Here is a 60948-nt window from a genome sequence, read left to right as displayed (position 1 = left end):
TTTTTTTTGGCCTCTCAGGACAGCTTTCGGGATCTTTGTTCCTGACCAGGGATAGAACCCATGCCCCCTGCAGAAGCATGGACTCCTAACCACTGGGCGGCCAGGGAATTCCCCTGATGCCTTTTTTCTTAATTGCCATGCCTTCATTCACTAAATCAAAAGTAATCAATCATTCCAGTTATTGCTTTACATGTCTTATAGGAAGAACACTATAAGAACAGAATAAGGATGCCTTATCATTTAAAAGACAGTCTCCATTTGCCTCATACTGTTATTTATGGTTTGATTCAAGGATGAAATATTACTCCCCAGAGTACCTTTAACAGCAACTAACACAAAAACGCAAACATGTCAATTCTTAATTATTTTTTATTTTTTAAGTGATTATGATAAATGAGGGCAAGGCCAAGCTATAAGTTTCAAATAAACTTTTTTGAAAATATACCACATATTATCCATAAAACATAAATGTTTTAATGTAAGAATTCACCTTCCCCAAAATAAATGCATGAAGATTAAAGACAATTTGAACTTTGAGAAACTATGACTCTCCTGCCAAATTAATCTTCTTAATATAATGTGAGATAGCAGCTAATGTAATTAGTTATAATTCCAGAAATGAATTACATCACTGTTATGTGCTTTAAAGAACAGCTAATGAATGTAGCCTGGTGCATGCATGCATGCTAAGTCTCCAGTTTTTTCCAACTCTTTGCAACCCTGCTTGGGCTCCTCTGTCCATGGGATTCTCCAGGCAAGAATACTGGAGCAGGTTGCCATGCCTTCCTCCAGGGGATCTTCCTCACTCAGAGATCAAACCTGCATCTCCTGCATTGGCAGGCGGGTTCTTTACCACTCGCCCCACCTGGGAAGCTCAGCCTTGTGCCATCATGGAAACTTGTTAATCCAAGATAGAATCTCATGCTGGATATTTCCCCTGAAATTTAGTCTCTGAAAGATTTTCTCACTTGTGTATATTTTTTTTTCCAGCATAAAACCTGCATCTTAATGAAATTCTATGTGTAGGAAATTTCTTTACCAGTTATTTTACCACCAAGAAATAAGCCAATTTAAATGTCTTACCAGATAGCAACATAATAGATATTTTAAAGAAAAAACAAAAAATTGGCCAAATTACTAAATTCATGCCACAATATAATAATAAAATAAAGAATGAGGTTAATTTCAGTCTTTCATCCAAATACTCTTTGGAGCAAAGTAAAATGTGTCATTTTCACCCTGGCTGCTTTTTTTTTTTTTTGTACTCTTTCATCCGTCTGCTCATTGGCTTCTCCAATGGGCTTCTCCAATTTTCCCTATTAAATGAGCCTCCAAGGATACTCTGACAATGACCTTGGAGGGAATTTACATCAGTTTCTGTTAGTTTGTTTGCTTGTGATAGTAATTTCATTGTATTGCTTCTAACCTGATCCTTTTTTTCTAAAATTGCAAGCTCATGTCTTAACTACATGCTTGGTAGGCTGGTTCTTCTCGTTGAGCAGATTCCCTGGTGAAGTGAGGGTGGTGCTACCTGTCACCCTCATGGTCCCAGTGAAGGCCACTGTGGGGAGCACAAGACCCTCTCTGCCAGTGCCCTTTATGATTCTAGGTTGTCAGAATTTCTATTTTGCATATTTTTCTTAGTTCAAGGAAAATACGAACTTTCCTTCAAGCTAGGACAGGGCAATTTATTTCTCTATGCCTCAGGTTCCATATCTATAAAATGTGAATCATTTCCCTAACAGAATTGTCTAGAGGATGAAATGAGTTCATACATGTACAGCACCTAGAACAGTATTTGACACTTAGTAAGCTCTCAGCAAATGTTAGCTATTCTACTATTGTTGTGGTTATCATTATTTGAACCACCAATCCATATTCCTTAAAAAATATAATTTTTGAACACACTATTTTCAAAGAACATAAATGCTAACATTAATGATTATTTTTAAAACCATAGTTTCTGCTAGCTGGAAGTAATTGGAAAAAAAGTCACTGTAGAGAAAGAGAATTGAACAGAACTAAACACATGAAGGAGCACAATTGTGGCAGGAAATTGAACCAATTCAAGGAGCCAAAAAACAACAAACAAAAAATACTGCTTAGAAAGATGACACACTTGCTTTTCAAAAGAACTGGCTGTGCTGGTTTCCCACCTGTTCAGGGGAGCCTTGCAGATCAACACGATCAGCCCTCTTAGGAAGTATCTGCATTACTACTCCCTGCCACAGTAGCTGGGGAGCCTGGTGGGCTTCCGTCTATGGGGTCTCACAGAGTCGGACATGACTGGAGCAACTTAGCAGCAGCCACAGTAGCTACCATGCCTTCTGAGAGGTGGTATGGCTAACACCACGTTCCCAAAACACACACACAGTAAGCTTCCCGATGACTCACTATGCAAGGAAATGTTCTTCTAAATTTTTATAAACTTAAATTTGCTGACACACGAAAAGAATTTACAGATTTTACTGTTATATCTGTAACAGAATTTTAGTGCCTTTTGTTCTTTTTTATTAGAAAAATATATATTTGTAAAAACTTAAATATAACAAGATTATATAAAAGAAAAGTAAAAGCCTTCCATCCCTGTCCCCTAGAAACACACTTATCATATAGCATGTATCAAGTAGCTGTGTAGACACCTTTACATATACATACTTTTGTATGTGCACAGAAAAAAAACTGTGTATAAAATTGAACAAGTCTATAACATTAATCAGAAGTTTGCTTTCTTTACTCAACAGTGTATTAAAGATATCCTTCCAAATCAGAAAAAATAAAACCTTTCAAAAGAACAAAACTTCAAAAAAGGCTTTTATCTTTAAGCAAAATTAACACTCCAAGAAGGAAGACCATGTTTATTCTATCCAGAATTATAAGAGAAGTGATTGTCTCTTCCAAATCAGAATTTAACTTTTAATGATAAATTATCTTCTTGAGTGGTTCACTAATGTTCTCAGATATAATAGTGGAATAGAATCATCTAGTCCTAGCTACCAAAGTTAACTAATTTTTCATGCTTCAAGTAAAGTTGCTCAATAATTTGATAATGAGTATAGAGTTAATCTAAAATTGGAATTTTCAAAGGCGTTGTTTTTTTCTCTCTCTCGCATATCAGAATTGGAGAAGTAGTAGGAGAGCCAAGGCAGAGCAAAGCTGATGGTTTCACAAGCCAGAATGCAGAACTGAGCAAGCCTGAAATGGGAGCAAGCAAATGCAAACAAGCACAGAAGCTAGAAATGAGAATGCAGCGAAGCTGCCAGCAAAGGAGATCAGCGACAAAATGAAAGGCAGTATACGGAATATAAGAAAACTCTCCAAATCATCTACCTGATAGGGGGTTGATATCCAAAATATATGATGAACTCACTCAACAGGGGAAAAAAAGGAAAAAACACCCAATTTAAAAAGAGGCAAAGGAACTGAACAGACATTTTCCCAAGAAGACATAGAGATGGCCAACGGATACATGAAAAGGTGCTCATCACCACTAATCCTAAGGGCAATGCGAATCAAAACCATAATGAGACTATTACCTCATACATGATAAAATGACTATTATCAAGAGACAAGAAACAAAAAGTATTGGCAAAGATGTAGAGAAAATAAATGTTTTGTTGTTGCAAGCCCCTAAGATTTTGTTACTGGAGCAAAGGTGACTAATACAGAAATTGGTTCCTAGAAGTAGGGTGCTGCTCTGTGGCCGTACCTTCTGCACCAGATATCAGGTGGCGTGGAAACTGTTATTTGGAGCCAGAAAAATGGTGACTCGTGTTATGCAAGTATCAAAAATTTGGTGAAATTTTCACCTGCAATAATGTTAACAACAGGTAATAAACCTAATACATTTATGGCTTTGGGTGAAGAGAATGTAAAACAAAATGGTAATAGTGTACTTTGGTCACGCCTAGCTGTATTTACGGAGAAGGCAATGGCACCCCACTCCAGAACTCTTGCCTGGAAAATCCCATGGACGGAGGAGCCCGGTGGGCTGCAGTCCATGGGGTCGAAAAGAGTCGGAAACGACTGAGCGACTTCACTTTCACTTTTTACTTTCATGCATTGGAGAAGGAAATGGCAACCCACTCCCGTGTTCTTGCCTGGAGAATCCCAGGGATGGGGGAGTGTGGTGGGCTGCCATCTATGGGGTCACACAGAGTCGGACATGACTGAAGTAACTTAGCAGCAGCAGCAGCTATATTTAAAAAAATTCTACAAAAGAGATGAGCTCATGAAAAGAACAGGCCTATCTACAAGCAAGATGCAAGGGAAAATACAGGACCCAGAAATCCTACAGTTGCCATCCTGAGAGCTACAACTGTTTCTCACCTCAATTTCAAATGAAATTTGAAAATACTCTGCAACACAGGTCAAATAAGATAGTCTGGAGGCAAAGAAAGGACTCAGAAAAAGAATAAGACTCCATGAAAGCCCTGATAAGTACAATCAACAAAAAGAACAAATATCAAAGAGATGTTTGGAGATGGTTGTATTTTAAATAAGGACTGTGTTTTATTATTTACAGGGCAGCAATGGAGAAACAGACATAGAGAATAGACTTATGGACATGTGAGATGTTTGGAAAGAGTATCATGGAAACTTATATTACTGTATGCAAAATAGACAGCCAATGGGAATTTGCTTTATGGCTCAGGAAACTCAAACAGGGGCTCTGTATCAACCTAGAGGGGTGGGATGGGGAGGGAGACGGGAGGGAGGTTCAGAAGGGAGGGAATATATGTATACCTATGGCTGATTCATGCTGAGGTGCAACAGAAAGCAACAAAATTCTGTAAAGCAATTATCCTTCAATTAGAAAATAAATAAAAGAAAAAGGACTGTGTTTTAAAAGACAATGTTAAAAAGAACTGTGACTGTTAAACATAAGAACAGTAAACATAAAACAATCGTTGGGCAGCAGTCATCTGGGGGCTTGGCTGGACTAGATGGCTCACTCTGTGTGGCCACTTCACAGAGACATCTGAAGTCTCGGCTCAGTGGGACTCTGCAACAGCTGAATCTGTTGATTTTTCTCTCTCACTCCCCCAGTTCAATCAATCAATCCCTCTCCTTGTCTCTCTTTCTGTATTGTTTCAGGCCCTCTCATTCATCATAAAGTTTCTCCATGTGGTCTTTCCAGCAGGATGGCTAAACTTCTTACATGGTGGCTTAGATCTTCCAAAAATACAAAAGTGGAAGCTGCCAGGCTTCTTAAGACTTAAGACCAGAACTGGAATAGCATCACTTCTACCACGTTCTATTCATTAAAACGAATCAAGGTCAGCCCAGATTCAACATTTGAAGGAACTACACAAAGGCATGAACACCTGCAAGCCAGTTTATTGACAGCCGTGTTTGGAGATCGGCTGCCAAGATGCACAATAAATATTTATTAAGTAAGCTCATTTATTAATCGCCTTCCACTGTAGCAGAATACATTCTTATCGTGGACACCGAATGGTTTAAGATCATCACCCTTGTTTTCATTGTGTGCTTACTCAGTTGTGTCTGAATCTTTGCAACCCCATGGACTGTAGCCCACCAGGCTCCTTGGTCCATGGAATTTTCCAGGCAAGATATTGGAGTAGGTTGCCATTTCCTCCTCCACGGGATCTTCCTGATCCAGAAATCAAAACCACAGCTCCTGAGGCTCCTGCATTGGCAGACAGATTCTTTATCACTTAAGCCACCTGGGAAGCCCCTTATTTTCCTTATCAAACAGCATTTATATAGTTAAGATTTTCGCACTCTATTCCAAAAAAAGAAAATGAACCAAAAATAAAGCTCTTGGCAGGATTAATAAAGATTTTATTTCAGATATTTTGATTTCATATCATTGCTGTAGTTTAAGGAAAATTAAATGTGAGGAAGTATGTTTGATAACAGTAATTAAAAGTGTATGGACTTAGCCAGAATCCCACATGAAAATTTGAAAAATCAGTTATTTGGAAATTAGGACCCAGGTTCTAGCCCTAGTTTTTAATTTTTATTGGAGTATAGTTGATTTACAATGTCGTTTCCATTTCAGGTGTGCAGCAAAGTGTCTAGCTTTGAAGACTAACACTGACTGAATGTTTGATTTTGGAAGTCTCTCAACTTCAGTTTTCATAACTGTAAAATGAGATTATGAGGGCTAATAGTTTCCAAACATTTTCTAGCATTTATATCCTTTATTCAAAAGCAGTTGGAGGTAGGGAAAAAGGATATGGGGGAGGAGGGATGTGTCCAGCCCGTACTCAGTCAGAGTACTATTATTTTACATACTGAGCTTTCTTTGGAGGACTGCATTTAAACAAATGGTCCTGTAAATAAAATCTATTTGAAAATGAGAGCTCTGGCCCAAGTCCCCGATTTTATAGATGAGGAATTTTATAGATTTTGTCCCTTTGTCTTCTTCATGCCTGTCATCAGCTCTTGTTCCTTCAGACAACACCCCACCCTGACAGTGGCTCCTTATCCTCAGCTGCCCTACGACCATAGTATTCTGGGTTAAATGATGCCCAACTTTGTGGGGAATGAGGAATTCAAGATGAAGAACTGCATGGGATTGTGATGTCAAACTCACAAGTTGATGACAATGATCAGTGAGTGAAAAATACAAAGAAGAAACTCTAATTCTAAATTCCTACCCATGTTAATATTTTAGAAGTGATAATGAGAGAATAAGCCAATAAAATATTCTCAAAATCATGCTCTATTATATACGACATCTTGTAGGACACAAGCATTCAATTCAAAAAATTACTTAAGTAATAAATGGTACGTTGTTTCCCACAAGAACCCCTGACTAGAAGTTTACATCTAGGAAGTACTTCACTCGCTAGTGTAAAAAATGTTAAGAATGCAGGAACTAACAATGTTCCACTGTCTGATGAGTTCTCTCTGTTCCTTCTGAGACACACAAATAATTGCCAAGTTAAGTGATCTCACTTTTTCACTCTAATTAAGTAACACTTTATTCTTCCAAATCCTCAAGATATATCATAAAACTAAAACTCATAAATGCACATCTTATGTAATCATCCAACTGTCTACAATACTTTTCAAATATCTTTGTGTTGGAATGCAAACAGTATAACATTTCCTGGTCACTGAAGTCTCCTGGTTCCTGTTAATGGTGGTATAAAGCAAGGATACATACTTTCTCTTAGATTTCATAGTAACAAGAATGTGTTCTCTTATTAATGTGAACCCTTCTTTTTGATTGGAGACCTCATTAGATCACTGGAAAGGTAATTATTCTTTGCTAAAGGATCAAAGTTCCTAAGACCACAAAAGAGAGCCAAAGATGACGGGGGGTGACTGGCTCTGCATCTTGGTGACCGACCTGAAGCTGCTGTAGGCCAGCCCAACAGGTAGTTGGGAAACTGAGGACGGACCATGCAGAGCAAGGAAACACCTGTGACAAACCGGAGCCAGTGCTGCTTGCTTCTCACCGTTTCGCACCTTGAGTATGTGGGTGACCTGACCCAAGTCTTTCCCCTCGCAACAGCCCAGACCCTGGCCCCTGGCCCGGGACTCCAAAAAATTGAAAGGGATGTGGTAGGAGCTAGGGGAGCTCAGTGCCTGGCTGCTGCCCCCCACCTAAAGCCTGCTGTCAACAGAGTGGGACCCTGCCCTGACTATTCAAGTGTAAAGGCTTCCATCTAACTGCTGCTCTTCACATCTCAGGCAGACTTCTCATGTGACCAGTCCTAACCAGGAGTCATACAGAGAAGAAAGTTCTGGAAAACAGTTCCAACTTAGCTAGGTTGGCACAGTACCAAATTAACCGCAGTGCCCAGAAGTCCCTTCATGTAAACTCATCCTAAGATGGACTTAAGCGTCTCAAAGATGACGTATATTCATTCAGTAATAAAGCCTATGATAATACAGAATTTTAATTAATGTGTTTATTTGAAAATTTCCCTCAAAATGTTTTCCCTAATATTAGAAACATTGCTACCAGCAAAGAGATACTTATTTTGCTCTTACCTGGATACTCATAAATGTAAATCAACATTCAACAACTTATCACTAGCTGACAATTTTTGAAATGGAAAAGATCCACCTAATACGTCTCCATTTCCACCAAATGGCTTTTATCATTTCAGCTCTTCTCATACTATCATCTTTTTTACTACTCCTAGGTCAAAAAGTATTTAAACTCCAAACAGGAGGCCTTCATTCTCCTGTGCAACATGGCTTTTTCTCAGTACCACCAAGTTTATCTATCAGGACTGTATAAATCTGAACTATGATTATGAATATGAATTGAGTTCAAGCTCTTTCTCACAGAGCTCTATGTCTCATGCAGATCAGAACAGAGAGTATGTCACCCAGGTCTACATCACTGCAAACTCAAGTCAGCTCTGACACTGGTAATATAGCTTGAGAGTCCCTACAGATGTCTCTGACCTCATCAAAGAACTCCTCCAGGGAGAGAGTCACAAGGTCAGCTTTGCCTAAGACCCTCTCTTGGCCCCCAGGGACACACTCTCTGATTCAGCAGGGGCCCTGGGCTCCAGGAGGAGTACACCCTCTCCCACTTGCTAGAAGCATTAAGAGTCGTCCTAGGCACTTAAAGGATTTAATGGAACCTTCTGGAAATCACCATCTTTTCAACCATATTCCCCTTCTGACAGGAATATCTTCTTAGCAGTGGCATCTGTTAACGTTAGCTAACATATCCCTATGATACGGTGAAAAGTTATTGAGAATTGGAGTAGAAGATCCAAGTTTTGGTTCTGGCACCAGACCTAAGTCTCACTGTAGAAGGCAAACTTCACCTTATGGTGTATGTGTGTTAGGGGGCGGGGTGGGTGGTGGTGAGTGGAAATGAGATGGAAATTTCCATGTTGTGAAGTGCAAATGAGATAATGGCTATCTTATCTTCAACTATTATGAACCTAACCAGTCCATTATCCATGCCATCAACAAGGAAACAGCTTCTCCTTGTGTGGGGCCGTATCATTCGGGTGACAGTACTGGAGATGACACAGCTCATTTCACACCACGCAGAGCCACTGTTCCCTTCTATACAGGCCTGCTGTGGACCTGCCCCACCAGGCCTCACTCCCACTTACTGTGAGGTGGGAGGTCTTTCACGTTTAGGGTGAAGGTTGTTATTCTTTCTCCCTGTCTCTCAGGGTCCCTGCTATCCCTCCCTACAGTCCAGCCTTATATTACTCAGGGTTAGAAGGGCATTGTAATGCCGACAGATAAATGCAGAAAACATGTATGTTATGGATATAAATGTCTATTAACATGGAACATGCTTTTCTCCTTCTCTCTAGGTTTTATTTTATGTCACCTATGGTCAACAATTGCAATTTTTTCCCCAATAACATTCCTAGATAAGATCATATATTTGACTTCATTTTCCCTACTTTTTTTTCCTTGAAGTTATTTTAAGTATTGTTTATAAAGGCAAACATATAACCAAAACAACTTAATGAAAAATTAAACCTAATGTCTGCATATTTACATTTAAAATGCAGAGAAATAAGTATGTGGAAACTATTTCCATTATCTGCTAGATATATAAAATATTTTGTGCATGTACAGATGACTGAAGAATAGTAAGTTTCAGTTTCCTTGTCTCTCTTCCTCCACCCTGACCTTGCTCACATCCTTAGCAACCAGACAAAATCAACTTCAGACTCTGAAGGGTAGGTTATACACAATCAAAAATATCAACTTTTATTTTAAAATGTTAAACTTGCTACAGGCTGATCAAGAAAGATCAAGTATGAATTTTTTAAACATGTAGTATTTGAAATTGGAAAATTTTGGTTTATAACTAATAATTTTTAAGTTGCAAGAACATTTCATGAAGATGTTGCCTGTTTCAAATACTCAATAAGATCTTCTCTCTCACTCTTCTTTTTAAGACCAGCAAAGATCATTTTAGTTCCAGGAATATATTTCTTTGGGTTCTCCAAATATTCCATCAAAGTCTGCTCTCCCCAGATAATGCCTATAAAGGTGAAAATAAGTTTTAAGTTCGCATAATTACATTTATAAAATTTACTTACTGATGTGATCTACATTCGTGAACAAAACCTTACTTTTGGACTCAATAGGAATGCTATTATAACTGAAAATACTTACAGTTTCTGACCTACAAGAAAATTTCAAAATTATCCTTTGGTGATCTACTGTTTGGGTTTCTTATAGAAATCCAATGCTGTTTAAGATTATCTAAGGTACACCAATGAACCATCAACCCAGACATGTGCCTAAGCAGTATGCCATCCTCCTAGAGTCACAGAGTTCATCTAGAAAAGATCTTAGAGATCAACTGACCCAAATCCTCATTTTGCAGATAAGTAAATGATGACCCAAAGAGAGGGTAATAACTTACTTTAAGATGGCAAGGCTACACAGAGTCAAGAACCTGTGACTAGTAACTCATATTTCCATGTTTGAGGTGGGGGGTTGGTTGGTTGGTTTTCTACCAATCACAGCAAGCTGCCTCTGTCTAGATCTCTACCAAAAACTTATGACTTCAGGAATCCAGTTTTAAAACCAGAGAAAAAAGTTGCCTGTAACTTTTTTTCCTTTCTGAAACCAGTCAAAAAGAACATGAACAAAGAGAAATAGAAATGCTAATTCTACTTTTAATAAAATTCTTGAGGGAGTGCCTCTTATTACCAAAGTTGATACAATTAGAAAACTACCACGGACATAACACCTGGACCAGAGTGAGAGGACGCTTGTCACTAACTTCAAGACTAAAGTTCCCCAGAATAGGTGACAAATCCTAAGGGGGCAGAGTCATAACCCTTTGGCCCCCAAAGAGTACTGTATATGTCGACTGGCTTTGAAAGTCTAAATTTAATTTGATATCATGGAGGGCCAGGGGAGCCAGGATTAAAGAAGAAAATACATCTTTAAAAGAAAGATTCTACCTTGTTACAGGATAGAAGAGAAAGGTACTGCGTAACCCTGGAACTACCAGACTTGGTCAGCTGAAGAGCCAAATAACCCCTCAGCCAACATTCACACATACACATATCTCTAAAATATAACTGTGGGTAAGGAAGACTTCATAACCAACTGGAAAGCTCAGACCCTCACTCTTACTGACCTTCTGCAAATATCCATCCTGACGAATCGTCCTCATCAAAAGATGAGTAGTAATCAAAAAGGAATCAGCGTGAAAGAGTACTAAAAACACATACACACAACATGCACACACACAGCAGAAAGAAATGCAAAAAAGCCAAAAGATAAACGAAATGTACACATCAGAAATTATCAGAAATATCATGACCACACTCCCATGGATTCAGAAGAGATCTTTACAAAGCAAGGGTTTACAGCAGAGCTGCAAAGGGTCAAAGAGAAAATGATAAAAACAGAAAACATAAATGACAGCAAAAAAAAAAAAAATGAAAAAAATTAAAAGTTTAAAACAATCAAAGGAAAAATAAGTTACAGAAGATAAACAGACGAAAGATATCCCAAATATGTACAACTGATGGCCCAAGTAATATTTCTTTAAAAAACAAATGAGAAAGTATAAAATTTTTAAAACATGTAGTCAAGAAAACTTTCAAAAATAAAAGTTCTGAGTCTACCAACTGAAAGAACTATCCCAGGAAAGTCTGAAGCAGATGAATCAAGGCTTACACACAACCCAATAAGTTACTAAATTTTAATAAGAGTTTTATTGAAACTTAGGGGGGAAAGAATAAAATAAAAATAAAACCAATTAACTTATAATGGAAAACAATCAGGCTGGCTTCAGATTTCTTCAAAGAATAATCCAACACAAAGCATACAAAATCTTGAGGAACTGAAAGAATCATCCAATTATTTTATGTCTAGCCAAAATATTCAAGTGTAATGGGAATCCATGGATGCTTTCAAACATTAAGAACTAAGATAATATGGCCCCAGTAATTCTTTCTTAGCATAACTACTGATAGATAACCTTCTACCAACCAAAAGATAAATACAGACACTGTGGTAAAAGCTGGGAATAAGCACTAATCCAATCTCAATGTAGGACAAGTGTTAAAGCAACTATGGTAATTATAATTACATAGGACATAAATTATATATATCATGTCAGAGCAGAAATAAAAACGTAAGTAGCAAGAGTTAAGAGACAGTATGGAAAAAATGGGAGGTTGTATAACTGCTTTGATTTTCTCATCCTCCAGAGAGAAAAACAGACAGATATTAAGTAGTTAAAGAAAATAATAGAGGCATGTGATAGAACTTAAAGTATGAATATGACCACTAAAATTATGAAGATGATTCAGTTCAGTTCAGTTCAGTTGCTCAGTCGTGTCCGACTCTTTGTGATCCCATGAATCGCAGCACGCCAGGCCTCCCGGTCCATCACCAACTCCCGGAGTTCACTCAGATTCACGTCCATCGAGTCAGTGATGCCATCCAGCCATCTCATCCTCTGTCGTCCCCTTCTCCTCCTGCCCCCAATCCCTCCCAGCATCAGAGTCTTTTCCAATGAGTCAACTCTTCGCGCCAAAGAGTTGATGCTTTTGAACTGTGGTGTTGGAGAATTGATGCTTTTGAAGATGATTACCATATAGAATTAGTTGGTGAAGGGAAAGGAACAGGGGAGGACAGGGAGACATGAGCATCACTTATATGGTGAATATCCTCTGGAACCATTTGAATGTTCAGATAGTGTAAATGATTTCAAACTATTTATTAAATGATTAGTACATTAATGATTTTATGTGTCCTACTGTCTCTTTATGATAAAAGGAAAAAGATTAATCTCTAATAAGTTAGTTTAGCTAATATGTTAAACCCATGATATGACTTCATTAAAGGTCCAAGAAGAACTGAGTTTGAATCTGAGTTATATCACTTGATAGCACAGAATCCTGGGCAAATCATGAGTTACTTTATTTCTAAAATTTACTCAATTATCACTGCCCCCCAAAAATATTATTTTGACAATAATAATTCTTATCAAGTCTGTCTTTGATCAAGCTGTGCTAAAGTATTTTTCAAATCTTTATTTTATTCTAAATAACATTAAAACCCTGTTAATTTTTACCAGCTTTAGTGAGATATAATTGACATATAACATTCTCTAAGTTTAAGGTGTACAATATGTTGATTTGATACATTTATATATTGATTTTTCATTATCACCATAGCAAGAGCAAAAAACTCCATCCCATCACATAATTGCCATTGCTTTTTGTAGTAAGAACATTTAAGATATACTCTCTTATCAACTCTAAAGTATATAATACAGGATTATTAGCTATAATCACCATGTTATACATTAGATCCTCTGAACTTGTTAATCTTGTAGCTGGAAGTTTGTATCCTTTGACCAATATCTCTCCATTACCCTAACTCCCCACCCCAGTCACTACTATTCTACTCTCTATTTTCCTAAGCTTGGCTTTTTTAGATTCCACATGTAAGTGATATTATACAGGATTTGTCTTTCTCTGTCTGATTTATTTCACTTAGCATGATGTGCTCAAGATTCATCCAAGTTGTTGCAAATAGCAGGATTTCCCTCTTTCTCGTGGCTGCATAGTATTCTGTTGTGTATAAGTAGCATATCTTCTTCATTCTTTCATCCATTGATGGACTCTAGGTCATTTCAATCTCTTGGCTATTGTAAATAATGCTATAATGAACATGGTGGTATAGATACCTCTTCAAGGTTCTATTTTCATTTCCTTTGGATGTATACCCAGGAGTGGGATTGCTGGATCATATGGTAGTTATATTTTTAACTTTTTGAGGAAACTATATACTGTTTTCCACAGTGGCTGCATCAATTTACATTCCCACCAACAGTGCAAAGCATTCCCTTTTCTCCACATCCCTGCCAATAATTGTTATTTCCTGTCTTTTGATAACAGCCACTCTAAAGGTGTGAGGTGACAATCTCATTTGCATTACTGGGTTACTAGTGATGATGGCCACCTTTTCGTGTATCTGTTGGCCATCTGTGTATCTTCTTTGGAAAATATCTATTCCGTTCCTCTGTAAATTTTTTAATTTGGCTGTTTGGTTTTCTCTCTATTGAGTTGTATGAGCTCTTTATATATTTTGGATATTAACCCCTTATTAGATACATGATTTCTAAATACGTTCTCCCATTCAGTAGGGTGCCTTTTAATCTTGTTGATTGTCTCTTTTGATGTTCAGAAGCTTTTCAGTTTGATATGCTGTTCTGTGCTTAGTTGCTCAGTTGTGTCCAACTCTTTGCAACCCCATGGACTATAGCCCGCAAGGCTCCTCTGTCCATGGGGATTCTCCAGGCAAGAATATTGGAGTGGGTTACCATGCCTTCCTCCAGGGGCTCTTCCCAACCCAGGGATCAAACCCAGGTCTCCCACACTGCAGGCAGATTATTTACCAACTGAGCCACTAGAGAAGCCCAAGAATACTGGAGTGGGTAGCCTATCCCGTCTCCAGAGGATCTTCCCAAACCAGGAATCGAACCGTGGTCTCCTGCGTTGCAGTGGATTCCTTACCAGCTGAGCTACCAGGGAAGCCCTTAGTTTAATATAGTCTCATTTGTTTTTGCTCTTTTTGCTTGTGCCTTTGGTGTCATATCCAGAAAACCACTGTCATCCAATGTGGAAGAGTTTTCCCCTATGTTTTCTTCTAGGAGTTTTATAGTTTCCAGTCTTATGTTTAAATCTTTAATGCATTTCAAATTAATTTTTGTCAGTAATATATAATAGAGTCCAATTTCATTCTGCTACTTATCATTCTTATTTCATTAGTAAAACTAACAAATACTCATATTATATGCCCAAGTAAGTTACAAATACTACTTAAACAATCTCACTTAGGAAAATTTTATTTCTAATTGTTAAATAATGTTAAAGACAAGCCTTATAAGCCTTTTATCTTTGACAATAGCCTATATTAAAAGATATATTTGTGATAAGTTTTAATATGATTTCAAATCAATATTAATAAGCAAAGAAAATGTTAAAAAGAAAGAGTTTTAAAATGTTGGCAGGTAGAGGGACAATAACTGTTCTAAAAATCAGAACTTTAAAAATTGACTGTTCTTATAAGAGGATAATAAAATAAAGACACTATAGAAAAATATTACTTGAAAAGTTAAAGAGCCATATAAATGCAAACAATAAATGCGAGTTTAAGACTTACTGTAATAAGTGCAATTCAATTCTCATACTAACTGTGTAGAGTTAGCACAGACTCCAAAGTTTCCAACAAGACTGCCTCACTTTAGACTAGTTGCAAGTTCAGGGTACCCAGCCCATCCAAACTTTTAACCAATTGGCTATAAATTTAAGGGTTCCCAGGACCCAATTAGGTATGATAATTCAGTAAAACAAATCACAGAACTCAGGAAAGCACCACTTAAAAATCAGTTTTACTATAAAGGATACAAATCAGTACCTGCCAAGTGAAGAGACCCACATGGTGAGTTCTGGGAAAGTCACAAACATAGAGGGTCCTGGCCCTGTGGAATCAGGACTCATCACCCTTCTAGTACATGGATGTGCTTACCAACAGGAAGCTCAAGCAGAGCTTCCAATTTAAAGTGGTCAGAGTTTTTGACTGGGGTTTCATTACATAGACTTGACTGACTGCATCACTCACTGTGTGCCTGAACTCAATCTCCAGCCCCTACCCCCTATACCTGGCGATTAGACTGATATTACCTAGTCCAAAGTCCCAATTCTCTAATCAAAGAGTTGGTCTTTCCAGCTTGGCCAGTCCCAGCCCTATCAAGAGCCCTACCGAATTTTCTCATTAGCATAAATTCAGGCTGCAATCTCAAGGCCCAACATTGAACAACCAAGACACTTGTGTGTGTGTGTGTGTGTGTGTGTGTGTACATGTTAGTCTCTCAGTTGTGTCTGACTCCATGGACTATATATAACCTGGCAGGCTCCTCTATCCATGGAATTCTCCATACAAGAATACTGGAGTGGGCTGCCATTCCCTATTCCAGGGGATCTTCCTGACCCAGGGATCAAACCCAGATCTCCAGCACTGCAGGCAGACTTTTTTTTACCATTTGAGCCACCAGGGCAAACTGTCTTATCACTGGGAAATTCCACTGTTTTACAGATCCCTCCCAAGAACCTGAGATAAAGACCAGACAAATTCTTTATTAAAGAATATCTACTAACCAGCATTTCTACATATACTAAATACAATGATATTGTATTATAACAACTATGCTTCCCAGGTGGCACTAGTGGTAAAGAACCCACCTGCCAATGCAGGAGACCTAAGAAACACGGGCTCGATCCCTGGATTGGGAAGATCCCCTGGAGTAGGAAATGGCAACCCACTCCAGTATTCTTGCCTAGAGAATCCCTTGGACAGAGGCGCCCAGTAGGCTAGAGTCCATGGAGTCGAAAAAAGAGAAATGACTGAAGTGACTTAGCAGAATGTGAGTAATGTAACAACTACACAGATGTTTTAAAAAGGTGATAAACACCCCTGACTTGACAAAGATTAAACTTTATGTTGCTTTAATATAAGAATTTTTATCAATTGTCTATATATGTATTTTATATGTATGTGGCCATTTTTTGTTGGTGTCCCCTGAATAAAACTGTGTTGAGACCCCTAACCTCTGGTGCCTCAGAATGTGGCTTTGTTTGGAAATAAGGTCATTGCGGCTGTGATTAGCAATGATCACAACTGAAAAGTAAGACAGGCCATACTGAGGAGGACAGGTCTCCCAATCCAGTATTACTAGTATCCTTGCTAGAAGGCCATGTGAACGCAGACACAGGGGGACAATGTAACAATGAAGGCAGAGACAGGAGTCATGCAGCGGAAGGCCCCAAACTCCAAGTTTACTGGCAAACACCCAGAAGCTAGAAAGAAGCAAGGGAGGATTGTCCTCAGGCTTCAGAAACAGCATGGCCATGCCGACTTCCTGATTTACACTTCTAGCCTCCAGAGCTATGAACCCATAAATTTCCACTATTTTAAGCCACCTAAATTATGGTACTTGGTTACAGCAGCCCTAGGAAACTATTACCGCCCTCCAAGGCTAAGATGTAGCGGTAGTGCTCTAAAACAGACTTAGCATACACTTCCCGCCTCATCAGAGTTTGCCTGGGAACCCAAGTCTAGGAACAAATGGCTTTGCCACTTTTCCATCCTACTAAACAGCATTGCTCTCAAGGCTCTGAGAAAATGAAAAATATCTTATTTTCACATATGCACAGAAAGAGCTGGCAATCTAGATGTGTTAATTTTCTTTTACTCAAACCATTTGACTATCCATAAGGTCTCTTTCTCCAAAATTCCAGATAACAAAAATTTCACTACATCTTATCTATCTGTAGTATAAGTAACTCACAATTAATCTTTTTTATTGTAATATAAGTGCTGAACATTAAGCTTTCAATTGCTGAGGCAACTCTTTCAAATATATACATTTTGAATAAATGCACTACCAGCTACACAGAGTCCCTTGGACTGCAAGGAGATCAAACCAGTCAATCCTAGATGAAATCAATCCTGAATATTCACTGGAGGGACTGACGCTGAAGCTGAAGCTCCAATACTTTGGCCACCTGACTCTAAGAGCCAACTCACTGGAAAAGACCCTGATGTTGGGAAAGACTGAAGGCAGGAGAAGGAGGGGATGAGAGAGGACGATCTGGTTGGATGGCATCACCCGGCTAAATGGACATAAGTTTGAGCAAGTTCCGGGAGATGGTGAAGGACAGGAAAGCCTGGCGTGTTGCAGTCCGTGGGGTCATGGAGAGTCAGACATGGCTGAGCAACTGAGCAACAATTACCCAAGTAGATGGAGAGCCAGGTTGCCCACCCATGAAGTTCCCTTTCTTCAGAAAGTTCTGGTAGACCCACATACATATTTGACTGACCTTCTTGCTTTTCCCTTCCCATGCTTTAATTCGTGCTTTTATATTTTAAATTCACCAGTAAAGAGTGAACCCATAAAACCCTAGGCAATCCATCCTCAACCCCAATAAAAAGCAAAACTCCAAGCCTGTGCTCTCTCTCTCTCTACCTGCAACCACACTGTGTGGCCCCAGGCATGCTGTGTACCCTCAAGGATCTGTGAGTAATAAACTTTGGTTTTTTCCAGTTTCCTGATGTTGTTGCTAAAGTAAAGTGCACCTTGCAATCATATTAAGAAATCTAATAGGCTGAGACCAACCCCAAACACTATCTTACTAGAAACATTAATACAGGTTGAAATAAGCAGAATCCTTCTTTTGACAAAAAGCAAGCTATTACATGTGCACTCGAAAATAAAAAATAGTATACAAGATGCCAACTACCCATATTAAAGCCTTTCTCCCACAACATGGTCTGCAAAGCTCAATCAAGTAAGGTAGTTTAGTTTATGTTGTTGTTGTCATTTAGTCGCTAAGTCGTATCTGACTCTCTTGCAACCCCATGAACTGTAGACCGCCAGACTCCTCTGTCCATGGGATTTCGCAGGCAAAAATACTGGAGTGGGTGCCATTTCCTTCTCCAGGGGATCTTCCCAACCCAGAGACTGAACCTTCATCTCCTACACTGGTAGGCAGGTTCTTTACCACTGAGTCACCAGGGAAGCCCAATTTGGTCTATATAAGCAGTATAAAACCTACTAAGAAAAATTTTAGTACTAAATTCAAATCACTAATGAAAGGACTCATAGCTTCCAATAATCTATATTTAAAACTTCTTCAAACACCAAGTAAAGACATCACAAGAAAATGACAAACCAATTATCTCTCATGTAAAAATCTTCAACAAAGTACTAGCAAGTTTAATTCAACAGTACTGTTAAAAGAATTACACACTACAACCAATTGGGATTTATCCCAGGAATGCAAGAATAGTTCAACACAGGAAAATCAATATAGTACAAACATTAATAGAGCAAAAGGAAAAAAAAAGTGGTTATCTCAACAGACACAGAAAAAGCATTTCACAAAATCCAAAACCTTTTCATGATAAAAAACATTCAGCAAACTAGCAAGAGAAAGGACCTTGCCTAACGTGAAAAACAGAATTTATGGAAAACCCACAGCTAGCACCATATTCAAGGTAAAAAATGGAAACCTTTCCCTCTAAGATCAGGAACAAGATAAAGATTCTCACTTTTACCAGAGCTATTCAGAACTCTACCAGAAGTCTTAACCGGAGCAATTAGGAAAGAATAACAAATAAAAGCTACTCAGGTTGGAAAGGAAGTAAAACTATCTCTATTTACAGGTGACATAATTCTCTACATAGAAAATGCTAAAGAATCACAAAAAAATCTACTAGAGATAATAAATGAATTTAGCAAAGTTGCACAGTACAAGATCAACATGGCCTCTCAGGTGGTGCAGTGGTAAAAATCCACCTGCCAATGCAGGAGACACAAGAGACATGGGTTTCATCCCTGAATCAGGAAGATCTCCTGGGGTAGGGAATGGCAACCCACTCCAGTATTCTTGCCTGGAAAATTCCATAGACAGAGGAGCCTGATGGGATACAGTTCATGGAGTCACAGAGAGTCAGACGTGACTGATTGAGCACCCACGCCAAAAAATGGAAAGGCATCCCATGTTCATAGAATATAATGTTAATACCATTAAAATGGCAATACTCACCAAAGCAACTTACAGATATTATGCAAGTTCTATCAAAATTCTATAGGCCTTTTTTGCAGAAATGGAAAAATGATCTTCAAACTCAGGAAGTTACAAAGGGTCCTGAAAAGCCAAAATAAATACTGAAAAATAAAAACACTGTTGGAGGGCTCATCCTTTCGAATTTCAAAATTCATTAGGAAGCTACAATAACCAAAACAGTGTGGCACTAGTATAAGAACAGAAAGGCAATAGGCTGCATTGCTGTATGTCTGCAAGAACAGACATACAGACAAATGGAAGAGAACTGAAAGTCCAGAAGTAAACCTCAACTGATTTTCAACAAGCAAGTAAATTCCATTCAACTGTGAAAGAATGAATCTCTGCAACAAATGGTGCAAGGACAACTAAATAACTACATGCAAAAGAATAAAGTGGGACCACTACCTCACTCTATATAAAAAGTTAATGATAATTAATTAGAGGTAAGACAGTGACCTAAATGTAAGAACTAAAACTATTAGAAAAAAATATAGGGTAAACCTTTATGACCTTTGATACGGTGACAGATTCTTAGATTTAACATCCAAAACACAAGCAACATCAACAATAAAAATAAACAGACTTCATACAAATTAAAAACCACTGTTCATCAAAAGACATTATTTTCAAAACTAAAGACAATCTACAGAATAAGAGAAAAAACTGCAAGTCACTTATCTGATAAGAGTTTAATGTTCAGAATACATGGACACCTCTTGCAGTACAGTGCAGCACACATGTGCTCCGTCGTGTCCAACTCTTTGTGACCCCGTGAACTGTAGCCCATTAGGCTCCTCTGTCAATGGAACTTTCCAGGCAAGCATACTGGAGTCTTGCTGCCATTTCCTACTCCAGGGGATCTTCCCAACCCAGGGATCGACCCTATGTCTCTTGTGTCTCCTGCACTGGCAGATGGATTCCTCACCATTGCACCACCTGAAAAGAACTCTTAAAACCTGACAAAAAGTCAACTCAAATGAAAAATGGGTAGAGAATATAAACAGACATTTTTCCAAAGAAAATATACAAATGGCCAACAAGCACATGAAACAATGTTCAACACTATGGATCATTAAGGAAATACAAAGCAAAGCCACCAACGCTACTTCCTACCCACTGTTGCTGTTGTTTTTAGTTGCTAAGTTGTGACCAACTCTTTTGAGACCCATCAGCTGTAGCCTACCAGGCTTCTCTGTCCATGGGATTTCCCAGACAAGAATACTGAAGTGGGTTGCCATTTCCTTCTCCCAAGGATCTTCTCAACCCAGGGATCAAACCCGCATCTCCTGTATTGCAGGCAGATTCTTTACTGCTAAGCTACCCGGGAAGCACTCATATCCACTAAGATGGCAGTAAAAGAGAAGAAAAGGAGGAAATAACAAGTGTGGGTCAGTATACAGAGAAATAAGAATCCTCCTCCATTGCCGATGGAAAAGAAAAATGGTGTAACCACTGTGGAAAATAGTTTGACTTTTCCTCAAAAAGTTAAGTGTAGTTAACTGATCCAGCAATTTCACTCCCAGGTATAGATTTAAGGTAACTGAAAACAGGGACTCAAACAAACACTTTTTCACAAATGCTCACAGCAGTACTGTTTAAAATAGGTACAAGCTGGAAACAATACAAATGTCCATCAATTGATGAATGAATAAAAACAATTATATATATATATATATACACACAGACACACATATACATGCAATGGAATAGTACTCAGTAATAAAAAAAAGTAATAAAATACTGATACATGCTTCAATTTCAATAAAAATATGCTAAGCAAAAGAAGTCAAACACAAAAGATCATATATTATATGATTCCTTTCATATGAAATATTCAGAGTAGGCAAATCCATAGACACAGAAGATAGTTCAGTTCAGTTCAGTTCAGTCGCTCAGTCATGTCCGACTCTTTGCAACCCCATGAATCACAGCACGCCAGGCCTCCCTGTCCATCACCAACTCCCGGAGTTCATTCAGACTCACGTCCATTGAGTCCGTGATGCCATCCAGCCACCTCATCCTCTGTCATCCCCTTCTCCCCCTGCCCCCAATCCCTCCTAGCATCAGAGTCTTTTCCAATGAGTCAACTCTTTGCATGAGGTGGCCAAAGTACTGGAGCTTCAGCTTTAGCATCATTCCCTCCAAAGAAATCCCAGAGTTGATCTCCTTCAGAATGGACTGGTTGGATCTCCTCGCAGTCCAAGGGACTCTCAAGAGTCTTCTCCAATACCACAGTTCAAAAGCATCAATTCTTTGGCGCTCAGCTTTCTTCACAGCCCAACTCTCACACCCATACATGACCACAGGAAAACCATAGCCTTGACTAGACGGACCTTTGTTGGCAAAGTAATGTCTCTGCTTTTAAATATACTATCTAGGTTGGTCATAACTTTCCTTCTAAGAAGTAAGCGTCTTTTAATTTCATGGCTGCAGTCACCATCTGCAGTGATTTTGGAGCCCAAAAAAATAAAGTCTGACACTGTTTCCACTGTTTCCCCATCTATTTCCCATGAACTGATGGGACCAGATGCCATGATGTTAGTTTTCTGAATGTTGAGCTTTAAGCAAACTTTTTCACTCTCCTCTTTCACTTTCATCAAGAGGCTTTTTAATTCCTCTTCACTTTCTGCCATAAGGGTGGTGTCATCTGCATATCTGAGGTTATTGATACTTCTCCTGGTAATCTTGATTCCAGCTTGTGTTTCTTCCAGTCCAGCGTTTCTCATGATGTACTCTGCATATAAGTTAAATAAGCAGAGTGACAATATACAGCCTTGACGGACTCCTTTTCCTTTTTGGAACCAGTCTGTTGTTCCATGTCCACTTCTAACTGTTGCTTCCTGTCCTGCATACAGATTTCTCAAGAGGCAGGTCAGGTGGTCTGGTATTCCCATCTCTTTCATAATTTTCCAGTTTATTGTGATCCACACAGTCAAAGGCTTTGGCATAGTCAATAAAGCAGAAATAGATGTTTTTCTGGAACTCTCTTGGTTTTTTGATGATACTGCAGATGTTGGCAATTTGATCTCTGGTTCCTCTGCCTTTTCTAAAACCAGCTTGAACATCAGGGAGTTCATGGTTCACATATTGCTGAAGCCTGGCTTGGAGAATTTTGAGCATTACTTTACTAGAGTGTGAGATGAGCACAATTGTGCGGTAGTTTGAGCATTCTTTGGCATTGCCTTTCTTTGGAATTGGAATGAAAACAGACCTTTTCCAGTCCTGTGGCCACTGCTGAGTTTTCCAAATTTGCTGGCATACTGAGTGCAGCACTTTCACAGCATCATCTTTCAGGATTTGAAACAGCTCAACTGGAATTCCAGCACCTCCACTAGCTTTGTTCGTAGTGATGCTTTCTAAGGCCCACTTGACTTCACTTTCCAAGATGTCTGGCTCTAGATTAGTGATCACATCATCATGATTATCTGGGTCGTGAAGATCTTTTTTGTACAGTTCTTCTGTGTATTCTTGCCACCTCTTCTTAATATCTTCTGCTTCTGTTAGGTCCATACCATTTCTGTCCTTTATCAAGCCCATCTCTGCATGAAATGTTCCCTTGGTATCTCTAATTTTCTTGAAGAGATCTCTAGTCTTTCCCATTCTGTTCTTTTCCTCTATTTCTTTGCATTGATCGCTGAAGAAGGCTTTCTTATCTCTTCTTGCTATTCTTTGGAACTCTGCATTCAAATGCTTATATCTTTCCTTTTCTCCTTTGCTTTTGGCCTCTCTTCTTTTCACAGCTATTTGTAAGGCCTCCCCAGACACCCATTTTGCTTTTTTGCATTTCTTTTCCATGGGGATGGTTTTGATCCCTGTCTCCTGTACAATGTCACAAACCTCATTCCATAGTTCATCAGGCACTCTATCTATCAGATCTAGGCCCTTAAATCTATTTCTCACTTCCACTGCATAATCATAAGGGATTTGATTTAGGTCATACCTGAGTGGTCTAGCGGTTTTCCCTACTTTCTTCAATTTGAATCTGAATTTGGTAATAAGGAGTTAATGACCTGAGCCACAGTCAGCTCCTGGTCTTGTTTTTGTTGACTATATAGAGCTTCTCCATCTTTGGCCGCAAAGAATATAGTCAATCTGATTTCGGTGTTGACCATCTGGTGATATCCATGTGTAGAGTCTTCTCTTGTGTTGTTGGAAGAGGGTGTTTGCTATGACCAGTGCATTTTCTTGGCAAAACTCTATTAGTCTTTGCCCTGCTTCATTCCGCATTCCAAGGCCAAATTTGCCTGTTACTCCAGGTGTTTCTTGACTTCCTACTTTTGCATTCCAGTCCCCTATAATAAAAAGAACATCTTTTTTGGGCGTTAGTTCTAAAAGGTCTTGTAGGTCTTCATAGAATCATTCAACTTCAGTTTCTTCAGCGTTACTGGTTGGGGCATAGACTTGGATAACTGTGATATTGAATGGTTTGTCTTGGAGACGAACAGAGATCATTCTGTCGTTTTTGAGATTGCATCCAAGTACTGCATTTCGGACTCTTTTGTTGACCATGATGGCTACTGCATTTCTTCTGTGGGATTCCCTCCCACAGTAGTAGATATAATGGTCATCTGAGTTAAATTCACCCATTCCAACAGATAAGTGATTGCCAAAGGCTAGTAGTTAGATATGAGGAGTGATTATTTAATGGGTACAAGGATTTTTCTGGGATAACAGAAAAGCTTTGAAACTACAGAGGTGGTGATTGTACAACACTGTGGATACAGTAAATGTTTCTGAATTTTACACTTCAAAATGGCTAATCGTATTTATGTGAATTTCATCTATTAGAAAAATAAAAAGAAATATAAAATAAAGTAAAATAAAAATCTTTCCAAACAGTAGTATAGTAGTGATCTGAAATTTGGAAAAGACTTTGATGCTGGGAAGGATTGGGGGCAGGAGAAGAAGGGGACGACAGAGGATGAGATGGCTGGATGGCATCACTGACTCGACGAACGCGAGTCTGAGTGAACTCTGGGAGTTGGTGATGGACAGAGAGGCTTGGCGTGCTGCAATTCATGGGGTCGCAAAGAGTCGGACACGACTGAGCGACTGAACTGAACTGAACTGAACTGAAGAAATGCTCAGATCCCAAGAACAGTTCAAAACAGAGACGTACTTTATTTTTTAAGTGAATGCTAACTATATTTATAAATATATATAGATATCTCCAGGAGTAATAAATTGCTTTGCAAACATATTACAGTCTTTTGCAACTATTTAATTTCAACCTAAAATTCACTGCCATCTACATACCTTCTATCAACAAAGAAATGACTGACTATACTTTTTCAAGCTGAAATATAACTGAATATACTTTTTCAAACTGAATATACTATTTCACTCTGCTAAGAATCACTACCACAAATAGAAAATTACCATTATGCCATTAAAACATAATTTGATTTTTTAAATTTAGTTTATGCTTTTTCAAAATAAATGTATTGCAAAAAATGAAGTGCCTTGTATAGGCAAAAAATTAATGCTACAGATGATTGCTAATTTTGCTGATAGAAACATGACCAGTTATCCAAACACAGATCTTTTGATATACATTAATATTTCTGGAATATAAACATGTGGATTTTGTTTTTAATACTGCAAATTAGGAAATTATTATAATATCAAATCCTGTGCTTTGTTCTTTGCTACAAAGTTTCTGGTTCACTCCAACAACTGCCTAGCTTTTACCTTTGTTTTTGTTTGCCTTGGTATAAGAAAATCCTGGCGCTTGTCCTGTTTTTCTGCCAAAAAGGCCCCAGAGATTTGGACCAGTCTTGTGTTTTCCACCTTTCTCCACTGTGTGGCACTGAGCACATTTTTGAATAAAGATCTTCTTGCCTGCCTCAGCATCTGCCATTTTGTTCTGCAATGAAACATTAAAACCACAGACCAAAGAAAATATCAGATTTGCAAAGCTGGAGAAAAAGGAATTTCAACACTTTGACTGAAGTATTAATGATATTAAACCAAAATATAATTTAAACCATGTGCTTTGAATTCTGAGTGCTCAAAAACACAAACATAGCATTGAGTTTTATTAAGAATTATATCATTTTCAGATTTACTTTTAATTTCTAGCTATAGCTACTTTAGAAACTGCTGTTGGTAGAAGCCTGGTTTTATGTCGGCCTTCAGACAATTATAGGCTTCCCCGGTGGCTCAGATGGTAAAGCATCTGCCTGCAGTGTGGGAGACCTGGGTTCGATCCCTGGGTTGGGAAGATCCCCTGGAGAAGAAAATGGCAACCCACTCTAGTACTCTTGTGTGGAAAATTCCATGGACAGAGGAGCCTGGCAGGCTATAGTCCATGGTGTCACAAAGAGTCAGACACGACTGAGCAACTTCACTTCTTCACTTCTTCAGACAATTATAGTGATTTACATAAATCAATTATATTCTATTTTTCTTTTCACTTCCAAAAAGTATGTGTGTTAGAAATTATGTGAAGCATATGTCTAAATTGGTGCTTCCGTACTTAAAAATAAAGATAGAACAAGTTGGAAAGATGATTAAATACAATATTATTATAAGTACTTATATGCCTGCAATAATAGACAAAACAATAAAATACCATGAAGAATGAGGCTACATATGGAATGAGGCAAGATACATATAAGATATAATTTCATGTTTCCTTTACACTCTAAGCAGTAAACAAATCTACCAAGACTAAATCAAGCATTACCTGCAAATAATTAAATAACAATACTGAGTTCAGTCAGTATTAGTATACATAGCAGAAAATGTGTGGTCCTAAGTAGGAAAGATTTTATTTTACAGTGATAGACATACACAATAAATTCTCTACAAAGATATTTTTGTTAAGACTGCCAAAAACTCTCCTGTGTACCTAAATAAATGCCTCATCCATCTAAAATGATATAAAAACTAAAATAATTTGAACTTATTGAACAAATGTAGCTTAAAATGCTAATGGCTGCAGTACCCTGGTTTTGTTTTCCTGCAGTTTGTGTTCTTTGAAGAATGGGTGCTGGGGCAGTGGAAGTGGGGATGGATTCCAACATAAGAGTTACTGTTACAGACATCATGAAAATTCCTAATTCTTTGACAGGTTCTAGGCACATTTTTACCTTCATAGCTCAATTGAGAAATAGAAAATGTTTGTGGTATTCTGATAATATTGAAAAAACAACATTATTTAACTAAAGTAACTATTCTGGAGAAGGGCATGGCAACCCACTCCAGTATTTTCACCTAGAGAATCCCATGGACAGAGGAGCCTGGCGGGCTACAGTCCATGGGGACACAGCTGAAATGACTTAGCACTCAAAATAACTATTACTGTGAAGCTAGTATTTCATATCTATGTACCATGTGCATGCATGCATGCTAAGTAGCTTCAGTTGTGTCCACCTCTGTGGGACCCTATGGATTGCAGCTTGCCAGGATCCTCTGTCCATGGGATTCTCCAGGAAAGAATACTGGTGTCAGCTGCCATGCCCCACTCCAGGAGATCTTCCTGACCCAGGGATCGAACTTGTGCTCTCCACTGGCAAGAGATGTAGCTACTGCATTGGCAGGCAGATTCTTTACCACTACCAGCACTACTAAAAATACGACGACTATTTTTTTTTTAATCTATGTAGAAACCCAAATCAGTGTCAATAATCCACTTAAACGGAAGACAGAAGTTTTCTCTGGGCAGTATCCAAAACAATTCAACTGTTAATCAGTGCTTTAGGTCTAATACAAAGGTAAATAATAAAACATTTTATCCAAGAGAAGATTACTTTAAAATTCCAAACTTCAATCAGAATACTGCATTCAATTTCTAATTAGGTGAGTTCTATCAACTTTCTGTATAGGTACAGAATTCACTTAACCTTTGAATAGAGGACATAGAGAGGAAAACCTGAGTCACAAAAACAAACATAAGGCCTTTAGTAAAATGTATTCACTATACCAGTAAAGCTTATGTAATATAAAAACGCTAGGGAGGGGACATATGTATACTTATGGCTGGTTCATGCTGTTGTATGGCAGAAATCAACTCAACACTGTAAATCAATTATCCACCAATTAAAAATAAATTAAAAAAAAAAAGAATCTAAGAAAATCCAAATGTCATCTCAGTACTAAAGGAAACTTTCTTTCCAATTTTTATATAAAGCAGAAAGATCAGATTGATTTTTATACCAATTAAATTTTACCAGTAATTCAGGAAACTAGAGTTTTAAAAAAGGATAAAACAAAATATATTGCTTATTCACACAGATTTTACATGCAAGTCACTAAGAAAATATATACTGTCACTGTTCAAACTATCAGTATTTAACACAAAACACTGCTGCTGTCTTTAATCACTGCTGTGCAAGTATCTAAGACCCCTCTTCAAAGTGCATTAAAACCAGTAGATTCAGCAATGGCAGCAAGGGAGGACACAGGAAAACCAGGAAGGATCTCAAGGGAAGTCATTTTGTCTTATAATCATTTGGCACTCTACTAGTACTTAGTAATTAAGAAGAAATATCTCACTGAAATAGACAAAGATATGACATCTGGTATGAGAATGATCACTCATCCAAAAATGAATTCTAAAGCTAAATAGACCAAGATAAGAGTAGCAAGCAATTACAAATGCTTACTTAATGCCAGGCATATTCTAATGTGTAAGCCTGTACACATTATTTATGTATTTAATCTCCACGCCAGCCATGTGAGATAGATACTATTAATATCTCCATTTTTTATGGATGAGAAAAATGAAGCACATAGAGCTCGTTTCAAGTCATAAGCTGATGAAAAGTAGAGAGAGAGGGTGAAAGATGAGAGAATTACATCTATAATCCTAGATTTTTAATTTCAATGATTCCCTTCTAAGAGTGATTGAGGCAACCCTGTATTGAACATAATGTCTGACAGACTGCAGCTGCTAAACTGAGTGAAAATACTTAATGAGGAGTAAATGAAAAACTTTTTAATACTGGTACATACCACTGACATTTCTAATTTTTGCCCATAAAAAGAGGAATGTAGTAAGAACAATTAAGATACCATTAAAGTCTAAGAAGTCCATATAACCGAAGTGATGAAAGAGGAAAGAGAAGCTCACTAGAATATTTTAAGGATGAATACTACACTGACTTTAAAAAATTAAGTGGGATTATGCATGTTGGAGTGGGAAAAAACACTGGAGTGGAGTGTATCACAAAGATGTGACCCTGGGTAAATCGCTTCATGTCTATGAACCACATGCATAGGTGTTTCTATAGCCTTTCTCCTTTCTAATCTGCTATACTTGAACCTGTGAATTGGAACAAGAATCCAGCTTTCCAAACTCCTAATTGCCAAAGAAAGTTCAAAGTATCACACAATTGCACTCATCTCACATGCTAGCAAAGTAATGCTCAAAATTCTCCAAGCCAGGCTTCAGCAATATGTGAACCGTGAACTTCCAGATGTTCAAGCTGGGTTTAGAAAAGGCAGAGGAACCAGAGATCAAACTGCCAGCATCCACTGGATCATCGAAAAAGGAAGAGAGTTCCAGGAAAACATCTACTGCTGCTTTATTGACTATGCCAAAGCCTTTGACTGTGTGGATCACATCAAACTGGAAAATTCTGAAAGAGATGGGAATACCAGACCACCTGACCTGCCTCCTGAGAAATCTGTATGAATCTCAAGAAGCAACAGTTAGAAGTGGACATGGAACAACAGACTGGTTCCAAATCAGGAAAGGAGTAGTCAAGGTGGTATATTACCACCCTGCTTATTTAACTTATATGCAGAGTACATTATGCAAAATGCTGGGTTGGATGAAGCACAAGCTGGAATCAAGATTGCCGGGAGAAATATCAGTAACCTCAGATAAGCTTTTGAACTGCGGTGTTGGAGAAGACTCTTGAGAGTCCCTTGGACTGCAATAGAGATCCAACCCGTCCATCCTAAAGGAAATCAGTCCTGAATATTAATTGGAAGGACTGATGCTAAAGGTGAAAGTCCGATACTTTGGCCACCTGATGCGAAGAACTGACTCCTTGGAAAACACCCTGATGCTGGGAAAGATTGAAGGCGGGAGAAGGGGAGGACAAAGGATGAGACAGTTGGATGGCATCACGCACTCGATGGACGTGAGTTTGAGTAAGCTCTCGGAGTTGGTGATGGACAGGAAGGCTTGACGTGCTACAGTCCACGGGGTCGCAAATAGTCAGACACTGAGCGACTGAATTGAATCTCAGCATGCCACCACCTCCTTTTGGAGGCTGACTTCTGCTAAACATAGGCTGAAGGTTCGACTCAAAATCAGTCCCATCCAGAAATCAGAAAGGCTGCAGTGAGGCCCCTGGTAGAAACAGTCTTCTGTTGTACTTAGGACTACTCAGGCCCCACCTGGCTAGGGCTAAGGAAGAGCTTCTTACTACCCGGACGGTTGGGATACTCCTCTCTGAGTGAACCCAGGCCTAAACTGTATCGTGGTCCATAATGGTGCTCAGATCACATGAGGTCGCAGGTCACTCCCTCCTAGTTAGTCCTACTTACCTCAGGGCCAGCGGCTCCGTCCTCCGCCTCCCTGCAGAACCTATAGCGTCAACGTGCAGCTGCTGAGCCACAGTCTGTCCTGAGATCAACGCTGGCGATACCGCAGCAGCGCCTCGAAGACTGTACTGCGGGCCCAGCCCAGCATGTGCTTCCGGGACGACGCCAGCCAATGGAAGGCAGGGCTCCGTCGGCACTGCTGATTGGTCCTCCAATCCCACAGGAACGCAACTCTCGCAGGAGCAAAAAAACCTGGCGCTGCAGGGGTGTTACTGATTGAGTCTAAATGTGCCAAAATGTTTATTTCTTTAACTTTTACCTAACTTACGAGTTATCTATGTATATTCACAGTATATACCAGTTCTTGCTTGAGGTAGGAACTCAACATTTTATGAATGATTCATTAGTGTTTGACTGTGGGAGTCAAATCATGTCAAGAAAAGAATAAGGCAAGTGCTTACTGGGGGCAAGACGCTGTGCCAAGCAACTTGGAAGGAAAAACACTGAGGTTCCAATTTTCTATGAGGTATAATCCAGCTGGGGCAAGATTAAGGTACATTAAAAGTTAAGTCATTATAAATGAGCTACATAAAAGTGCAAAAAATAAGAACGGACAGCAAAGTTGCAAGCTGCCTGTTTAATCGCCAAAAGAACAGCAGACTAGAGTATAAATAGAAACAGAATGAGTCCTGGAGGAGCGAGGGAGGGAGATATAAGGGAGAGGACTGAGAAAGCTTTAAGAAGACGAGGGCACTGAAGGCAGACAGGTGAGAAAGCCAAAGCTGTGTTTAGGAAAACGTGAGAGGGAAAGTAGTTCACCTGTGGTTACACGATTAGCTCAGTGAGATGTGAGTGGTACAGGCTATAACAGAGAAATAAAAATATTAAAATAATTAGCTTATTAAATTTTGTGTTAGGTAAGTGCAAGATTTACCCATATTCTCTGGAGTGCTGTCCAATAGAACTTTCTACTATGATGGAAAATTCAGCGTGGACCCCATCTACTAGCCGCAAGTAACTCTGAGCACTTTGAGTGTGACTCATGTGACTAACTGAATTTTTTATTATTTTAGAGTTAACTTTAATTAATTTTAAATAGCCACAATTAACAGATGGTTGAATGAAACTAAGTGGTACCTATGTGTTCTGTCCTGTGAGCCACATATTTAAAAGATGTATGTCATCAAATTGAATCAAAAAGAGAAAAAAAATCTGGTTTTAAATATTATTCTCAAACTCAAAGACGACCAAAGTCAGGAAATAAAAGGAGACTACCATTTCTTGAGTGCATACCAATGCCAGGTTAGGCACTTGCATATGTTATCAGTAGCCTGTAGACTTACCGATGGGAAAATGGAGACTCTGGACCATATTCATGCAGAACAATCTGAAAGTTACTAATTGATCACCAGTATCAGGGAAAATATTTTAAAATCCAGTAAAAATTTGCAAATAAGGCAAAGCATTTTTACTTAATTAGATATAATGTATAATTATAATTATACATCCCTGGTGGTTCAGACAGTAAAGAATCTGCCTGCAATGCAGAAGACCCAGGTTCAATCCCTGGGTCAGGAAGATCCCATGGAGAAGAGCATGCCAACCCACTCCAGTATTCTTACCTGAATAATCCCAGGAACAGAGGAGCCTGCTCATATATGTGTGGTCATTACCACAGTCCATGGGTGAAAAGAGTCGGACATGACTAAAGCGACTTAGCACACAAAGACTAATATCAATAACCAATAAGCCTTACTGTAATTAGATCATAGTTTAGAGAAATTTTGGAAAGCAATGACAATAATTTATTGTTTTATCCTTGCATTTCAAAAATAAGTTACAATATCATCACTTTTAAAACAGATTAGTAAGAACTTATTAAAAATTTCAAGGCAAATCTGAATTTCATGTGAAATTCAGTGTCTATCATTCTAATAATTGTGCATTGTAGGCTACATGTTTTATTTCACTTGATCTGCAATGGCCTAGCATATCTTTTCTCTAATATAAGACAAATTAGTAATCATTCTTTCAAATCTCAGAATTTTCAACTGTTTTACTTCCATGTGATTCATGGTCAAATGTGACTTTATATGATTTGAAACATAAAAAAAATCTGTCATTATTAAGTGATGAAAATGTTCTACAACTGTGGAGATGGTTGCACAACTCTGTGAATACTAAAAAGCAATTAACTGAATTCTTTAAATGGGTGAATCATATATTTGAATTATATAGCAATAAATCTGTTTAAAATAGACAAGTCAAAGAAAAAATTATTCACTATAATTTATAATATAAGTAAATTTCTTATTTTCCTTGAATATGTGCTATTATTTCACATGATTAAACGGTAAAGAAATTTTGCTTTCTCAGCATCACCCAATATTTCTGACTCTGGCTTTGTTCTCTCCAATCTTTCATTCCTTCTAAAATAAAATTAACTACTCGAAAATTCTCAGGATACAAATCAGTAATCTCGTTTTACAAAGAAGAGAGATTTCCCAGAAAATGCTGTTTAAAAAAACTATACATTTTCCACTAGATGGCACTAGTGTTCAAATAGTATTGCTATTATACTGCACTTTTCTTTACATCAATAAAATTATTTTATTACGACATTGTTTTCATTCACTTTGACTGGTCTGGGCAAGACAAAGAGAAGTGGAAAGTTAAGATTTTTCCTTAACTTGTTAAGCTCCAGTGTAAACAGATCCCTCATTTTGCAGACGTGGGAAGTAATGCAAGGAAAAATTGTACCAATTTTGTGCTAAAGCCTGAGTGAGAACCCAGAATCCCTAACTCAGTTGCCATCATACAACTATACAATATTAAGAATGGAGGAGTGTACACCATAGACAAATGGAATAAGAAATTAAATTTCTATCGTACATTGTACACATATCTCATTTGATCACTAGGCTATTAGCCCAATATATCTTATCTCAAATAATCCTATCTCGAAAAGCCCAATCTATTAATTTCATAAAGTAAGGAGAGAATCATTTAACACGTATCACTCAATTATAGCACAGTGCCCAACACATAGCAGACCGTCAAAAACATTCCTGAGCTAATAGAATGGATGAATTAATTAAGCTTGCTTATGTGCTAAATTGCTTTAGTCATGTCTCACTCTTTCTGACCCTATGGACTATAGCCCACCAAGCTCCTCTGTACATGGGATTCTCCAGGCAATAATACTGAAGTGGGTTGCCATGCCCTCCTCCAGGGTATCCTCCCAACCCAAGGATCAAACCAGCATCTCTTGTCTTCTGCATTAGGCAGGCAGTTTCTTTACCACTAGCACCACTTGGGAAGCCCTAATTAAGCTCAACAACTATGCTATTTAGTAGGGTATATTATTTCTGCTTTACAGTTGAGGAAACTGAAGTTGAAAACTTGAAGTAATTTGCCCAAGCTCATATAATTCAGTGGCAAAACCATTTAACACAATCTGGTATTAGTTTGCACTATGTATTTTCTTACAAGACTTCCACAATAGAAAAGAAAATCTCTCTGAGAGCCAGCATCATGTCTTTCCTTTTCTCCATTGTATGTCCAGATCTTTACGCAGAGCCTGGATTATGGATGGTACACAATAAACAGTATTTATCTGTTGTCATTCATAGCAACCCAGGTCTTCAAGTTCCATTAACAACAAGCTTTAGAAGTCGACAGATTTCCCACTTTACCTGAACTGTAGGGCTTCCCTGGAAATGGTCAGTTTTCATTCCAATCCCAAGGAAAGGCAATGTCAAACAATGCTCAAACTACTGCACAATTGCACTCATCTCACACGCTAGTAAAGTAATGCTCAAAATTCTCCAAGCCAGGCTTCAGCAATATGTGAACCATGAACTTCCAGATGTTCAAGCTGGGTTTAGAAAAGGCAGAGGAACAAGAGATCAAATCGCCAACATGCGCTGGATCATTGAAAAACCAAGAAATTTCCAGAAAAACATCTATTTCTGCTTTACTAACTATGCCAAAGCCTTTGACTGTGTGGATCACAAGAAACTGTGGAAAATTATGAAAGAGGTGGGAACACCAGACCACCTGAACTGCCTCTTGAGAAATTTGTATGCAGGTCAGGAAGCAACAGTTACAACTGAACATGGAACAACAGACTGGTTCCAAATAGAAAAAAGAGTACGTCAAGGCTGTATATTGTCACCCTGCTAATTTAACTTCTAAGCAATGGAACTCCACTCCAGTACTCTTGCCTGGAAAATCCCATGGACAGAGGAGCCTGGAAGGCTGCAGTCCATGGGGTTGCTAAGGGTCGGACACAACTGAGTGACTTCACTTTTCCTTTTCACTTTCATGCATTGGAGAAGGAAATGGCAACCCACTCCACTGTTCTTGCCTGGAGAATCCCAGGGACGGGGGAGCCTGGTGGGCTGCCCTCTATGGGGCCACACAGAGTCGGACACGACTGAAGTGACTAAGCAGTAGCAGCTGCATGCAGAGTACATCGTGAGAAACGCTGGGCTGGAAGAAGCACAAGCTGGAATCAAGATTGCCGGGAGAAATATCAATAACCTAGATATGCAGATGACACCACTCTTATGGCAGAAAGTGGAGAGGAACTAAAAAGTCTCTTGATGAGAATGAAAGAGGAGAGTGAAAAAGTTGGCTTAAAGCTCAACATTCCGAAAACGAAGATCATGGCATCTGGTCCCATCAGTTCATGGGAAATAGATGGGGAAACAGTGGAAACAGTGTCACACTTTATTTTTCTGGGCTCCAAAATCACTGCAGATGGTGACTGCAGCCATGAAATTAAAAGACGCTTACTCCTTGAAAGGAAAGTTATGACCAACCTAGAGAGCATATTGAAAAGCAGAGACATTACTTTGCCAACAGAGGTCTGTCTAGTCAAGGCTATGGTTTTTCTATTGGTCATGTATGCACGCAAGAGTTGGACTGTGAAAAAAGTGGTGCACCAAAGAATTGATGCTTTTGAACTGTGGTGTTGGAGAAGACTCTTGAGAGTCCTGCAAGGAGATCCAACCAGTCCATCCTAAAGGAGGTCAGTCCTGAGTGTTCACTGGAAGGACTGATGTTGAAGCTGAAACTCCAGTACTGTGGCCACCTCGTGCAAAGAGTTGACTCACTGGAAAAGACTCTGATGCTGGGAGGGACTGGGGCAGGAGGAGAAGGGGACGACAGAGGATGAGATGGCTGGATGCCATTACCGACTCAATGGAAGTGAGTTTGAGTGAACTCCGGGAGTTGGTGATGGATAGGGAGGCCTGGCATGCTGCGATTCATGGGGTCGCAAAGAGTCGGACATGACTGAGCGACTAAACTGAACTGAACTGATGACTCAGAGGATAAAGAATCTTTCTACAATGCAGGAGATCCCTGTTGGAACCCTGGTTCAGGAAGATCCCCTGGAGAAGAGAATGGCAACCCACTCCAGTATTCATGCCTGGAGAACTGTATGGACAGGGGAGCCAAAGGGTAGCAAAGAGTCTGACAGGACTGAGCGACTAACACTTTCACTTTAGCTTTCACATTTCTCCTAGCTTCACAGTTGCATTCTTTTTGCCCTCAAGCCACGCATGGTTGCTTGTGGATATCAAGTACATCCCAGGTGGCTCTAATAGTAAAGAACCTGCCTGCCAATGCAAGAGACAAAAAAGACGTGGGTTTGATCCCTGGGACCTGAAGATCCCCTGGAGTAGGAAATGGTAACCCACTCCAGTATTCTTGACTGGAGAATCCCATGGACTGGGGAGCCTGGTGGGCTATAGTCCATAGCGTTGCAAAGAGTAGGACATGACTGAAGCAACTTAGCAACACAAAGATGGAGTTGTTTTCTGGTTAGGGCTCTGCTGTTTGTATTAATATTTCCATTGCTTTTTGTTATGCAATGGGCCCCAATTCTTCAACTCAATCTTCTCAACAATAAGACTGGAGTTAGATGATTGGCAGTAAAGGTGAACAGTTTTCAATTCAGTTCAGTCTCTCAGTCGTGTCCGATCTTTGCAACCCCATGAATCGCAGCATGCCAGGCCTCCCTATCCATCACCAACTCCCAGAGTTCACTCAGACTCACGTCCATCAAGTCAGTGATGTCATCCAGCCATCTCATCCTCTGTCGTCCCCTTCTCCTCCTGCCCCCAATCCCTCCCAGCATTAGAGTCTTTTCCAATGAGTCAACTCTTCGCATGGGGTGGCCAAAATACTGGGGTTTCAGCTTTAGCATCATTCCTTCCAAAGAACACCCAGGGCTGATCTCCTTCAGAATGGACTGGTTGGATCTCCTTGCAGTCAAAGGGACTCTCGAGAGTCTTCTCCAACACCATAGTTCAAAAGCATCAATTCTTTGGCGCTCAGCTTTCTTCACAGTCCAACTCTCTCATCCATACATGACCACAGGAAAAACCATAGCCTTGACTAGACAGACCTCTGTTGGCAAAGTAATGTCTCTGCTTTTCAATATTTTATGACCAACCTAGGTTGGTCATAACTTTCCTTCCAAGGAGTAAGTATCTTTTAATTTCATGGCTGTAGTCACCATCTGCAGTGATTTTGGAGCCCCCCAAAATAAAGTCTGACACTGTTTCCACTGTTTCCCCATCTATTTCCCATGAACTGATGGGACCAGATGCCATGATCTTCGTTTTCGGAATGTTGAGCTTTAAGCCAACTTTTTCACTCTCCTCTTTCATTCTCATCAAGAGGCTTTTTAGTTCCTCTTCACTTTCTGCCATAAGGGTGGTGTCATCTGCATATCTGAGGTTATTGATATTTCTCCTGGCAATCTTGATTCCAGCTTGTGCTTCTTCCAGCCCAGCGTTTCTCATGATGTACTCTGCATAGAAGTTAAATAAGCAGGGTGACAATATACAGCCTTGACGTACTCTTTTTCCTATTTGGAACCAGTGCGTTGTTCCATGTCCAGTTCTAACTGTTGCTTCCTGACCTGCATACAGATTTCTCAGGAGGCAGGTCAGGTGGTCTGGTATTCCCACCTCTTTCAGAATTTTCCACAGTTTCTTGTGATCCACACAGTCAAAGGCTTTGGCATAGTCAGTAAAGCAGAAATAGATGTTTTTCTGGAACTCTCTTGGTTTTTCGATGATCCAGCAGATGTTGGCAATTTGATCTCTTGTTCCTCTGCCTTTTCTAAACCCAGCTTGAACATCTGGAAGTTCACGGTTCACATATTGCTGAAGCCTGGCTTGGAGAATTTTGAGCATTACTTTACTAGCGTGTGAGATGAGTGCAATTGTGCAGTAGTTTGAGCATTGTTTGGCATTGCCTTTCTTTGGAATTGGAATGAAAACTGACCTTTTCCAGTCCTGTGACCACTGCTGAGTTTTTCAAATTTGCTGGCCTATTGAGTGCAGCACTTTCACTGCATCATCTTTCAGGATTTGAAATAGCTCAACTGGAATTTAGTCCTATGGAGCTATTCTAGTGGGCTTACAACCAAGATGGCAGGTTTGGTGGAAGAGTCCATGGGTTGTAGAGGAAGGGTAGAACCAGCAACAGGAAATCTCTCCCACCAGACAGGGCTCTTCTAGCAACAGGGAACCAGGATCGCACGCCTTATGTGTGGGCCTTGGTTCCACGCAATTGGGTGCCTGGACTGCGTCGGGCTCCCCCGGGCCGCTAGGGCGCGCTGCAGGCTGCCCACCACCCCTTACCCCGGAAGCCGTCTCACTGCGCGTCCGGCCTGCGCCGGGAGCCAAAGTTTTCAGTCTTCCGGAAACGGACCCCGGACCGGCAACGGCTGGGTGTGGTGCGACGGTCGTGGCTGGCACGGCTGGAGCTAGGAGGAGTAAAGGGGTGCGAGCCTGGATTCCGCCCCGGGTGGAGCACCATGGACGAAGCGGGCAGCTGTGCAAGCGGCGGAGGCTTCCGCCCGGGCGTGGACAACCTGGACGAGCCGCCCAACAGCCGCATCTTCCTGGTGATCAGCAAGTACACTTCCGAGTCGGTGCTGAGGGAGCGCTTCTCGCCCTTTGGGGAAATCCAGGACATCTGGGTGGTGCGCGACAAGCACACCAAGGAGTCCAAGGGCATCGCCTTCGTCAAGTTTGCCCGCAGCTCGCAGGCCTGTAGGGCCATGGAGGAGATGCATGGCCAGTGCCTCACCCCCAGCGACACCAAGCCCATCAAGGTGCGGGTGCCCGGGACCGGGTGTCCCGGGTGGGGGGCGGGGCGGATGGGAGCGGTTTCGGGGTGCGGTAAGGGCAGTGCGTTCGCTCGCGGGAAGCACCTGGCATTCCGGGGTGAGGCGGGGGGAGGCCCACGTTGCAGAGGATTTCCTAGGACCTCCCTGCACGAAAATCTGCTAGAGGGTGCGGGAGATACGGGATGCGGAGAGAACACCCGCTTCCGGGTCGGACCAGGTATCTGCGGCTACTCGGGCTGCAGAGCTGCGGTGGCTGGGCCTTCCCCCGCTCCCGCCGTCACTAATTCAGCTCCCAACTCCGACCGGATCTGCTATGAGAACTTTTCTTACCCTCCTCTCTCAGACGTCTTGGTTTACCACGTATAAAAGTAGTTAACTCTACTTTTCCCCACATCGGTAAAGTGCTTAAGAACTTGAGAAAAGTAGGTTTAATTGTGGCCCTCTGAAGTTAGGCATTTTCCCAGTACCAAACACAAGTATACATGTATATAATATTTAAGTGCAGGTAATTAAAACTACTACTATTGCCTATTTATCACACTTATGTAAAAATTTGTAATTTTTTTACAAATTATTATAAATAAACCCCTTTGTGAAGGTATTAATGTCATAGGTTTTGTTGTCACTTCTCTTTGAAAACAGACCAAAATAAACAGCCTCAAAAAGAGCCAAGTCAAAATAACAAATAAACAAAAGGAAAACGAGCCATATCATGGTGATGATAGTGTAAATTGTGTTATTATTATATGCTTCTTGGCATACTCCTAATTCATTTTGAAAGTGAAAGTGAAGTCGCTCAGTCGTGTCCGACTTTTTGCGACCCTGTGAACTGCAGCCCAAAAGGCTCCTCTGTCCATGGGATTCTCCAGGCAAGAATACTGGAGTGTGTTGCCATTTCCTTCTCCAGGGGATCTTCCCAACCGAGGGATCGAACCCAGGTCTCCCGCATTGCAGGCAGACACTTGAACCTCTGAGCCACCAGGGAAGCCCATAAATTCATTTTGGTGGTATTTATATTTAGTTTCCACATCTAATTTATCTGTAAAATTAATATATTGCCACATGGCAGGAAGGGTGATTTTGAGGGTTATCTGATTTAATCTATCCTTTTAGCACAGGGCCTGGTACAAGATAAGCCCTCTTGTGCCATGTTTGTCCATAGCAACAGTCTCTTCCCTATACTTCCTTTAGTAGAAAACAGAGGAGCCGGGAAATGCCAACAACACATTAGACAATAGGCATTCTGCCACCTCCCACCTTCTGAACCGTCTGAAATAAGTCAAAACAGATCATCAATGGAGTTAAGTTTAAGGACACAGCATGTAAAATCGAGGGGACAAACTTTCTATAAAGAGTCAACAAATATTTTAGGCTTTATGAGTCACATACAGTCTCTGTCATACATTCTTTTTGTTTTTTAACAACCCTCAAAAAATTTAAAAGCAGTTCTTAGATTATGGACTATAGAAAAACAGGAAGTTGAAGTTTGTTGACTCCTGCGCTAGTTTGATAATTTTCATCTTCTTTCAATTATGATCTTAGCAGAGAGAATTTCTGTACTTTGAACATAACCACAGAGGTCTCCTGGGAAACTTTGCTAAATGCCCCAAATTTGAAACATAATGACCCCCTCTTGCCCTGACTAAATTCCTACAAGAGAAGTAAAAGTCTGAACACTACAATGTATCCTTCCCTTTTAGCCACAGAGAAATTAAATGGTTTCCAGAGATAAAGTTTAAATTTTGTTTGTCATATTGTGCACTCAGTTTCAGCCAGCAGGTTTTTGGACTACAGTGCTTAGCTGGACAATCTTCACTCTTCACAGCATTCACTGTCTTCCACTGCATTGTAGTGGGTTTTTTTGTTTTTGTTTTTTTTTCTGTTTCTCAGTATTTCCAGTTAAATTAATTCAGCTTCAGTTTTCTTCATGTACTTTGCTTTTGTAAAGTTTCAAAAGTCCTACAAGATAAATAAGAAAATTTTAATAACAGGATTACAGCCAGAAAGGATTGTGCAAATGAGAATCCTGTAAGTGATCAACTATATTATCTTGAGGAAAAGGGTAAAATCTAGAAAGTGGAAGAGTAAAATCTTAGGAGAAATCATCAAGTAGGTGGTTAATTATTATACATATCTACTTAGATATTGTCTCCTCTATCAGAAATTTGAAATGCTCCAATCTTCTAAAATTTAGAAATTTGTGATCTGATGGCAACTCCAGTCACAGAGTACTCGAGACTTTTTTCTCCTGATGTCTTCTCGTATACTTAAAGTTTCCCTATTTGTATTTCCCTTCAGACTGTCCATTACTTAATATATCCCCTGGACTAACCTTCTAGTGGGCTATTTCTGTGTTATTCAGTACTCTCTGCTCAATACCTTATACAGTGTTGGGCATATGGTACATTTCCTGAAGGAATAACGTGGAAGTAGACGCTCTCTAGGGATGTCTCCAGCTATATCTTGTAAGCAAGGGTCTACATCTCTGTGACAGCTGCTTTCCAAGCACATATAATGACCCTCTTTTTCAGGATTTCTAAAATGTTTATAAATTCTTTGGTTTTTTAGTTACTGCCTCCTACGCTGGAATTTCATAGGTTCAGGTTTTCCCCACTGAGTGGTGTACAGCCCCTCTTCAAAGACAGAAGAAGAAGACAGAAAAAATTCAAGGGCCCTGTATTATGGTGGTTTACATTAATTCTATTACATTTCTTCAAGTTATGAAAAATAAACATAGCCATTATGCTTGTAGCTCTATAAACAAATCCATAACCGTAGTTAGCACATTCTTCTAGAATAATGTAAAACCAAAAAGCAATACCACAAAGCAAATTGCACTCCAAATAATAACCTAATGTCACGGATGATATTTCAGTACGACTAAATCACTAATAGAGAAATAGAGCCTCAGTTCATTGTGTGCATTTTCTTGCTCACACAGGTCATTCAAGTGGTCACTGAGATGATCCAGAATATAGCTGGGTTCTCTTTTTTAAGGATTAATATTAGAAAGCAAACAAAAATATGGCCATCTAGACTTAAATCCAACTATATCGATATTAAACATAAACTGGCTCCTATTAAAAGTCAGGGATTGTCAGGATTTTTTTTTAAAGGCCAAACTAAGTGCTGTGTACAAGAGATGCAGTTTAAGTATAAAGATACATAGTGGTTGAAAGTATTGAATAAACATATAGAAAAAGCTGGTAAAAGGATAAGGAAAGCTGGTATGGTATCAGACAAAAATGGTCTTCAACAGGAAGAGTATGAACAGAATAATTCCCTAAAAATAAAAATAGCAGTCAAAAAGTACAAAATAATTCCAAATGTTTATGCAGCCAATAATAGAACTTCAGAATACATGAAGCATTATTAATAGAACTAAAAGGAGAAAAGATAAATGCATAATCATATTTTTACACTCAGTCTCTGATAGGGAATGAAGTATGTGTGACATTTTAGTAACACTGTTCATCAGCTATGTAACTGACGTTTATTGAACACTGCCCAGCAATCACAGAGTATACATGCTCTCTCAGTGCACTGCCTCTTGCTCTTGGTGTATGTGTGTGTTAGTCGCTCAGTCGTGTAGTCATGTCCTATTCTTTAAGATCCTGTGAACTGTAACTCACCAGGCTCCTCTGTCCATGGAATTCTCTAGGCAAAAATACTGGAGAGGGTTGCCATTCCCTTCTCTAGGAGATCTTCTCAACCCAGGGATTGAACCCAGGTCTCCCGCATTGTGGACAGATTAAGTACAAAAGGAAAAAAATTTTTGAAAAAAACATAATGTGATGATTAGTGTTATCTCATAAAAGGTGACTGCAATAAAATTTGCTTTAAAATGTTGTTTGATGAGATCCTACCACATTGTATTTAACCTAACATCAATCTTACACTAATAATGCAGTAAGCATTCTTAAGAAACAGAAAAACAGTTGCCTGATATTTCTGCATTTTTCTTTGGGTTTTGTTTGTTTCTTAGGTTTTCATTGCTCAGTCCAGATCATCTGGAAGTCACCGAGATGTTGAAGATGAAGAACTTACGAGAATATTTGTTATGATACCAAAGTCCTACACAGAAGAAGATCTACGGGAAAAATTTAAGGTGCTTCTAATAGCTGATGTTTGTGATAATTTACAATCTTAAATTGGTTGTACAATTACTAAATCTTATGTTGTTTTAGTTCGATCATTAGATTGGTGGTGGAGAATTAAATAACTTTTTAAGCCACTTATTTTGATCTAGTTTATAAATATTAAAACTAAAATAATTTTTTTGAAAATATATAAAACCTGGAAAATATTAGTGATGGTGTTTCTCCCCCATTTAGCAAAAATACAGATTCAGGACATTGAAATGTAAAGCTCAAGAGTTTTAAGTAAGGTCACATATGTAATTATGTGGTGGGGCCATTATTCATGCCCAGGCTGTCTGAATCCAGAATCTGCTGTTGGTCTTGAAAATTTCAAAGCACCCTCTTAACATTGCTCTCCATTGCCTCTCACAGAGGTGCATCAGGCAAGCCTGAGTGTATGAACTGTCCTATCTCACATTTATTGCAAGCTTGTGACGTGTTGATGTACTTATTCACAGAAAGGCTTATCCTTTATAGTTTATGTTTTAAAATTAGGCCTTTGAAGGAGTTATATTGAAAGAAAAAAAATTACCTATAGCTCTCACTTTAGCTACTTTAGTCAGTGAAAGTTATTAGCTATTGTAGTCAGTGAAATTTGGAGACGACTTAAAGTCTCTTTTTAGCCATTGAATTTTATATCCAGTGATACACTTTCACAAAAACTATTTCAAAAGCAATTTTAAAATTGTCTTTTGAGTTGTAATTTTTTATTATTTTTCAGTACCTTCCCAAGTACTTGTGGGCAACAAGCAAGAAAGAAAACAAGTAATAAAAAGTAATTTTAAAACTTCCTCTGTCCTACCCAAATGAGGATTGAATAAAATACTTCAAAAATAGCAAATACTAAATATGTATACTCCATATTTTCTCCAATAGTAAGGAAAAAGTTCATACATTATAAACTTAACAAATTTTTATCCTTTTCTAAGTGAACACATGGCATTTTTATCTACATATAGTAAAGTTACAATTGATATCTATAAAATAAATAATAAACAGGATTTATATCCTGTATTTCTTCCAACATTAAAAGTAAACATTTACCACATATTTCTCACATAGAGTATTAACTTCTGAGTGAACCAGTATATTTTAAAGATGTACTTTGAGAAGCACTGCTTTAAAAGAATACATAATGATTTATTTATGTTTATGTTAAAAGGCAGATAAATAATTATAGATAATATTTACTGAGTGTCGACTATGTCCCAGACCCTGTATAGGCACTTTAGGTGTATTTGTTCTTCTAACCCTGAAAACAACCCTCTGGGTAGGTACAGCTATTAGCCCCATTTACCATGTAAGGAGACGGGCCAAGAGAGGGCAACTCAACTGCCCAGTATTTAAGTGGCTGAACCAAGATTTGAGTAAAGGCGATTCCAGTCCGGAGTCTCTGCTTAACCACCCCTGAGTAAGGCTTTGAAGCTATCCAGACCATGAACATATTCTTACTCTACCTCCTTGACTTCGGCAAGTAATTTGATTTCTCTAAGGCCCAGTGTCTGTGAGATAAGCAGTGTAACACATATATCCTTGAAGGACTGTTGTAGCAATAAAGTGATGTGTGTAAAGCAAATGTTCAGTAAATAAAAAGCATCATTATTTTGGTTATGTTATTATTTGGTTTTTATCATCATTAAGATTATTTTTCGAGCACCTTATTAGTTTGTGACATACTTATTCCATTGTTAAAAATAGCTGTAAATTCTATTTTCTTTTTTGAGCAAGCAAGAAGATCAGTAAACAAATTTTAAGTTAGTTCTGAAATCTGTTTCGTTTATTAATCTTGACTCCTCTAAGATCATTTCTTTTAACTCTCATAGGTGTTTGGAGATATCGAGTATTGCAGCATTATTAAGAATAAAGTAACTGGAGAAAGTAAAGGCTTGGGCTATGTTCGGTACTTAAAACCATCACAAGCTGCCCAAGCAATAGAAAACTGTGATCGAAGTAAGAATGTGTTCATTTACCATTGTTATTTGAGAAAGTTCTAATCTAATTATCTTAATAGTGGTTTGTGCTAATAGCCATATCTGCTAATTCAATCTCAGCAATGGTAATTTATATATAGTCTTAGGATGAAAAATATTTGGAGGTTATTATTAAGCGTTCATTGAGGCACTGTCTTGAAAAATATGAGCAATTGCATTAACTCATTAAGTGAAAATGCTGTTGTCCTAGTTTCATTAGTATTTCCATAGGGTTTTAGGGTTTTTTAAATTATTTTAGAATTTTAAGTATTAAAAACATTGACCAACCCTTTCAGGTTGGGGTTTTTTTTTTTTTTTTATATTTATTCTTTGTATTTTAAAGAAATTCAAGTAGTCTGTAATATTTGTTCATGTATGACTTAAACCCTAAATAGAAGTAAGTATACTAATAAACATAATTAATAAAGATAGGATTTTTAAGGTTTGCTAACTTTGGAAAGTAAATGCACATTGGGTTAATTTCAAGCTAGAGTGACATTACTGTTACTGGTGTACATTCTGAAGAATTAGAATTTTAGAGACCAAGGGAAATATTCTTTGTTGTCATACTTCTGATTATATTGAGCTTTAGAAATAAGATGTAGAATATTTATTTCAGTTAGTGGGTTTCAGGATATTATAAAATAAAGACATACTGGAAATGATTATTGTTAATCAGTAGAACGCTTAGATAATCTTAAGTTACACACCAAAATTTTCTCTCAGATCCTTCTAAATTTATCAGTCAGCCAGCATTAACTGAGTATCTGTGGTATATTCATCAATATAACTAGAGGGATGCAAGTGGAATTTATATAGCAACCCTGACATTTAAGGAATTTATAGCTATAAATTTAATAGCCATGAATTAAAATTTATAGCTGTAAATTATCTTGGATAGCCAAGATCTAATAGGCAAAAAATAGTTGAAGAGTTAATGGGATTTTTTTAAGCTCTTTGAAAGCAAGGTATATGTATGTCTTTACTTATCAGTTTCTGTCACCCTGAGTACCTAGTACTACTGTTAGTAGTACTCAGTATAGTGGTGAGCCCTCAGTTAAGACTTACTGAGATCTCTAGCAAAGATTTTGTCATTTAGAGTAGTCTCAATAAAAATATGCCAAATGAAAAAGTGTTCAAACGTGTGTGATATTGCCCATCAGTGGTGAAAACCAAGTGCACCGGTACAGCACGAAAACACATCCGGAGTAGGATTTGCACCTAGTGTAGAGGAGCCAGGGCAGATGATGAGAGCAACGTCAGTAAACACATGAAATATCTAGAAACGAATGTCTTTGCCTAATAGTGTGAAGGCAACAATCTGAGTAAACCTTATTATTCCTGTTGAGAAAGTAATCTAGGTACATTTGGACCGTATATGGGAGGTTATGAAAAGCTCAAGCTTTGTCCACATTAGAATTTCCCTTGAAGATTGCTTCAAGAGAAGAAAAATAGCAAAAACTATTTCAGGATCTTTGATCTAAACACTGTATCAAGAGTGAATTTCCAGAGAGAGAATTCAAAGAGGCTGGCTTTATCCTTTTTGGAACCACTGAATAATATGGTGAAAGCTGTGAACCTTCTCCCTTTGAAATACGCCACGTGCACATACACACAAAGCTCATTTTTGGACACCTAGTTAAAACTCTTAACCCAGAGACAAATAGATCAGTCAAAGGATTGTTGTAATTAATTGAAGAGAATGTAATTTTAAAACAGAGGCAGGGAAATTGGAGTAAAACGTAGCATCCTCTAAGTACATTTCAAAGGAAGAATGTTGATGGCATTTGGGTGTGCAGAAGCGCTGTTAGGTTTTGATGTTGAGAAGCCTGAGGGAATGATGATGTCATGTGTAGTAGGGATTGATTGATCAATGAATGAATGACTGTGATTGATATCATCTGTAGTGGGGATCGATCGATTGATTGGAAAGGATAGCATACAATCGCTGATCTTTCATGTCTCTATTGACCCATAATTTGGGATTCTTGCTGTTTCTCATTTACTCTTCGCTGTCTTTCCAAAATACGAAAAAATAGGTAGGTCTGGTGGAGATGGTTGTTGGTATAGATTTTTTTATACAATTATAAAACTAAATCAAGCAGTAGCAGTCGAGTATATTTATAAGTGTGCTAAATTTGCTATAAACTTTGAAATTCATAGATTGTCTTTTTCAGGTTATAGGGCAATCTTGGCTGAACCTAAAAATAAAGCATCTGAATCCTCAGAGCAAGATTATTATAGTAATATGAGGCAGGAGACTTTGGGACATGAACCTAGGGTAAATATGTTTTCATTTGGTAAGTAGGCTATCTTTACTTTAATGGTATGAGTAGTAAATATTCAGTCTGATTTGGAGGGTTTTTTTAATATTCTTTTATCAGCAGTCTAAATCTCACACAGTACATAAGAGAATTTATAGGGGTTTTTTAAAGTTGGTCATGATCCCTAATGTCCTTATTATTTAACGTTTCTTTTATTTCCAGTTAAGGTTTTTTATGGCTAGTTTTGCATTGCCTAAGTGTTAAACTATGTCACTGCCATTATGTGAGGGTGAGTTGCTGCTTATAAGTAGCTGATCAAGAAGTATGGAAAACATACATAGCTATCCCCTCAGTGTGAATCCTAAAATTTTATCCCTAAATTACTGATGCTTTAAAAGTAGGGTTAGAGAAAGGAGAGGAATGACAAAAGTAAACGTTAAAAAAGGGGGGGAAATGTACGATGATAGTAAGACCTGTAACTGTTACTTGGCATAAACTTCCTTTTAGGTGAAACACTTGCCATATTTTGCAGTTTTGCATAGTTCCTGTGAAATTAGACTACACATTTCTGCTTACATTTTTGAATAGAGGCGAGGAAATGGGGAGAGTTGTCTGTTTTCCTATCCTGTCTCTCCCGATAGTGCTGATGACCAGCATATTACAGAAAACAGTGCCTTTGATCAATGCAGAGCACTCAGTGACAGTTCATTTTATTTTCTAGTACTTAAAATGTTAAGTAAATCTTTGAATAGAAATGTAAAGATTTGCTTTTTTTTCTGTATTGCTGGAGAACAACAATCTGAATTTTCAAGTTTTGACAAGAATGACAACAGAGGCCAGGAAGCTATCTCCAAACGCCTGTCAGTTGTATCAAGAGTTCCTTTTACTGAAGAGCAGCTTTTCAGCATTTTTGATATAGTACCAGGCTTGGAATACTGTGAAGTCCAACGAGATCCTTATTCTAATTATGGTAAAATAATGTCTTTATTGTTTGTAAATGTACTGTAGTTTGTTAAAATGGCTTTTCTCCAGTAGCACTTTTTGAAATTTTTTATTGGAGTACAGTTGATTTACAATGTTGTATTAGATTTAGGTGTACAGTAAAGTGAATCAGTTATACATACACCTATATCCACCCTTTTTTTAGATTCTTTTCCCATATAGGTCACTATAATAGAGTACTGAGTAGAGTTCCCTGTGCTATACAGTAGGTCCTTAATAGCTATCTGTTTTATATATAGTAGTGTTATACGTCAATCCCAATCTCCCAGTTTATCCTCATCCCCCAAAAAAAGCTCCTCAAAAGAATGTGAAATATGTGAGTCTGATCTGAACCCTCTATTCCCATACATTTATCACTTTTTCTATCTATATCGTTTCAGCTGCCAAGATGACTGTATATTCTTTTCATATATCACTTCTCATTTCATTTCCTACTCAGTATGATAGGGAAAATTTTAGAATTTTGAAGTTTATTTCATAGAATTGAAATGTTAAGAAAAATTAGTTGGTTTTTAAGGTGTATCTCTGTCATACAGAAAAGCCAGTATCTTTAAATTCTTTGGACAGAACTTAAGCTAATGATTGTTTTTTTTAAAAAATACCATATTCATGTTTTTACGAAAATCTGGTCCATATTTTGCTTTATAGGAACACGACTGTTGAACACATGTATCAAATAATTTTGTTTTCTGACTGTTGAACACATGTATCAAATAATTTTGTTTTCTGATACATTTGATTATATATTATTAATGTTGTGATATTAGTGTCTTTCTATGTTGTTTTACTTTGTGACAGCACAGACTCTAGGTATTCAATCTGCTTTCTTTTTAATTCCCATATATTCTCTGCTTTGTTCTAGGTCATGGAGTGGTTCAGTATTTTAATGTAGCATCAGCTATTTACGCAAAATACAAGTTACATGGATTTCAGTACCCTCCTGGGAATCGGATAGGTGTCTCCTTCATTGATGATGGGAGCAATGCAACAGAGTAAGTACCATCCCAGGAGCTAGTCTGAAGCCAAGCTTTGGGTGTGCGTGCCATGACTGGGAGAATAAAAGTAGAAACAGTTTACCTCTCAGGTGAGGAAGTTACGCAAAGCAAGTTATTATTGAGAGACTTGAGTATTTCTCGTTTTCTGTAAGTTACCTGTTCTTATCTCCAGTCTCCTTAGAAAAATGGCAACGCAGATGGTAGCTGCACAGCTTGCATCAATGGTGTGGAATAACGCAAGCCAGCAGCAATTTCTGGTAAGTAGGTGAGAATTTAACCTTACAGTACACCATTAGGGTATAAAATAAATGTCGCCTCTGTTTATTACCTGTGTAAGAAAATGTTCAGAGATATAGTGAAAGACCACATAGGTGCCATGATAACACATCTGTTTTCAGCTCTTGACTTATTATAAAATCCCTAAAGTGCAGTTTTTTCTTTTTTCTCATTTTGAACCTAATTCTTGAACAGCAGTTTGGAGGAAGTTCTGGATCACAGCTGCCTCAAATCCAAACGGATGTCGCACTACCGTCATGCAAAAAAAAAGCTCCTCCTGACACTCCCGTGAAGGAAAGACTTTTTATTGTGTTTAATCCACATCCTTTGCCTCTAGATGTACTAGAGGATATATTCTGGTAAGATTTCAGTTCCATAGAGTTACATTTTATTTTATTTTACCTTACTATTTAAAACTTTAAAAAACTTTTTGGTTACGCAGCACATAGGATCTTAGTTCCCCAATGAAGGACCAAACCCACACCTTCATTGGAAGTGCAGAGTCATCCCAGGACTTCCCTGGTGGTCCACTGATTAAGACACTGTGCTGTATTGCAAGGCATGGAGGCTCGTTCCCTGGTGCGGAACTAAGATCCCATATGCTATGTGTAGAGCAGCCAAAAAAAATTTTTTTTTAATTTTAATAAATATTTTAAAATAAAATAATTTATTTAAACTAGACATTAAGCATTCTTGCAATCGGGAAATTTCCTGTGTCCAGTACCTCTCAGGTGGAGATGATTTGTTCTGTGGTTTTAAAAAGTCTGTGGTTTTATATCACCTTTAAAAATACATAGTTATCTCCTTTTCTCTATTATTTATATGTCTTAAGTCCCCACGCAGAATTTCCTTTTATTTTGTTTTGAAGACATAAAACATATAGTATTGTTTTGTAAATTACATACATAGAATGAACAAGTCATTTGTTTCTTGATAGAAAATACATGTGTATAGATCTGGCCAATAGAATTCTTTTCCTTTTCCTTTTCCTTTGCAGTTATAATTCAACTGAACAATGATTATTAAGCATCTTCTATTTTGTTAGCATGCTATTGGATCCTTAAGGATAATATAATTACATTGAGTAAAAAATTACTTGATTATAATGCTTGCTATTATATATAATAAGTACTCAAAAGGGGAAGACACTTGTTTCCAGTATAACTTCTTTAACCTTAACATTTTCTTTTTGATCTTTTCCTATTTGCCTTACAACATTAGTGAATTAAAAGATAGATAGAAAACTTGTTAGAGTTTCACAAAATATCAGCAATGTGGTTCAAGTGTTTTGATTTTTATTTAACTAATTTATTCTGTTTCTTTTTTGAACCTCTCTTCTGTACCTACTAAGTGCCAGAGACATTGTGTAAACATTATATCAATATTATGTAAACAAGACATAATAGTTCTTGTCCTCTTAGAACTGATCACATGTAAGAGACAGATAAGTGAATAGGAAATTACAACCTAGAGAGGTTAGTGTTGTGAAAAGGAATGTTCAGGCTATGAAATATATGGGAGGGGCAACAGCTATAGAAAGTCAGTGAATGCTTCTTGAAAGAAGAAAAGATTCTTTGGAGGATATAAATAATTTAGCCAAGGAAGAAACTTGGGCATGTGGGTGGTTATTCTGCCAGAGAGAACATGAATTATAGGATTTAAGAGACTGAGGAAAGATGAAGCAGGGAGAGTTCAAGGACCCAGGTCAAGAAAGGCCCACAAGCTGTTAGGGAGTTTATCCTTTCTCTGGAGGCATAAAGAGCTGCCAGAGGGACTGTGTGGGAGGAAATGATCCTATTTGTGTTTTAGAAAAATCACTTAGAAGACAGGGTAGAGGATGAGTTGGAGAGGGGTAAGCCCAGGATGCAGGGAAACTAGTGAAGAAGGTATCTGTTATTGTTTTTGTTCAGTTGCCCAGTCCGAATCTTTGCAGCCCCACGGACTGCCACACACCAGGCTTCCCAGTCCTTCACCATCTCCTGGAGCTTACTTATACTCATGTCCATTGAGTACGTGATGCTATCCAACCATCTCATCCTCTGTTGTCCCCTTCTCCTCTTGCCTTCTGTCTTTCCCAGCATCGAGGTCTTTAGAGTGAGTCAGCTCTTCGCATCAGGTGGGCAAAGTATTGGAGTTCCACTTCAGCATCAGTCCTTCCGATGAATATTCAGGACTGATTTCCTTTAGGATGGACTAGTTGGATCTCCTTGCTGTACAAAGGACTCAAGAGTCTTTTTAGCACCACAGTTCAAAAGCATCAATTCTTTGGTGCTCAGCTTTATGGTCCCACTCTCACATCCGTACATGACTACTGGAAAAACCATAGCTTTGACTATACAGACCTTTGTCGAAGAAGGTATTAGAATAAACTAAGAAAAAGATAATGATGCTCAGAGTGAGGAAAAAGACCTGAATAAGAGTGAAGAGAAATTAACTGATAGAGGAAATGTTTAACAAGAAAGATTGACACATACTAGAGATTGGATGTGGGGAAAGGAGTGGAAAAGGAGTCCAGAACGGATCCTAACTTTTAGACCTGGGCATATATGCTTATCAGTTTCAGTTGATCTCTCTCTCTTTTTTTTTTTTTTTTACTTTCAGTCGTTTTGGTAACCTGATTGAAGTTTACCTTGTGTCAGGAAAAAATGTGGGGTATGCCAAGTATGCTGATAGACTAAGTGCTAATGATGCCATTGCCACTTTACATGGCAAGATCCTGAATGGAGTCAGACTCAAAGTTATGTTGGCAGACTCCCCAAGAGAAGAATCTAACAAACGGCAAAGAACTTACTGATTCTTTAGGTAAGGTCTTTATCATATAAATTCTAAAACACATTGGCTAAATAGTATAATGAAAGAAATATATAGAGAATTTCTTTTTAAGGATTTAGAAGTTGTTGGTTAAAAACACTGTGACTTAAAAGTTTGCTGATAATTTTTACAATATATTTTTTAAACTTGGACTTTTTACACTTTAAAAAAAATGTCTTTTATGTATACAGGGAGAATGTTTTTGTCCTTCTGTGAAATAAAATCAGATTTCAGTTTAGAAAATTAAATAGTACTTGTGTATGTGTGTGAATGTCTTAGCTATTAAGAATTGGACTTCACGGTATGGTTACATAAACTTTAAAATTAGAAGACTTCTAAAGATTTTTTTAGCTAACATCTGAAGTTATCAATTAAGGTAATTTATGACAGTCTTGGAGAAGGGCATGACAAACCACTCTAATATTCTTGCCTGAAGAGACCCACAGACACAGGAGCCTGATGGGCTACAGTCCGTGGGATCATAGAGAGTCGGACATGATGAAGTGACTTAGCGTGCACATGACAGTCTTTATAAAGTATGTCTTGACAGGCATTAGTGAAATGCCTAAAAAGCAATATCTAATACAGTTGACCCTTGAACAACGCAAGTTTGAACTGCCTGGGTCCACTGTGGACATGTGGATGTTTTCAGTAGTAAGTAATACAATTTACTGAGGTTGGTTGGGTCCAGGGTTGGTTGAATTTGTGGACGTAGAACTGTGGGTATGAAATATGCACATTTATAAAAGGGTTCATGATAAATAATATGCAGATTTTCAACTGTGTAGAGGGTCACCACACCTAATGTCAACATTGTTCAAGAGTCAATTATAATGCATCTTTTTGGACCTAAATGGTATTTTTCTGGACTCATATTTGTGAATAAGTACATTAAAAGTACACATTCTGAAATAAGTGCATTAAAACTACACATTCATGTACATATGTGTATTTTCAAAAATAACCTTGATGTTTACCAAAAACTCTTGTCAATTATACATAATGCCACATACAACCTTATGAATGCCTTTTTTTTTTTTACTATTAAGAAGTCAAACCTAAATTTCTATATACAGGACAGTTCACATCTCCACAGTTTGGGGAAACATTGTTAAAAGTTACCATTGTTCAACTCTTTCACTTTTTTATTCTGAAAATGAATTTTGAGTTTCTGGGGAAGCTGAGTGCTTCCCTGTTCCCACACACACACACCTGCTTCCAAAGTCCACTGCTGGTCAAACTGCAGCAGGTGGTAAGCACATCCGATTCAGTTTGAAGTTACTGGCTCAAAAACAAGTTTTCTTTTCTAACCAATTATGAGAAATGGCGAGTATCAGAATGAATTGTCTCTGTCCTTACTGCAGATGACTTTTCCTTGGATGAAGCAAGTCACATGATTACTTCCTCCTTGCAGAAGGCACTTGTTGATAGGAAGTGCCCTCGGGCCATTATGAATATCTCAATTTAGAAATATTTTCAAATGTTACATAATCCACTCCCATTACTTCATACAGTGTAGAAATATTAAATTTGCCAGTGAAAAAGAATTAACAAGTCTTTCTTAAAGCAGTTTTTTGTCTTTACAAATAAAATGTTAAGAACTGAATTCGCTTTAGACGAGCTTCTAAAATAGCATGCAAACCTGCTTATTCATGTCTGTGAGTCTTTCAAAATATAGGTAGTAATTCTTGCTCTTATTCAAAGAATCTTTGTCCTTAAAAGAGGACAATACTAACTTCTTAATATGGGGAAAATATATAAATTACTCCTGTGAGTGAGCCTTTTATGAAATAATTATTTATATAGTATAGAGAATATTAGACTTAAAATCAGAAGATCTGGAATTGGGATTCCAGCTCTGACACTTAACAGTGATTTGGCAGTTATCTTTACCTTTCTGAGGCTGAGTTTCTCCACAGGATTATTGAGAGAAAATGAGTTGGCAAAATTCCTTATAAAACAAAATTTTTAAATACTTTGCAAATGTGAGCTAAAACTGATGCACTGATGACGTCATTGAAACTTTTTATGTCAGCTCATCAAAAATGGTCAGAAATTGAGTTTAATGGTACAAAACCACCTGGCTTTGAGAATGAAGCTTTAAAATAACATGTTTAAGTGTTATACTTCATCCAATTCCTTGATTAGAAGAAGTGTGTCTTCTTCAGCATGACTAGTCATGAAATACAAATCTGTCCTTTTTCCCTTTGTTGAGTGGTTATACGTATTCAGGGCAAAGATATGGTAGGGTCAGGTGAGTTGAAAATGGTAGGACATAATGAACTGTATTGGTTTTAAATGTCTTCTAGTTGCAACATGGCTTTTTAATTTATTTTTGCTTTGAATCCTCATTTACTGTGGATTTCATAATGAAATTAGTCTCTGAGAAATAAGCCTAAGATTAACTGAATTGTGCCTAGGAAATCGGAGAAGAAACTGGTCTAAGAATATCACTTTGAAAGTTGTTGAGTTCTATTTTGAGATAGATCTGATGTGCAAAATATGTTTCTCTTTCTATTTGAGGAAAACTCGAATTTTAGTATTCCTAGAGCATCCTGATCTGTGTGTATGTGTGTTTTTATAGGTCCATTTCCTTCTGTTTTTAATCATATAAAACAGTTTGTACAACTATTGCTTTTTTCACTTCCTCTGTTTTGTATCCTGACATACTGTTTTGAGGGAAATCCCTCTGAACTTTATCCTTGTTTCTCAGTTATGATTGAACAATTATGGTTAATTGAGTTCAGCCACCTAAAAGAACAAAATATTTTAGCATACATACTCTAGTTGGACTCATGGTTAAGAAGACAAATACAAGCACCCACTCAGTCAGCCTGGTGTGTAGGGATAAAACCCAAAGCTGTCATCCTCAAATCATACATGATTTTTGTATGCATTTTCCCTCCAAAAATTCAGTACCCACTTGCATCATCCTTCTCAGTAAGTTTGGTTTTGCTTATTTGGGGGCATCTGTGATTAAGTAAGCAGATAATATTGGGTGTATTGAAATAAGGGAACAACTAACATTGTAAGAATACTATATACAACAGCTCTTTCCTTTCAGGTGATGATTTTCATACTTGTGTTGTGTTCTTTCTGCAGAACAAAGACTAAATAATGACATAATCCTCAGCTGACTGACTGAAAATGTGACTGGACGCACTCCCTGTGGACAGTTGACGGCTTTTTTTTTCAAATACCTGATAGTTTGTACGCAGCGTTGTTTTGTCTGGGGAGTAAGATTGTTGACATGTGTTTTTCAACCACACATTAATGCTAAAACTAATATAGTAGTTGTTTCTTAGAGTAATATGTTGTTACGTGTGGCAGAAATAAAGTTTTCTTTGGTTAACTAAATCATGCCTTATTTATGTCAAAGATAAGAATGAGAAAAACTTAATAGGCAGTGTTTAGAAATTTGTTAAATGACATTTCATTGATTTTGAGATGCACATTTTTTCACATTTTTACACTTCTGAAATTGGAAATATTTTGATATCAATCAGTAAATAATTGACAGCCCTTTTTTTTTTTTCTTTCTCTCTTAGTGGAACATAAAGGTGCTTTCTTCAGTCAGTTGCATCTTAGATTCAATGAAATATGGTAATTGCTACTCACTCTATACATGTAGATTGGCTCCTTACACTTACTCTGAAGCAAGGGCTAAAAGACATATCATTAGAAATATTTTTATACTTTTTTTGTAGTTATACCAGAATACTTTGTTGGTAATGTTGTACAGATCTTTTAAGATTTTAGATTTTAAGATTTACAGCAGTTTAGGCGATAAGGAAAAATTTTAAGTTATTGTTGATAGTAAGTTTAAATAAATACCAGTGGCTTTGGTAAGTGGACATTTTTCCTCTATAAATATAAAATGTAATGGCTGCTCCAAAAATACGACCTATAAGCAATTTTCAGAACAAACTATGATAGGAAGAACAGTCGTTTCAAAAAAAGATTAAAAATTAGGAACTTATTCTGCTTCTATTTTGAAAATCCAAGAAAAAAATTTTATCTTCTCTTGAGATGAATGATACATATCATAAAGGTATAAAGTTGAGAGTTTGGCATCTTAAAAAAGACATTAAGTGGTATACAGTTGTTAAATACCACTTAATTGGTTCCTCATGCATCTTACATCCTGAGTTAAAAACAGTGAAAAGATTAAATTCACTAAGCATAATAATGTATTTCCTACTTGGACATCTCTCTGTTAAAAACTTAAAATCCTTTTTTTGAATCAGTAATTTTAACAAATTTAGATAAGAAAATATCCTGTCTTATCTTCCCAGGCAAGAGTTACTGAACAAGAATTGAGCCAAGTATCTTTCTGTTAGCCAAAGGCCATATTTTAAAAAGAAAGCCAATGATGTCTTTAGAAATGAAAAACTTCCGAAGAGAGTTAGGGATTAATTACCAATAGATTATTCATCCCAAACTCATTACTGCACGTGTAGTTCCATTTTCACAGATTAGAATTAAATTGTGTCTTGAAGTTTATCTAGCTCTACCACTCGATTAATGCTTGAATTCTCCCCCAGATATTCCTGCCAGATGGTTAATCTAAATAAAAATAGGAAGCTCCCTACTGCCTGAGTCCATTGCATGTTTGGTTAATCCTCATAATTGACATAAAACCTGATTTCTTGCTCTTTTACTTATTCACATGGGAGCTATCATATACCCTCCAGCCCTCCAAGTTTTCTGTTCTTCATTTAAGGTGAGATAGCCAGTTCCAGCCGGAGAAGGCAATGGCATCCCACTCCAGTACTCTTGCCTGGAAAATCCCATGGACAGAGGAGCCTGGTAGGCTGCAGTCCATGGGGTCACAAAGAGTTGGACACGACTGAGTGACTTCACTTTCACTTTTCACTTTCATGCACTGGAGAAGGAAATGGCAACCCACTCCAGTGTTCTTGCCTGGAGAATCCAGGAACAGGGGAGCCTGGTGGGCTGCTGTCTATGGGGTCGCACAGAGTTGGACACGACTGAAGCGACTTAGGAGCAGCAGCCAGTTCCAGCAAACAGTCATGATTTCAGTAAGATGCCTTGTCTACTTTGAGTTCTTCATATAAATTCTTAAAAAAATAAAAAAGGTATAATAGTTCTCTGCCTGCAAAACACTTCATTGCTTTTGCAGTGTGACTTTCTCTTGCACTTTCTCTCCCGATTGCATTCCTCAGTGAATAATTGTTGCTTTGGCTTCCATGTACATTTAATCTTAATCCTCTCAAACGTTTAGCCTTATTGCCACTTCCCTGTCTCTTGCAGTTGATGCCTAAAAATTTAAAAGCCAGAATGTCACATTTTTCTTAAAATAAGGAAATTCTAGAACCTAAAAAATAGCATTTAATAATCTAGTGCTTATGTCTTCACCTAAATGTTTACTTCTCAATTGCACTTTTGGTATAAGAATAAAATGTATAGACATTTTGATACCATGCATATGTCGGTTACTAAAATTGCTAACATAGTGTGGGTTTTATTAGTTTTTTTTTAATTTCAAAGAAAATGCTAAGCAATATAGATCAATAAACTTCTCTTTCAAATATATGGTTTGCATAATAAATAACATTTAAAATAAATCCTGATCAGACTTTTTTGTAAATTCATCGTCAGATCTTTTATGGTCGATCACATACTGAAAGCAGCTCTCACTCAGATTTGCTGCTTCTAGAGGTCATGTTCCAAACTATGTTCCTTGAAACACTATTGTCTTGAAAGAAGTCAATAAGTATTTCTTTTGGAAAGAAATTTTCATGGTCCAGTATATTTAGGAAGCGTTCAGTTGTTATTAGTTCACAGGTTTTTTTGACCATGAAGCTTCCAGAGCCTTTAATTTGCTGGTGTACCCCAGCCCTGTAACTCTAAAAAAGACCATAGTTTGCACTGTGAATTAAGTGTTTTTAGAGGCATACTACAAACAGGGCATTAGTATTAGAAGGAGTAATTTTTAGGCAAGATTCTCCTGGAATATAAACTATTTTTTATTCATATAGTATGGTGTGGTTTTATTTACAAGCTTTTTTTAAACTTTTTTCCAACCCTAGATTAAAAATCAATACAAAATACTAAGGGAATTATTACTCGAAAATTTTACCCTTCTCAGAAATGTGTTCTCAACTTACTCAATATTAATGAACAGAAAATAGAAATGAGAGACCTTACCACTAGGTGGTGGTAAAATTGCCACTCAGAAAGTGCAGCGTTCCAGTGGTATCTAAGGTACTGAGCCTGACGTGCTAGAATTTGTATTGTCTAGAGTGGTGGTCCTTAAACTTTAGTGTCTACAAGAGTCACTTCAGGTGTTTGTTTAGAATGCAGGTACACTGATTTTGTTAGGTTTGAGTTGGGTTTTTTGACAAGGTCTCTGAGTGACTCTGCGCCATTGGCATTGACTTTGTGGTATACTGACCTAAAGAGATTCCATATTTGGACCTTAGGTTGGACTATTGTAAAAGTAAGACACTGAGAAGTTGCCAAGTTGTTTACCTCGAGCATTTTTTAGAATTAAGCATTTGCTTTCCCTCAATTTATTATCAATAAATATGGATTACCATAAGAAATTGAAAAACATAAGCCATCTCACAAAATGTCAGGCCAGCTTTTTCCTCTTGGCAGATGTTTTTCAATGTTTCTGAAGGATGGTAATTATTTGCTTTATGTCATTCAAAGCTTCTACCTAATTTTATTTTCTATTTACATTTATTTTGAAGTGAATTATGTTAATAAGTGAATCAGATTTTGGCTCTGAAGAACTTCCTAAATCTGTGTCATTCTTTTTAAATGGCAAAGAGCTTGAAGGTGATATCATCAGTATGTAAAAAATTGAAGTAGAAAAATCACAAGGGTACAGAAATCATGTCTGCATATGTGTGTATTACTACAGTCCTAAAGTGAATCTTACAAAATGAATGTTTTTTGGTGCACCTCAAAAATCTTTTGATACGTTAAGTGCAGTTTACCTGTCAATAACTTCTTATGAACACATAAAGCAAAATATCAGTAAAGGCAGAAACAAGTGAAATATTTATATAGCCTTTTCACCCAGCAATACAACCACATGCAAGTTTTATTTCTTCCATATGTGAGTGGTAAGCTCTAATAAAAGTCATGGCTGTTATTTTTACATATGATTTCAGTAAAGAGAGAAAACATAATGGTCATCCTTACTAGGTAAGAAGTTCCATTTTAATATCTGAATTCTAATAAATGGATTGCATTATTTCCTTTTCTAGAAACAGTAACTCAAGAACAGTGGATCCTGTGAACTGAAGGTATGGTATTGCTAGGGGGTCAAACTTAGTTAAAATATGAAATTGCAGTTCATTCATTACAATGACCATGCTGTATTTAGTCAGAATTGTCCTCAGGAGAATATGCAGGTCCCACTACACTCAGCAAGTTAACAGGTCCTGTGAGAATCCACTTGAGTGGTTATCACAGGAAAAGAAAGCCCACTGGCCATCTTATATGAATTGTAGCCACTATCTAAACGTCCAGGTCCACGGGAGCTAGCTAACCTGCGAGCTGACCAAGACTGCGGCTCCTATGGCATCCTAGAAACTGCCTTCCGACCATACTGCTACAGAAGTGGTGGGAGGAAGGCCTTAGCAGACTGTTAAGGAAAGTTATTGGTGTTTCAGATGCATAAGTCAGGAATGTATGAAAAGGCAAGTTCTGTTTTTCGCAAATAATTGGGAAACTGCTGGGTACGGTAGGATAACCACAGTGCTTACTCACAGATATTCCTGTTAATCTACACTCTGAACTTTCCTGCCTCTCTTTCCGTTTCTGATCTTGTAGGTAAATGGTGTTACTAATAATTTTCTTGTTCAGATATTACCATTTTCCAGTGTTATTATTTTATAGGTCACAGCATTTATTAGCACAGAGTTCTTAGGGATTTTGTTTCTTTTATTTTTGTGGGTTTTTTTTTTAATGCTAAAGTAAGTGATTTGAAGTCATCTAAATAGAGTTATCTACTACTTTACAGGAAGATCTGATATATAAAAATACATAATGTTCCTTTCATCATCAACAAACTCTGTTTTTTTGGTTTGGGGCCCCAGTTAAGCACAAAAAAACTTTCTTCCTCTTCCCACATTAGTACATTAGTAATTTAAGAACCGTAGGGGTCCATTGCCATTGGAGGAAGGTAGAGAAGGGATCACCTTGCCTGGAGAATCGCAGGGACGGGGGAGCCTGGTGGGCTGCCATCTGTGGGGTCACACAGAGTCAGACACGACTGAAGTGACGCAGCAGCAGAGAAGGGATCACAGTTTGTTACTTGTAGGACTGACTTTAGGAAGAACCTGTAGTAGACGAGGAGAGCACTGGGACTGACTGACTGACCAGCTTTGTCCGTATCAAAATTGGATGAACAGTGGCAAAGAGAAAGTATACTTGAAGAGTACCCATCTTTTCTTTACCATTGCAAACTCCTGTGAGGGTTCATCTCCCATTAGTACCACATTGGCTTAATCCTTTCATCAGAACTCCAGCAGGGTTCACTTTCTACCACTTGTACCCCAAATCTGGAAACTGTAGACACTGTAATATGGTCCCATCTTTCACCCAGCCCAGTCTTATGTTACTGCAGTGACTCAGTAAGTAATAATAAATAAAATAGAATGGAATAGATCACCTTACAACATCCTGCAAGATTAGCAGTGTGCCTGAAATAATACCCAGCTTCTGTTTAATAGCTTTCAGTTACTTGTAATATAGCAATGTGTCATGTTTTCTAAGTCTTGTTAATACCTTTGTCTTTAGTTCTCCCAAGAGTGTATTTCATGTGTGATATCAACATGGCCTTTTGAGGCCTGTTTCCTCATCTAGAACATAAAATAATAAAGGCTGTGTAAACACAAATACTTGCAACCCCCTTCTCCCAACTTTCTGCAAAAATACCCTTGAAAACATTTAAGAAAAAAAATTGGTATCATTCATAGAAACTTGAATAGGTAAGAATAAGTAGATACACTGGTAAGAATAGTAGATACTAGGAGAAATGTTTACTATAAAGCAGTGATGATGTGGATTTTATTTAATAGCCAACTCAAATCCCACGTTGAAATAACTTGTCACGTAAAACAAGATGATACCTTAGCTTCCCACCTTCTAACACTCCTTATTAACTTGTGTATAAGAAGGCTATACTAGTAATTTGAGATAGCTATTGAGAGTCCCATCAGAAAAGGCTTTCATTCTGCATTTCTTAACTAGTGGCACTGAAGCTGCACCGTCT

At 38.0% G+C, this 60948-nt stretch overlaps 2 protein-coding genes across 3 annotated transcripts; one reads left to right on the top strand and one right to left on the bottom strand.

Annotated features, from left to right (window-relative positions):
* Positions 1 to 9809: 9809 nt before the first annotated feature.
* On the bottom strand, positions 9810 to 25443 carry LOC138075950 (cytochrome c 2). Its single transcript, XM_068968073.1, has 2 exons — positions 25275 to 25443; positions 9810 to 9958 (listed from the first exon to the last, which is right to left on the bottom strand). Exons 1-2 carry the CDS (start codon positions 25441 to 25443, stop codon positions 9810 to 9812), a joined length of 318 nt encoding a protein of 105 aa, XP_068824174.1.
* A 12389-nt stretch (positions 25444 to 37832) lies between these two features.
* On the top strand, positions 37833 to 55080 carry RBM45 (RNA binding motif protein 45). Of its 2 annotated transcripts, none has more exons than XM_068968324.1 (10): positions 37833 to 38223; positions 42224 to 42346; positions 44201 to 44327; positions 46525 to 46647; positions 47402 to 47581; positions 48476 to 48605; positions 48781 to 48865; positions 49083 to 49243; positions 51486 to 51686; positions 54798 to 55080. In XM_068968324.1, the coding sequence occupies exons 1-9, from the start codon at positions 37924 to 37926 to the stop codon at positions 51676 to 51678; spliced, it is 1422 nt and encodes a 473-aa protein (XP_068824425.1). In that variant the 5' UTR covers positions 37833 to 37923; the 3' UTR covers positions 51679 to 51686; positions 54798 to 55080. The 2 variants fall into 2 exon arrangements, with proteins under 2 accessions (XP_068824425.1, XP_068824424.1); XM_068968323.1 differs by having other exon boundaries at positions 49080 to 49243.
* Positions 55081 to 60948: the final 5868 nt, after the last annotated feature.

This window comes from Capricornis sumatraensis, chromosome 3 (genome assembly GCF_032405125.1).
Source record: "Capricornis sumatraensis isolate serow.1 chromosome 3, serow.2, whole genome shotgun sequence".
In the NCBI taxonomy this organism is placed as follows: domain Eukaryota; kingdom Metazoa; phylum Chordata; class Mammalia; order Artiodactyla; family Bovidae; genus Capricornis; species Capricornis sumatraensis.
Note: the sequence above shows the minus strand (reverse complement) of the source record. Positions and strands in the feature narration are given on the sequence as shown.

Coding starts and splice junctions, on each gene's coding strand:
- LOC138075950 (XM_068968073.1), bottom strand. CDS start 25,443: ATGGCAGATGCTGAGGCAGGCAAGAAGATCTTTATTCAAAAATGTGCT. Junction 9,959..25,274: donor CAAGGCAAACAAAAACAAAG/GTAAAAGCTAGG, acceptor TCACCTTTATAG/GCATTATCTGGGGAGAGCAG.
- RBM45 (XM_068968323.1), top strand. CDS start 37,924: ATGGACGAAGCGGGCAGCTGTGCAAGCGGCGGAGGCTTCCGCCCGGGC. Junction 47,582..48,475: donor AGATCCTTATTCTAATTATG/GTAAAATAATGT, acceptor GCTTTGTTCTAG/GTCATGGAGTGGTTCAGTAT. Junction 49,244..51,485: donor GTACTAGAGGATATATTCTG/GTAAGATTTCAG, acceptor TTTTACTTTCAG/TCGTTTTGGTAACCTGATTG.